The sequence below is a fragment of the Ornithodoros turicata genome, chromosome 1, assembly GCF_037126465.1.
Source record: "Ornithodoros turicata isolate Travis chromosome 1, ASM3712646v1, whole genome shotgun sequence".
NCBI classification, from domain to species: Eukaryota; Metazoa; Arthropoda; class Arachnida; order Ixodida; family Argasidae; genus Ornithodoros; species Ornithodoros turicata.
The window spans coordinates 112,047,749-112,119,837 of NC_088201.1; the positions used below are offsets into that span (position 1 = coordinate 112,047,749).

Genomic DNA, 72,089 nt, shown 5'->3' on the forward strand with positions numbered 1-72,089 from the left:
AAGAAAAAAAAGAAAGAAAAACACAGTACAATTATTTTAAATGAAGAGCGGAGCGAAGCGTCGAACTGGCCAAAAATTTGGTAATGTAATGCCACATCCATGAAGCATAATCGTCAAAACTACGCAGTACATTTGCGTAACTACTTACAAAAAGAAAAAAAAAGAAGCACACAGTACAATTATTTTAAATAATTTATTTCAGTGCGAGGAGTAGAACAAAAGCAGCAACATTTCTTTCCTTTTTCATGAGCTGAGACAATATTCACGCATAAGAGCGGAGCGAAACGTTGAACTAGCCAAAAATTTGGTAATGTAATGACACATCCATGAAGCATAATCGTCAAAACTACGCAGTATACCTGCGTAACTACTTACAAAAACAAAAAAAAGAAAGAAAAACACAGTACAATTATTTTGAATGAAGAGCGGAGCGAAGCGTCGAACTGGCCAAAATTTGGTAATGTAATGCCACATCCATGAAGCATAATCGTCAAAACTACGCAGTACACTCGCGTAACTATTACACACAAAAAAAGAAAAAAAAAACACGGTACAATTATTTTAAATGATTTATTTCAGTGCGAGGAATAGAACAAAAGCAGCAACATTTCTTTCCTTTTTCACGAGTTGAGACAATATTCACGCATTGCGCGTCATCGGAATTTAGGTTACCGGCCAGTCTCAAGGTCGAGGCTCAAAGTTGTGACGACCACACGTGCCCTTACCGAGCGCCAATATAGCGCCATCTCTTACGCGAGAGCAGAGGCTTCAAGGTCGTAGCTCTACCGGAAGAAGCAGACGACAGCGGCTCACATACCCCGATCCGAGCGCTACCGATGCGCCATCTATTAGGCAAGAGCAGAGGCCGCAGCGCTCCGCCTCCCGAGTCCTCCTATTGGCGCGCCATTTGGGGGCGGAGCCTCCCTCGCTCTTGGTCAGCAAAGTCAAGGATGGTCTAACTTTTAAATATTTTATGGTTGCAATATTCATTTAGCAGTGCTGTCCTTAGGTGGCACATTGTTTTCATAAAACTCTTATAATCTTCATTCGTTTCATTTTTTTGTTAACTGTAGCACAAAAGAACATTTTAAAGGGGAAGTTGGCCAAAAAGTGGTGCTACAGCAGCCTGAAATTTTATATCTATCTTCCTGTTTCTACACATTACCTATCATTTAATGGAACGCCAACTACTCGATACTCGAAACAGGGATTTGGTACTACTCGAACTCGACTCGAACTCGAAAATTTTGCTACTCACACAGCCCTAATAAAAACCTGATTCATGTCATCATCATGCACATTCTGATCAACTGCCGACACCACGAAAACCATCGTCACCATCATTTCACAGAGTTTTACACATATTTATTGCCTCTTCATCCAGTGCTATTGCTTGGTGATGAGGCTATAATACCTTTTAGTAGAATTTTTAATTTTTTAAGAGACACTGGAATTGTAAGTCTTGTGTAGTTTTAGTCTTGTATTTTAGATGTAACTTCTCTCCTTTTTCCCGTTCCCGGACTTTCCAGTCGCTAAAGTTTGCGTCCCCACAGGCGGCGCACGTAGCTGCCACTATCTCCATCGCTAGAACCTAGTGCTTGTGATTTAGTGTGTTTCGTTCGTGTGATTACTGCTTTTAGTCTCTCACGACTTGTGCACGAGGGCCTTGTCAAACTATCGCCGTTAGCAGCTTCCACCTGACGGCTTCTTTGCTTTTCCTTTTTTTAGAGAATGGCTCCAAGACCACGAATCCCGAGAAACCCTGCACCTCACCCTGACCGCCAGCACCACGCCCCGCAAGCAAAACGGGACTCCTGCGGTCGACGACACCCTCCTCCGTCAAGGTCTGCCTCCGTCGCCACCTCGACGGTGGTAGCATTCAAAAGACCAGTCTCCTGGGCCTCCACGATTCGGTAGTCCAGTCAACCCGGCCACTGCGCGGAACGGAGCCCAGCCAAGTGCCTACACCCTTGGCAGACCCACCCATCGCCTTAACTGAAGAGGAGAGGCGTCTGCTGTGCCCAGTCTGCGGGGTGCCAGAGTTACACCGCTCTCCCCATCGTCGAGGACCCCTCTACCGGGACAGGTTAGCCCTTCGAGAAGCCGGATCTACAAGATCAGACGCAGTAGCGGCAGTGGCCGTACGGCAGCGGCACCGCCCAGACTTGTTCTCAGGCCCGGAAGGCCCACCTGAAGTCCCAGACGACGTGGTATTGGACATGCCCGACGTATGAGGGTCATGATTACGTGCATTTTGGGAGGGGGAGTGTGGGTGTTATCTGAGTGTGAATGTGCCGAACTCCGAGAGGGCGTGCCCGATAAGCACGGAACACTAGTCATGTGTCCCAGATGTAGAGGGCGTAGGTGTCAAGTGCATTTAAGCCGCAAGCACGGCGAGTACCGGGACCTTTTTATGTTCCTGCTGTGGAATTATCGGCGATTGTTGGTCGTGTAAAGGTATGGAATAAACCCTTTTTTGATTATCTCACTTTTCGCAAGCTGTGTCTTCCTTGACGACGGAACGGATGAGCGACGCCGCAAAGGGGGTAGAAATACGGGTTTCCACACAAGTGAATTTAATTTTATCACGGATCGAATGAAAATGGTCAATACACTTCAGCAGGAAAGATTCACTGCCAGATTAGACCAGACTTTTACCCCTGTTTATGTACTTTGCTGGATTTGCACTGAGCTTTAGTGGTGGTCTCACTCTGACGGGAGGAGATCACGTTCCATGTGACCTTCTGGCGCCAACCACTCAAACGTTGCTCACCTGTGCAGTGTGGAGAAATATTTGGCACCGTTTAGGACACCGAAGATGTAATCCAACGTTTGCATATAAAGCGTTACATATTAAAGCAACATTTGTGTTACATTGCTGCAACATTGAGACAGGATTAGTGCCATATTTTTCAAATACAAATACGAGGGGTGTTCAAGTCAAACCGGGACTTTCTGTCTCCTGAGTGTACAAATGGCTCACGCTTCTTCTTTTTCTAAGTTTTCATACGCGACAGACCTCCGCGTTCACCACGTGGTGGTCCAACGTTTGTGCAAAACAGAAGACACGTGCTGGACAAGATGGCCGACAACGAGGTGAGCGCGCACATCGAACAGCGAATTGTCATGAAGTTTCTCGTGAATGAAGGCGTAAAGTCATCTGAAATTCACAGAAGACTTCAGGCTCAGTATGGCCACGATACAGTTAGCCGCAACAAAGCGTTTGAGTGGTGCAAAAGGTCCCGAGACGGCCGTACGTCAGTGCAGGATGATCCCGGCCAGGGCATCTCATAGCTAGGGCCTGACTTTTTCGGGTTTTATTTTTGGCCAAATTCGGGGGGTAAATATCGGGTGATATTTTTCATTTGAAAATTCGGGTGTATTCGGGTTAAATCCCGTTACGGCATATTCTGTCGTCAGGAATTCGGGTGTATTCGGGTGATTTTTTTTGTTTAATAAAAATTTGTCTTAACATGGAACTAATGTTTAGCAATGTTATCAAACTTAATTTTAATGAATGCTTATGAGGGTGCCACGCGAACCGGATGTTTTCGGGTAGATTCGGGTTAAAACCGAATTTTACAGATTTCGTTCGGGGGGTAAATATCGGGCGGATACGGGTTTAACCCTAAAAAGTCAGGCCCTACTCATAGCCCAGTGTCAGAGTTCTTGAGAACATCCAACTTGTGGAGCGCCTGATCCTGCGATCAATAGTGCATATTACTGCCAGGTTCTCAGGGATGTGTGTAATGCGCTGAAGCAAAAGCGGCCGAGCCTCATCACCAAAGGGGTCCTCCTCCTACAGGACAATGCACGCCCGCATAACTGCGCATCTCACGACACACACCTTACAAGAACTTGGCTAGGAGTCGCTGCCACATCCTCCCTTACAGTCCAGACCTCGCCCCCAGCGATTTCCATCTCTTCGTGCCACGGAAGTCGTTGCTTGGGGGCCGCCACTTCAGCTGCAACGACGAGGTCAAGAATGTGGTCCGATCATGACTGCTACGCGCCGGTAAGGATTTCTACGCTGCCTGGCATCCAAGCCCTCGTGAAACGCTGGGGCAAGTGCATTAGTGCCAGTTGGAGAGTACGTTGAAAAATAAAACTAATTTCTCGCCTGTAAGTTCATTTTACTTTTGCGAAAAATGAAAAGTCCCGGTTTGACTTGAACACCCCTCGTACAATACTGAGGCAACATTTGTTCATGCTGCTGCAACATTGAGACAGGATTACAGCCATATTTCTGCAGCACAAACACAATGTTGAGGCAGTATTTGCATTGTATTTCTGCAACACTGAGACCGCATTTCAGCCACACTAGTTCAATGCAAACGCAATATGAAAGCAATAATTTCCCTATGTTTCTGCAACGTAGAGACAGCGTTACACTAATATTTCTCCGACATAAATGCAATGTGGAGGCAACATTTGCAAAGCGGAGGCAACGTCGTAGCGGCAGCGGCAGTGCAACGTTTGTGTCACGTTTTTGCAACATTTAGACAGCGTTACAGTGATGTTTGTTGGAGAAGAAATACAACATTTCAATCAAAATTTCGTAATGCGTTCAGGTTTTGTGAGGGGAGGGGGTCGTAAAGTGCACCATTCGATTGCCCTTTGTTGAAAATGAAATAGTGCTGATTTACCCGACAAAACACGCCACAGTTATTAAATAACCGAATTAAATTGATAAAGATTGCAGAGCATGCCGCGATCTGTGTTGGCAACAATAAGAACGGCCACGTCGCCCTGCGGGTAAGACCGTGATAGGATACAGAGATCGTCTGCTTTTGCGCGCGCAGTGCGTCGGCGTGAGCAGACGACTTTCAGAAGTTACTGGGCACCACGGCAACTCTCGTACATTTTCTTTCAGTTCTCAGGTGAAAAACGCGCATTCTAAGTAGTGGCAAGCATGGTGGTTCAAAACAACTATGTTAATCATCAAATACAAGTTAAAAGTCGCAGAACAACCCCATCCACAATCACAAATCTGAAGTCGCTGGCCATCGGCGCGCGCGGTCGCGTTACAGCTCCGACCAAAAATATATTACGCGCGCTTCCATTACACTCCCCGTTCTACACTGATCATGCTTCGAAATGAAGTGTCGCGGACGACGTACATGGAGAAGGAGTACGTGTTTATTTAAAAACCGCATTAAATATTCGCGGAAAGAAAACACGTGACTTAGCTTCCACGTATCCGATTGTGCGCCACATTATGGGAGACCCCACAATCAATGCTTGGACTACATTCTCCGCTCGCGGAGGTATATGCCTGCGTGTCCCCATTTCGAGCGCAAAAGGGGATTACTCAACCCAAGGTGCTTCTGCAAGTTACAATTACCATGACAACGACGACGCACCCGCAGGCCGATGTCATACGTGACGTATGCATGAAAGAAGCGCAGCTTTTGTCGTCTGCTCTTACGGCACGTTTGGACAAATTCCTCGAAAACGACTTGGTTATTCCGAATGAACCTTTGACGGTTGTATATGTACAGTACTCGTGAAACTAGTTTTGGCTAAGTTTCGGAATCGCCCCGGCTGTACGAGACCGTCCCTTTAAGTTCATTTGCTTGATTTAAAGTGATATTTCTGCCCTCGTGCGTCCTACATGATCGGTCCCACTATGCTCGAGTTACTACATGTTTCGGCGTTTTTTGTCTTGTTTTGTTGCGCATACGTTACGTTGTGGATACGTTCATAATGTAATATCGTAAGATCGTGATTCCTTACTTTTTATTGCAAGAGTTGTGGTACAGCTACCTGAGGAAGATATTCATGTAAGGGCTGTTATGTTTTCATTATGAAGCAGCATTCTTTTAATGTTGATTTCAGATGTTTACAACTACATGATCAACGAGCTAGAGGGAGACGGAAATCCTGCGCTGAACTACAGAGAGTTTGCAAAGGGAACGAAGCTGTTTGACAGTGAACATGTCGGTGTAGTACTGTGCCAGTGTAACGATGGTGTATGCATGGCGGCAACATGCCTATGTAAAGTGGGTTTGAGCAGCAGGTGCAATCATATTTGTACACTGCTCAACAAGGTTGTAGAGGCGACAAACAAGGGGCTCACGAGTGTTTGGTGCACTGACAAGGCATGTACATGGAACCGTTCAAGTGCAAGGAACGTGATCCCTGCTACTATGGAGGAAGTTTATTCTTACAAGCAGCAGCCAACGCCTACAGCAGATGTTGGAGCTCACAGAGAAATGCTGCGCCACTTTGAGGGTTGCATTACTCACCTTCGCTCACTTTCCCGGTTTGAAATCCTTATTCTGAAGATTTGATACCCACCATTGTCGGATCAGCTTGTTTTTCTCTCCTTGTGGGAACCCGTGCATTGCAAAAGGCTTCGAACACGGGCAGTCTTTGTATAGCGACGGCTCGTGAATTTGACAAACTGCTTCGTACCACACGATCAGATCTCTGTCACAGTTTCTACACTCAATCACGGAATCAGTGCTCCCTCTCTTTTCCAGATTTTGCACAGAACAGTAGCACAGGTACTCACATAGGCAAAGGCACACAGGCACTCGTAGAAGGCAAGCAATCGCGGGGCTACTGTGGCGCCATCTATTAGCGCCTGAAGCAACTGGCTGCTATAAACGGTCTATAAAGCAAGTTGTTCACTTAATAAAAATTAGCTGGAAGTTAGTGCTTGTCCATGTTCAATTCCTTCTGTCCGTGTCTTTTGCATTTATAACTATGGCTGATTCTTACCAACGCGCCGAAACTATTTCGTTACTTCATTTCAGTGGCATAGGTTCCTACTCCCTGAATAGAATACTGTCATTGATTGAATATCACGTTTTATCGCATGAAATGCCATGAAAGAACCGGAGCGAAAGCGAGAAAATCTGTGGACGTGAGTGAAAAGCGAATTAAAAGTAAATTGGAACTAGCTTAAGTTACTTTGGCAAAGTTACCTGAAAAAAAAAAAAAAAAAAAACTAGTTCCTCTGAAAGCTAACGCGGCGAGTACCGAGTTAAGTTACAAGATGCCAGAAAAAAGAACTTAGTTACAGTGACGAGTTACCTCGAACTCTGGTTGAACCTCTATAAACTATCAACACGAACGTTTCATCTTTGAAGCTTTCAAGTTTATATCCCTGTATGAATTTCCTGTAGAAGCTCTGTTGCGAATTGACTACTGCTTTCTTATTGAGCTGTTATTGGGACAGGGTCTGTAAGTGTTATATTGAACCTGCGTTACAAGACGATTATTGTGTCCCTATTGAGCCTGTGTTATAGGCTGTAGGATTACTATTGAGTCTGTATTGCAAAATTGTTACGGTATTTGTACAGAGTTCGTGTCGCAAATATCGCGAAGGTTCCGATTTTTTATTTGCGTGTTAGCGTAACTGGGGCTATTAGCGCATTATGAGCGTGAACGGTTGGCAGAGGGAAGGAGCCGGCGGTTAAGCATGCGTTGTGGCCCGACCTCAGAGAAACTGTAGCAACATTCGTTGTGAAAGGCTGACGGTACGGGGACTCGAACACGCGTCACCTCTCAGTCGCGACCATTCGAACCACTATGCCACGCAAGCTCTTTTGCCAAATATCAATAAGGGTGTAAAGAAACACGGTAGATGGTCTACAGAAATTCTATTGGACCCCTATTTCAAATTGGTCACGGTGTGTGTATTGAGAAGACCAGGTGCGTGGTCGAGCGGGTTAAGGCGTTCCGCTTGTTGGTGGTAGCCGAGGTCGTGCTGAAGACGAGGAGGTGGTGGGTTCGAATCTTACCACCAGCTGTGCTGTCAGACGCTTTCCCCGGGCTTTCCGAAGACTTTCGAGACGAATGTCGGCACAGTTCCCCCTGATGTCTACCCAGGACGCATACTAACCCCGTAACTTTGAAAGATTGAGACGGGTTTCAGGTCAGTTGTTGGTTTGCCTTAGATAGAATGGCGTAAATGCAGGCTAGCTATTTCGCCGAGTAATAAGAATTTGAAAGATAAGCATTTTTGTTTTAAAAATCAGGGTTTACCCATCATCGGTGGAAACTGCGTTCGAGGCTACGCCTTTTCAAAACAGCTTGGTCCCTGCAAGGATAATTTATATTTTCGTGCGTCAATGGGGACAAAGGCAGTTCCAGCAAGTGTCGTGTGGAAAGACCTTTCACAGTGCCCAAAAATGTAGAACTGGTTTTAGGGCAGGGAGTTGGTGAGCTGAATCTGGCACTGACCAAGCAATTTTCAAACGAGGAGTGAGAGGGCGGGAGTTGGAAGTGTGGGCAATGGACAATGAAAGAAGATCACTTTGCTAGGAGAAGTGCAAGGTATGCCCGATGAATGTGTACCACATGGACAAGGATACGGACAGGGTACGTATGAAGCAGCGCTAATTTTGTGACAACTTTGGAAGTACTCAAACAGATTCTAGAGAATTCTAATATCTTCCCTTCGAAAGGTGCATTTGATTAGATACTCTGTTCGAATACATAATTACGTGCTCGATTCGGAATTTGAATCAGATAGACAACTATTTCCTTCGATATTCCAAAAATTCAAATATTCACAATGCCCGATAAAGTAACCTTATAACAACATGCTAGACTCTCCTCCAGACTCTGCTAGATGCCTGGTGGCAGAAGACGCACTCAAATGCGGTCTGAGACCGGTTTTATGTGCAACTGTGACAGTATATGTCAAATCGTATGCGGCAAAGCAACGTATGACAAATAGAAGAACGTCAGGGTTTGAACTTGGTCGCTTCACAATACCCCATAGTCATAGCAATCAACATGCACATTATTGTGATGACTTTGTAGGACATGTTGCTCTACGCCTGGAACTATGCATGGGTGACTACACAGAGATTGTACGTAAGAGTAGGACCACATTGTCTCGAGTTAGTCCCACGGTGGTACTGCCAATGTTATTGCTGAATTGCATGATGTTTTGTCGTAGGGACTAATATAGCGGCATGGTCCTGCGCTCCTGCTGCATAGGAAACTGTTGCCTCACAGCGACTGAGAAAATCTAGCGAAAACACCCAGACAAACATAGCCGATTCACCATGCTGTCATGCCGTCAGTTCAGCCACGCGAATTCAGCAAGGAGTTGCATGGAGGAGGTCGGCGAATCGTAGAGTGAAGAAGAAGAAGAAGAGGAACTGTAATTGGTTGCACGAGACCCGAACAAGAGACCGAGAATCCCGCGAACCGTTTGTGTTTGACCAGCACAGGCCCGTCTTATTCTTTCGTTATCTGCGTTCAAGCGAAAGAGTATTGGATTGTTCTCTTCTACTCACCTGGTAAATGTGACTATGGCATCAAAGGCATCTTCCTTGGAGCAGGTATTGTGAATTCCTTCAAAGTACACTGTGTGTGCAGATGGACCTCACTGGAATTTGTACATGTAACTCGTTGTCAATCCCGAGCCATTTTTGCAGCACCGGGATTTCGGGATTTTTTGCTGTCAATCCTGGGATCCCGGGACGGAATTTCGGGATTGTGACGAGTTCAGTTGGTGCTTCCAAGAATAGTCATGCGCTGATCAGAAATATCCAACCCACATCCGACCCGTACCCGCACGTTCAAATCCGCACCCGTCCCGCCACCCGCAACGCGGTGAACGTTGACGAGTAAACTGAGAGTACTCCCTGCCTATGCCTGATGATTACACGTGTCTGTATACATGGTTTCTTGTACGACATCGGCGCAGAGGGCAAAAAAGGTGCAAATGAATGTTGGTTTGTGACTTGAGGCATGGCGATACGAAAAGCGACATGGACAAAGGACACACAGGCGCTGTTGCACATTAACGGTGTGAGCGTGTGTTCCGTCCGTGTGAGCGAGGTTTTACGTCATGTTTCGAACGACTGCAGTACAGACACGTAAGAAATCGAGCAACTCAGTGTAATTTCTAATAGTATTGTGGTAGAATGTCCTGTTTTATTCGTCTGCATTTCAATGTTTCACGTGAAAGGAAGGCGAGTCCCGCTACACTTGAAGTAAAAGGAAATATTACTTTATAATTTCCTCAAACGGTGTAACATTCCGCTTGAATCAAGAACAGAAAAAAAAAAGAACGAATGGAAAGAAATGAAACACTAAACGGTTTACAACACAGTCGCTGCGTGCTTATCACAGCTTATCACAGCTTCAAGGGTGGTGTCACCCAGTTCGGAGGGAACTTTCGTGCAAATACTGGCTTCCGAACTGAAGCTCCATTCAGCTTCTGCGCTAGAAGAAACGGCAATCAACAAATATCTATGCGTACGTGTAGACAGCGGTCCTCTGCCACCTCCAGCCATAAAAAGTGCCATTTCCTCACGAAGGAGTGAGTCTGTGCCTGATGGCCTAGAGGCGTTTGATTTTCCTGTCATATTTGCTCTCATGAAATCCCGGGGTCTTCCGAAAGAGATCCCGGAACTCCGGGACGTCAAAAATTGGCCGGGATTTCGGGACTCGGGTTATCCCGATTGACGACCCTAGTCTTAACTAACGATGTTCCAGCGGTGCACGATTGTGCATTTATGAGTGCGAAAGCTACAAAAAATCGTGGAAGCCGTACTCAGTGTACAAAAATAAACAGAGCAACGAAAATATGGCCTTCCAGGTATTAGAATAGGGCGACATGGGACGGTCTCAGGAGAGTCGTATTCATGTACCGCTAGTGGAGCTTTCGGAGCAGAAACGGATACTATGTCGCATATCAGGCATATGGACGCCATTCCATATGTATGCTTACCAGTAGTGCCCCTAGAAGTACCTGCACACAACTCTTCTGAGACAGCCATGTTTGCACGCATAAATGCGTCGTCGTGTGCCATCTGAAATTTGTCAATAGGCGATTTCAGGAAATCCCAAGGAGCGTCGCGCGGAGTATCCCGGTGCCCTTTGCGTTGCGAGGAATTGTGGGTAGCCGGTTATCGTGAAATATGGCGGCACGTACGTTCTATGTTTCGCTTCCGTAATGCTCTGATTTTCACGTCTCCTGTGATTGCTGTACCGACCGCCGAAAGAAGGCAACTCAAGGTAAGCATGCTCCCGATTCACATTTTTGCATTCAGGGCAACTGTGATACATAATATCAGTGGGAGGAATCGAGAAGTCCCCCGCCAGTGTCGTGTTTACGGCGTTTACGTGATCACATTCGCGTTGAAAAAACGTCACCGTGTTTCCGGTGATTTTGAGTGTGAGTGGCAATAAAGAACTTAATACAAGTCATCCGAAACGGCTGTATCGGCCAGTGCGAGGTGTTGTCGTCACGCAGTGCTCGCGAGATGTGAGTGGTGCGGTGCGAGGTGATCTGTGCACGCTTCAAAAACACGCGATGTTAATAGGGCATTGTAGGGTTAAAAGCACGGACGAATCAATTAAACACGAAAAGTGTTTATAGGAAAAGAAGAAACAAACAGCCTTTTAGCAGCTTGTCATGTAATTTTAGCTCACTTGTCAGTGTTTTAGCGCTTTTAGCCCCAAGGGTCTGACCAAGTGGCCCAGCAGCGTGTGTGAATATCACGTCACATTTTGAACTACAGTGAACAGTGAGCAATGGCACAGTAGCAGGCGTTGCTCAAGTGTTGCGTGTGCTGTATAACGGGAAAAATAGAGAAAAAACGACAGATTACTGCTTACAGATGATATTCTTCGTAAAAATTTTGTGGCACTTTTGTCACCAGATGCCATGTATGTGCCGGCTAGGGGCTGCAAAAAAGAGCAATACAATATTGTTGCTTTTCCAGTGATGGCACCAGCTACTCCACGTGGTGGAACTCAGTGCTGCATTCCGAGCTGCAGACACAACTCTGCACGCCACAGGGATGTCTCCTTTCATTGCTTCCCGAAAGACACAGCAACTCGTGACCTCTGGGTTCAGGCACTTGTGGAAAACACAACCGTACCGGCATCCTGGAAGCCAGGGCTAAGCCACAGGATCTGTGGAGCTCATTTCAACGTCCTTGGCAAGAGGAAATACATGGACAAAGTACCATGGTTGTTGAAGCCTGGTACATTCATTCAGACGACACATCAGACATGTGAGTATCCATAGTATTTTAACAGCTTTTTACTGGCTTTGAGCATGCTTGTCTGCTCACTTTATACAAAGCAAAAGTGGTCATGACTATAACCTCATTGCTGACTGTATTACTTATCTCGTTAGTATGCTTTTACTTGAGAATATCCTGGTATATGAAGCTTACTCGTCAATGTTTTCTCTTTTAGGTCGTTCTGTCAATGAAGAGCCGTCTCTTCTCGAAGTGGCTGATGAGACAACAGTGGAGACGTCCTTCGAAGGGCTCAGTTCAACTGATGTATCGTGCTCCGAACAAGAGTCTAGCTTCAGTGTGTCACACCATGGATATGATGCAGCAGAAGGTACGAAGAGCTGCAGTTGTTCCTTTTTAAGACAGGCGTATCAAAGAGTGGAATGTTGCTGTGCTTTCGGAAGCACCTATTTTTCCAGTGCATGCAATTCTGCTCAGAAATTAGAATAAACTGTCGTTTCATTGCAGAATCAAAGATTCGTGAGGAGCTTGCACTACTTTCAAAAGAAAATCAGGAACTCAGGAAACTGAACTCAAGGCTGCTTCAGGAGAAGAGCGATGCTGAGAATGCCAGTGCAAAGCGTCTGGAAGCTTACACCAGGGAAGTTCAAGATTTGGAACAGAAACTTTGTGCTGCACAGGTGGATCGACAAAAGTTGCAGTCACATATTCAAGAACTCCAGAGAAGACTGCAGCGACATGAACACAGTGAGCGTCACCTGCCTAAACCAACTCCATCGGACGTTCTAAAGGACAGTGACAAACTTCGTTTCTACACCGGCTTCACGACCCATGAGCGGTTTAAAACGTTTTGTGAGTTTGTTCGTGCTGGTCATGAGGACTATAAGAAACTGTCGAGCAAAGCAGGTTCAAATAAGGGAAGACCTCCTTTGTTTAGCTTGGAAGAACAGTTGGCTCTTGTTTTGACGAGACTAAGGGTTGGGCTCCTTGAGCAAGACCTTGCGTACAGGTATTCGACAAGTGTAGCATATATCAGTGAGCTGTGTTCATTTTGGGTAGAATTTTTATGCGAGTACCTTGACAAAACACCGATATGGCCAAGCAGAGACATTGTAGACGAGTTCATGCCTGAAGTGTTCAGGGAGTCTTACCCGTCAACAAGAGTTATCTTGGACTGCACGGAGCTGTACATTGAAACCCCAAGTGACTTTCGTGTTCAAAGTGACACCTATTCCACGTACAAGTCCCACAACACAGCAAAAGGTCTGATCGGAATTGCTCCTAATGGTTTTGTGACATTTGTTAGTGACCTAGCGCCTGGAAGGATTTCGGATAAGGCACTGGTTCGGCAAAGTGGGTTGTACAAGCTGCTCGAGGAAGGAGATGCTGTCATGGCAGACAGAGGCTTTCTGATCAAAGAGGATCTTGCTGACCTCAAAGTTGACCTGAACATTCCTCCATTCTTAAATGGTGCCTCTCAGTTGTCTCTTGCAGATGAAAGTACAACTAGGGCTATTGCAAAAGCACGGATTCACGTGGAGCGTGTTATCAGGCAGGTTAAAACATTCCGCATCCTAAGATATGTTTTTTGCAACTCAATGGCAAGACTGTTAAACCCAATGTGGAAGACCTGTGCATTGTTATGTAATTTCATAGGTGACCCTCTTCTTGACAGAAAGCAGGATGCTGCTGTGCTGTAATCGTGCTTAATAGCCGTGAATATAACGTTAACACAGTACATCATCTGTCAACAAACTTCTGTGGACCCACAAGAAACGGGAATAAAACCATGGTGCCCCTGCATCTAGTAGTCACAGCTCAGAGAACACTTTTTTCTCTTGGGCCAAGCTGCGGCTGAGACCTTCATGATGCTTATGAGAACACTTGTTGTTGAACACACCAGTTGTAGATAAGTGGCTTTCCCAAGCGGCCATGCCACAGCTGTCTTATAAGCATGATGGGAGTCTCGGCTGCAGCTTGGCCCACGAGAAAAAAACTGCAAATGCTCCTCGAGCCGCAGCAGCAAAATGCTGAGGGACCATGGTTTCACTCCGGTTACTTTTGGATGTCCCACATATATTCGTTCATTTTACTCACTGTGTCAATATGTACATATTTTGTAATAATTTGTCTATGTTACAAATACAGTTCCTAAGATGAGAGAGAGCCTCAGTGGAGAGCTGCCGATATTTCGAACAGAGACTGTGCTTCTCCAGAAGAAGCACAGTCTCTGTTCGAAATATCTGCGGCTCTCCACTGGGGATCTCTCTCATCTCAAATACAGTTCCTGTTATGCACTTGCACCATTCAGTCAGAGTTGTTATTCTGACTGGCGTCATAGAAGTTCAGTAACGAGGGAAGCATGACGTCTCTCCACAGCTCTTGGTTGAACGGGATCCGCTGAACAAATGGAGCACCACTGCCACTATCCACAACCAAGTCACACCAAAGTAGCCCTGACAAAGCTAGTTGTCCCTGTATTTGATAATAATACTTGTGTGTGTGCTTCAGTTTTCCATCCTTTAGGAATAGTGCCATGCTGCAAGCAATGGCGTCTGTTGTTTGTAGATTACTGTCCTTTGCTTTTGCCAGAGTCTTGACCTCAACAAGCCCGTAATCACCAGTGTCCCTTTCGTACACCAAGCCGTCCGGTGATGCCCCGAGGTCAGGAATTCCTGGGTTCACACACAGTCCCACTGGAAAAACGTCAACACTTCTTGCCTGCTTGTACCTCTGAAGGGCAGGGTTCTCGTTTTCTTGTCCTATTCTCATGTACTTCGTACTGTGAGATTTTTTGCAGAATATTCTGTCAATCATCTTTTGGTTGATTGGTGCCTTCCTTCGAACTACATCGCCAAAGTGGGACGCTGTAACCCTGGTAGACCGTTCTTTTATCCACAGCTCGTTTGAGCCTTGTCCACGTGTCAGCTTTTCAAGCTCCTGCGCTTCCTTTAGACTGAGGCTGTGATGTGGTGTGTACGGCTTCGCATCGTCGACCCAGAGTATTTTGGTGGGCAGGCTGATTGGGTTAGATCGAACAGTTTGCAAAGGGCGCAGGGCACATCGCTTCTTCGTTACCGGTTCGTAGTTGACACTTTGAAGTATCCTGGCATGCATATGTGAACCAGTGTCTTTCATGATGTTATCAGCGAGCAGCTGAAGCGCTTCCTTGGTAGGTCCCACTTCATGCTTTAGCTTTGGCCCTGCTGCTTGTACTATAGATCTGCCAGGTACATGCTTTGCGAATACAAGCTGTTGGAATTCTTGGCAGTTGAGATTTCCTTTAGCACTTCTGTGCCCCCACTGTTGTGGCTTCTCGGTGCATGACACTGGATCGGGGATGTAGGAGTTTCCTGTACGAAGTACATCCAAAACAAACCATGCTAGTGCACCCACATGTTTGCAGACACCCCCTTTGCCACTGGGGCACTTGCAATGGCCGCCTGTGACATTTCCAGCTGCAGCAACTTTCAAAACAACGGGGTACTCCTTTCGGAGTGTGTATGATGCCTTTACTTTTCCTTTCACCGTTGTGCTTGTGGAGTGATGTAGCAGCACATCTTTCACCTTTTCAGCTTTGAACATTGCATATCCCTCCAGATAATGCTTACTGGCCCCCACGGCTTCCTGATAGTCCAGAATAGATTTCTCGCAGAAACTTCTTGGGAAATCCTTAAGCTGTTTAGTCCAAGGGCCCTTTGGTAAACCATCAATGCAGGAGTGGGTCAACCTGGTGAGAACGAAGTTTAAAATAGTAAGTATCCTACGGTCGGAGATCAAATGACTATTTGCGATGAAGCGGCACCGAAAAGAGTGTCAGCCGTAGTTGCTTCGCGACGCAAACCCCGAATTATTATAAAAGAGTGTCAGCCTTATCAGTGCTCCGTGAATGCACTCATGATCGCATTCATCAGGCGTTGATCGGCGCGATGACTTATAAGTCGGCGCGATGAAAACGCATACCGGGAAACGCGACGCGCCGTATACCTGCTATGAAGCAGCCAAGCTTCAGCAAAGCAATGTTTCACAGAAGAAGAAAAACCAACAGTTTTGCTTAAGTGCTCTGCAATAGAACACTTCGTTCAGTTGTTAGTCAGCGGTTGTGTCGTAAGCTCCGTCCGCGTGAATGTTATACGTTACACGTGATTAGTCACACGTACGGCCCAAATTATCTAACGTACACATCTACTAATCAGTTTCGCTGCATGGTAACCTGTCCTACGTCTTGCGGATTGTTGTCTCCACTCGCAGGATACGCGCCTGCGCCATAAGTAGATAAATTAAATGAAAATACCATGCTGTGTGGTAGGAAACCGAAACCGCCGTTCTTTCTACGAGAGGCTTCTCTGTGTTGTGGACGAACTGCTTTTATTCGCGGGACGCTCATGATTTGCAAGCGGCGTAAAGGTTACTGCACCATTATTGCATCAACTTACTCCATGAGATGGCCGGCGAAAATAGCTGATCTTCGCTATCCGTCTTGCTCTCCCTGCGTTGCGGAATCCTGGCCAGGTTGCGAGACGGTGGGGACGATGGAGGCGAAGCAGGGAAATGGGAAAACTCTCTCTGCATTCCTCCTCCCCCTTCTCCCCTGTTAACCGGGTACCCACGCTGCACCGCGCTTTTAGGCATCATGGGATTTTCTGAAATCGCCTATTGCGTAGACAACCAGTTATGTGTGGAAAAATCACTCATGTCCTCTATATTAATATCACTGACCGATTTCATGCTGCCTCCACCATTTACATGTGTTTGACAAACAATAGAGCTTTTTTGATGTTTGGAACTTTCGCGGTATCCCGGAACAGCGATAGGTGTACTTGTATGCCCCCTTAAGGACTCTTGTATCTTCCCGGTGTAGTCCAGGTGCGAGTAGTCGTTCCATGTACAAATGAAGGAACACACGCTATACACAAGTAAACAGGGAGTTCCCGGTTTCGTGTGACTGCTAGAGGGATATGTCTTCTCTAACAATATGTGGCATAACTAACGTGTAACCAAGAGAGGTGGATGATCCGACCAAGCGGTGAGAAACAGTAACAACTTTATTTTCATATGATGAATGGGGAGTCTCATCGCCTGGTGCGATAGTCTACCCCAATGCTGGTGGTGAGTGTTGGGGAAGGGGGTTAGTGTTATGGACGACGATGGATGATCTCGCGTCCTTAGGTTGTCGTTTACCGAATCCCGTGCTAAGGGTCATTTTCTTTTTTTTTTCTTAGACTTCGCTCGGTAAACCTTCGCTCTGTACGTACGTCTCTATCAGTCTCTATCTTCTGCTCATAACATTTGCTCCCGAAACCCGGGTGATAATGTTCAGGAAGAGCCTTAGGACAAGAACCAGCAATATTTCGAGCACGCACTCTACTTCGTCGTCGTCTCATTTCATTAAAGGGGACGTAAACAGGATGCCAGATATTTCACAAATAATAGTAGCCCACCAAAGAACGCAGGTCATCATACCCAAATATACATTTCGTTTGACTCGTGCCAGCTCACTCGCCCATATAAATGCTTTTAAAGATGAGTAACCGTCACATGGCTACGTTGCCATTTCTCGTCCAATCGGGGAGCTGAGCTCTGAACATCACGTTTCAAATTACCAGCTGATAAACAGGCTTCATTATCAGCTGTGAGGCGGAGTGCTCCGTTTGTTTGTGTGGAACCACATTTTGCGCTACGTGGTTCCGAAATTCAGTGTCGTGACATCTCCAACATCTTCGGCTGGCTCAAACGTCAACAATTCGGCTGCTATCATATGACGCGATTCGAACCCGGGTACCTCCCAGTCACGACTTGACATGACCAGCACGCTAACCACTGTGCCGCGCGAGCTGGTGACTCGATGCCGCGTGGCTCAAACCAAAGTACAGCATAACTAGACAAAAAAGTAGAGAACTCCGACTTAACATAACAAAATAACAAGGTTTACTCAGACGTTTCGCCCGTCTTGCGACGGACATCATCAGTGCCAAACTGAATTGAGAGATTACACAACCTGTCGCTAGTTAAGGAGATGGAAGTATTGTACGGGAAGGGGGCACGGTTTTTGTTGTTGTTGTAGTCGGGACCATTCGAAGATGACGAGGATGACCCATCGTGCATCTACCTAAGATTCCGAAACTGTAGCGCGGGACATTCATCGGCGCTCGCGATGTCCTACGTCCTACTGCGCGGGAAACCTAGTGTGCGTGTGATACCTCAAATAAACGCATTTCTTTTCCAGTTTGAGGTTGTAACTGTTTAGATTTTGAATAGAATAAGGCTCACATTGGTCTAGTCCATTTCCGCAAGTGAAATAAAATCATAGATGGAACTTTGATCGTAATTGGTGAGGAAAGCGCTGCGTCAAGATGGACGTAAAGTTAGAGCGCAGAGCGGAGCTAAAAAGCAAAATAGTGCAGTGGGTATGTCATCCGTATGCAAGCGTCTTTTGGTTTTGAGCGCCAGTAATTGCAAGGAGCTTTCACTGCCTAAGTTGCAATAATATAACGCAGAGAAATGCGCACCTTGTATGCCCGTTTACGGCCCCTTTAATATGCAACAGCTAGACGCTGTTTTATTCCTTGCTCGTGAACGTTTATCATTACAAAGTTGCTATCATTCCAGGTTCACTCCGCTCGTTCTCACACCCGAGACCGGAAGACTGAGATGTCAACCATCGAAATCAACACACACACTACTGGAGGAGCTTCTGAAGTGGGCGCACTTTCGTCGACTAATCCGGTATTATTTTCCCGTAATTTCACTTTTCTAGCAGACAAAACAAAATTATGCTGCATACAGACGTGGACAAATGTGCCATGGGTTACGATATACTGTGCTTTAAAGATCTCACGGGAAAAAATAACGTCAACGCACGCCCGTTTGTGTTATATTGTATTGCATGCCTTACGGTGTGACGTATTCCACTTATGCTGGTGTGACCGAGTACTGGAAGCGATAGCTCTGAGAGAGCTGTGACGCAGGGGGTGCACAGAATGACGCGACGGGCGATCCCTGGGTTGAAGTTCCCTGCTTGTATTCAGTTACCTTGCATTACGGATCAGTGCTACGTTGACAGCTCAGTGCATACCCAGTAGCAAATGCGTGCCCGGAAGGGTGAGGCCTAGAACAAAGTCTGGTACGGATATCAGCGGGAGCTCCTTCCACGGCAAACGGAATGTCCGCGGAAGTAAGAATTTTCTTCCACGGAGATCCCACGGATATCCATGTGGCCACATTTTGTGTTCTTCTACGTTCGTTCGTTCAGTTCTGATTTGGACGTTAACAGTCCCAATATTATAGTGTGCGTGGAATAGGCGATAGCATCGGAACCATTAACTAACTCATAAGCCAACCAGTCTAGAATGAGATGGGTCAGCCTCTTATATGGTTTCTATTTAACGCAATTGTTGCCAATCTATACCGGGAATTTTGCTTTTTTTTCTTTTTTTAGGAGTGAACATACGTTTCGAGTAGTTGTCAACATGCTTTCACCCACATATTTTCAGTACGCTCCTGTTTGTTTGTTTCCCGTATTTCGCATGATGGGCCACAGCCGCTGCGTTTTAGAAAGCAAAAGGACAGAAATATAAAAGGCCTAGGGCAACTAAGTCCAAGAGATTTTACAAATGCAGTTGCATTTCGTTAGAAAGAGAGAGAGAGAGAGAGAAAAGACACCGTACATTGCTTGTCTTGTGAGCTGTCCCAAATTCTTGAGACCAGCTCGCCTCTGAGGCAAAATGAAGGGTGAAATGCCTAAGTTTATTTTGGATTACGAACACAGACAACACTGACGTGTGAAGTTCCCGGGACTATTAACTCACCATCAACACAATGCCTATTTCTTACTGCATTCGGTTTGAGACATTCAGTAGGTCAGTAGTAGGTCAATCGAAAGTCAAACTTGCGCAGTGCTAATCACGCGTTTCTGTATCTCTTTAGGAGTTCGTTTCCCCTCCCTATTGAAAAACAGTTTTTGGTGGGCCACCAGAGCTGATGTCTGGTGTGCTTTTGGACCTTGACTGGCTGGATGCCCCACCAGCTCTGATCGGCTGAATGGACTACCAGCCCTGATGTGCAGTATGTACATCAACAGACGTGCATGTGCATATATGCATATTTGCTGGACTTGATATCAGTGGCGTCACTAGGGGTGTGCGGGGGCTGCGGTCCGCACCGGGTGAGCGACGGAAGGGGTGACGCGCCGCAGCAATACTGCCGCTTCCTCCCGTTCTCTGCGGCACGATGACGTAAGAAAAAAAAAGAAGAAAAACATGGGGAGCCTCATGGCGAGGCACATTATTATTATTTTTTTCTGTGTGTGGTGTAATATGTTTATTTATCGCGAATCGCCTTGCGTTAATGGGGTAATGGGAAGGGGTGGGGCGGGGGGTGACGCAAAGAGCACCCGCACCGGGTGACGTGTACCCTAGCGACGCCACTGCTTGATATACATTTTCATCTGTAGGCACACACATATTACCACTCAGGATTTTACACAGTAGTAGTTCAAAACTAACGCCATGGAACGAGTGCATATGACTATAACACAGATTTGAAAGGGCATCTAAGGCACCTCAGACTACAACGTGATGCTCTACCACACCAAAAATCAATTGCAGCTTCAGGGCAGTCTGGTGTGCAATCATTTCCTAACAGTGTCTTGTGGTTCACATCAGAGGTAATCAGCTGGTGGCCCACCTGATTGCTTCTGTAAAAAGTGTGGTGGTCCATCAGGTGCTGTCCCATCCGTTCTGGTGGCAAACCAGGGGCTGTCGGAATCAACCTGGTGGTCAATCAGGGGCCACAAGAACAGGTCTGGTGGTCCACCAGGTGCCGTCAGAGTCAACCTGGTGGCCAGTCACGTGCCAGTAGAACAGGTCTGGTGGTCCACCAGGCGCAATCAGGGAATACCTAGTGGGCCACCAGATGCCATCAAAAAAATGCGATTGGCCACAATTCCTGATGGTCCACCAGTATTATTTCGACTGTCTATGTATAACAATCCATCAGCTGATGGATTGTTATACATAGACAGTCGCTTTTTTTAGGGGGGGGGGGAGGAGACATGCGGCCTGAAATCTGCCGCACCCGGCTTATTTCCGGAACCTGTCGCTGTAGTTTCTTCATTTTGCTGATAAATCATAAGATGTATATCTTTTCCCGTTTCTACTTGCCTGTGTCTGTGTTGGGCAAAATTATTCCACAGACTGGCCACACGCACATGATCGAAGTTGTTTATCATATAGGATAAAGCCCCGAATTTTTAACCCTTTGGGCCCTGGATTTTGTTAAATGTGTATAGATTTTCTCTTTTACCTGATCTGACTCCCGCACTGCCCAACGATCCGAAAAAATATAAAGCACATGTCAGGTGCACCTTGGGTGTTAGAGATAGCAATGCGTACTCAAATGAGTACATCAGGGCTGAGTGGTCGCAAACAAGAAAAAGAAAGAAGAATGGTGAAAGGCATCGTATTTATTCGTCTACATGTGCACGGACCGTATAGTGTGTCCATTGTGAGCTTTGACTACGTGTGGTGTACGTGGAAGGCCTTGAAGCAATTATTTGAGTTCGTCAGACACAGGTGGGCGTGGCATTTATAGCATTCTGTTCTTGGCTTGCCTTTGCACCCTTCTAGCTTGTAGCCTTGCTAATCTTTGTCGACAAGCGGCCAGTGACCAAAGCCGTCGTACCGAACGTCATCTACTGGTCTGCGGTTCATGCAGCTCTGCCTTTTCAGTGGCTGAAGAGGCGATGAAGACTGCCTACCGCGTTTCCGCGCACCGCTGGTTGTACCCGCTTTGCACAGGGCCTCCACTATGTTCAGCGTGAAGTCCAGCAGGTCCATTTGGGCCTTCTTGTTTACTTCCCGGGCCTCGAGATTACGTCTGTATTTGAGCCAGGAATTTGTGACGGCCAGGTTCATGAAATGCATAATTACGCGTAGAGTCCATTTTCTCGAACGAATTGTGATTCGTTAGTCAATCTTGTCTACTCGCCCCATGCTTGTATTGTACAGGCGTACAACCCCGGGTCGACTTACTTCTATAAATGCGCGATCTGTCTTGCTCCACCGTCTAACCTTGTCTTCCTCACCAACCATTTTAGCCTCCGTTGCTGCTGCGCCATTAAAATATACTAATCGTCATCATCATCATAATCATCATCAACGATCATGACTGAAATTAAGCGCCTTAGATCAGGTGACTTACTACTGAAATGCACCTCTGAAGATGATTGTGAGCTGATACTCAACGCACAGCAGATGCTCGGAATCAAAGCAACATCAAGCTTGCACAGGACTCTTAATACCTGCCATGGTGTCGTGTCGTTAGCAGAACTCATTGACGTTCCTTCGGAAGAGATTCTTGAAAGCCTAAAAAGCCAAAAGGTGATTGATGTAAGGAAAATAAAAATCAGGGAGAACAATGAGTACATAACGACATGGAACACAATTCTCACATTCGACTGCCCGACTCTACCAGAAAGACTGAAGGTAGGACTGCAGAAGTGCGGCCATATAATCCTAACCCACTTAGATGTTTTAAATGTAACTGCTTTGGCCATCCTTGCTTGCAGAGGGTCTGCATGCTGTACTCCCTGCAGCAAACAGGACCACAACTCCAAAGAGTGCAGAGGGCCTGATCACTGCGTTAGCTGCTCAGGTGACCACCCTTCGTACTCTAGGTCTTGCCCAAAGTGGAAGTTTGAGAAAGAGGTGATGCACATCAAAGTTACACAGAAACTAAGTTATCCAGAAGCCAGGAAGAAGGCATCTCCCTTCCTGTTCCAGAAATCCTTTTCATCTGTCGTTAAAGAGAAACCAAGGATGATTTCATGTGCAACACAGACAGAAAAGACAACGGAAAGTGAAGAAATACAAACACCACCTCCTGTAACAGTAGCCACAGTTTCACAATCCTCTTCCGTGGCGTCATTTTCTCAGACACCACCGTCATCATCGCAAACCGTGGAGGCAAGCTCCATGGAATGCGATGATGACACGAGCTCGCAAGGCTCATTCACGAGCGTGAGCTCACAATCCCAAAGGAAGCCTAAGGTAGATATTTCACGGAGTGGATCACTTCCTGATATACCTCCAAAAGAACTAGTGGCTGCTCGGAAGGAAACTCCGAGACAGCCAATAATGGCCCCAAAGAAAAAAATAATGAAAATTTCCTCAAACAGTACACTCTTCTTCATAGTGCAGACATGTCTTGTACACATCTCCCTCATTTTCTCTATTATGGCGATCCTTCAGTGGAACTGTCGAGGGCTCCTCTCCAATTTTGACGATGTCAATGATCTTTCGGACAGGTATGATGCACTCTGTTTTGCATTACAAGAGACCTATCTGAATCCACAACGCACACATACATTCCGGCGATGGAACCTGTTCCGAAAAGATCGAGTTGGTGCAACACGTGCATCTGGTGGTGTCGCTATCCTCACATCAAAGACCATCCCTGCAAAACACCTTCCATTGAAAAGAACACGTGAGGCAGTTGCTGTTCAAGTATGTCCTCACGTGGTCCTAACCATATGTTCCTTATATCTACCGCCTTCAGCCCTGGTAGAACAAAAACAACTCGAAAGTCTGTTAGATGAGCTCCCACCACCCTTTCTTTTATTGGGAGATTTCAATGCCCATAACTACTTGTGGGGCAGCACAAGGGCGGATAGTTGTGGCAAAATGTTAGAACGGCTACTACTCTCAGGGCCAGTGTGTCCATCAATACTGGTTCACCAACATATGTGAACGCTGCTGCACAGACATTCTCTGCCATAGATCTCTCTGTGTGTAGCCCATCCATTTTCCAAATGCTAGACTGGGTGGTGAATGAAAATCCTCGTGGAAGTGACCACTTCCCAGTTACCTTCAAATTACACCTGCCTTCAAATACCCCTGCAACACGTCCACCTCGTTGGAAATTATCAGAGGCAGATTGGGGCATGTATCAGAGAGAAGCCGATCTTTCACTGTCTTCTATTCAAGGTATGGGTGTTGAACAAATGAGAAACATGATTACAGACACGATCATAAGGGCAGCTACTAATTCCATTCCGCAAACATCCGGTCGTCTCCCCAAGTGCCCAAAGCCTTGGTGGACGAGTGATTGCGAGGCAGCTCGTAAAGAACAAAATCGTACATGGGGTACCTTTCGAAGATACCCTACAACAACAAATTTAATTCCATTTAAAAAAGCCAGGGCTAAAGCAAGGCGGATACGAAGAGAAGCTAAACGTGAATCGTGGAGAAATTTTGTATCCTCTTTAAGTACGAAGACTCCCTCAAAAGCTGTATGGGACAGACTCAGGAAAATATGCCAGCTTTACTGTCCCATTGTTACAAATAAATGGCACAACGTGTCAGAACATGGATGAACAGGCCACTGCTCTAGGTGAGCATTTTCAGGGGGTTTCGAGCTCCTTGCATTATAGTAGCGACTTCTTAAAAATCAAACAACAGAAGGAGAAACAGAATTTTCCTAGTGGAGCTTACGAGAAGTATTCTTACAATATGCCTTTTACAATGATGGAATTGTTAAGGGCAATGTCATCATCAAAAATCACAGCGCCTGGACCAGATCGAATAACTTACTCCATGCTACAGCATTTGTCAAACACTTCTCTGGGAAGTCTTCTTGATTTCTTTAATATTATATGGCAAAAAGGACATATCCCTTCTCTCTGGAAGGTTGCCACCGTTATCCCGCTTTTAAAACCAGGAAAAGATGCATCAAATCCATCAAACTATAGGCCTGTAGCACTCACAAGTTGTCTTGGGATGACTTTTGAGCGAATGTTGAATAACCGTCTCATATACTATCTTGAGGAAAATGAGTGCATAGACCAATATGAGTGCGGATTTCGGACGGGGTGCTCCACTACGGATCATCTTGTTCGTTTAGAAACATTCATACGCGAAGCCTTTGTACGAAAACAACATTGTGTGTATGTTTGTTTCGACCTTGAAAAGGCCTATGATACCGCATGGCGATATGGAATCTTGCTTGATTTGCATTCATGTGGAATACGTGGTCGTCTGTTCCACTGCATCGCCGACTTCCTTCAAGGAAGATCGTTCAGGGTCCAACTGGGCACAACCCTTTCGCGTCCTTTTGTACAGGAGAATGGTGTTCCTCAAGGATCTGTTTTGAGCGTTACTCTATTTATTCTTAAAATGAACTCTATTGCTAAGGTTATACCCACCTCAGTCAAGTACTAGCTGTATGTTGATGATGTCCAAATATCCTATTCTTCCTGCAACCTAGCAATGTGCGAAAGACAGCTGCAGCTCACAATTAACAGGCTAACTAAATGGTCCAGTGAAAAGGCTTTAAAGTCTCCCCAGACAAGACCGTATGTGTACCATTTTCAAGAGTTCGAGGAATGTCTCCCGAACCATCACTTAAAATGGACGGCAGTGATCTTGTTGTAGGGACATAATGTAAATTTCTAGGTCTAGTCTTTGACAAAAAGCTTGCTTTCCTTCCCCACATAAATATCTTGAAGGCTAAATGCGTGAAATCATTGAACCTTTTAAAAGTCCTGTCTCACAGGTATTGGGGGGCAGACAGAGAAACATTGTACAGGGTGTACATGTCTACAGTTCGGTCCAGGCTGGACTACGGATGTGCAGTTTATGGATCGGCACGTCACTCTGTCCTAAAGTGCTTAGATCCTATACATCATCAGGGCTAGCGACTGGTCCTCGGAGCATTCCGAACGTCACCCGTTGAAAGCCTATACTGTAGCATTGACTGGCTAACCCCAGCCGTGAGGAACGGCACTCGACAAGAAGGTGCTGCCGAATGAACGCTGTTTATTGTACATCATTGTTTAAGTAAGTCGTGATGGGGGCGTAACCCAAATACAGAAGACAGGCGATATATTATCACCAAGCGATAGCACGCGTACATACCATGATACATCTTCCCCCTCTAGTAAACAATTCAATTTCAACCAAACCAACTACAAGAACAACCGAATCTTCAGGTGTAGACTTCCGGAGCTGGATAGTGGCAGGGTGGTCGCCTAGGCCTTTTGCTTCTCCTTTGAGGCGATGAAGGCTCAGACTCCCGACGTGCTATAGGTTGTTCTGTAGGCCGAAGAGCTTCTCTGTTGCGTCTAATGAGCCGACCGTCTGAAGTTTCAACGACGTATGATCGTGGAGCTATCGCCTTTCCTGCTATAACTGCTGGGCTTCAGTTTTTCTGGTCGTAGTTGTAGAGCCAAGTGGTTTCTCCAGGCTCTAGGTCACGCTGTGGACGGGCAGTCGTGTTGTAGTACACTGCCTGTCGTCGGTGAAGTTTTCGAAGTCGTGTAGCCACCACCTGGGCAGGTATGGTTTTTGGAAACAGTGTGGCATCCGGAACTGGCACCAAAGTCCTTGTGTGGCGACCCATCAAGCGTTCTGCGGGAGACTTTAAAACGCTGTCTCGGGACTGGTTGCGCCATTCTAACAAGGCAGTATAGAACTGTACGGTACCGTATGTATATTTCTTCAACAGCTTCTTTGCTTCTCGGACGGCCCTTTCGGAGAGTCCATTTGCTCGGGGATACCTGGGGCTTGAGGTGACATGCCTGACTTTGAGACTGTGAAATGGGACTGTGAGCCTGTGGGCAAAAAGCAGCAGGTGTGCATGGCCCCTTGTACATGGTATATGCACGTGACAGTCAACCTGGGACATTCAAAATAACACAATGCAAATCACAAAATACATAATAAGCACCAAACCACACTATGTTACTCAGTAAAGCAGTCCATACTGCGAACAACGTTTCTAAGCACCCCAGAAGCATTTACGTGGACTTCACGTGCACCGAGTGAAATTATGAAAGAGGTTAAACAAATACGTACAAACAGCAGTCCAACAATTACAACCTCAGCCATTCAACTTGCCCTGCTGCACTGTACAGTCCTTCAGCTGTGCATTTTTGCGTCCCCACAGATCAAAACAAACGCATTCGAAGAAAAGGACTGGATAAGTCAGCATACACTGACAGAGAACACAAAGTTGAAATGTTTCGTTTGAGCATAACTCAGATTTACCCGAGAGCTTCGACCTGAACCCTTGGGCAGTAAGGAACCTGTCAACATTGCACTCAAAAGCTTCTTCACAGGTGTTAGCAAATGCGGGAATGTTCTTTCAGACTCTGCACGAGTTCACAGATTGTTCTTGATTGCTGACGTCCTGTAGACGTATTGCTGTAGATCCTAGATCTTTGTGTAGTTTTTCATTGCAAGCCTGGAATGTGTGCAGCTTTTTCCGCAGCTCCTGCAGCTTCCTCCTTGGATGTTGAAGCGTTGTCTCGTATTGAATCACATGCTGCGGACGGAGGCATTGCTCACCCGTGCCCATAGGAATGATGACAAAAGGAAGGTTACGAATTGCAGTAACTGTGACAACAAAGCTACTCGATGGGGGTGCATACCTGCAGCTTGGGTTGGCGGTCCTGATGGTACTTGTAGAACATTGTCAACTGCAGGTGCACAGACTCTGCTAGCAATTGTCCTGAAGGGAGGAGTCGTACGTCACGATGCTCAGTAATCTGCTGGGTGGTGAGACCTCTGCCCCATTCCCTGTTGTGCAATGCAAGGTTATGCACTGTTATCTTCAGGTTATGCCACTTCCTTATGTCAGTGTACCTCTACTATCAGGATGCTGGTGATGATCCTGAAGGGGTGAGCATGGTGACCCAGTGCTCCCTGTATCACCTTCTGTCCCTGCAGTTTCACCAGAGACAGGCCTGCTGGGCACCAAGATGATGGCATGTTGTCTGCTGTCCTCCCCAACGCTTCTGTTCTATACTATATGGTGTCAACATACGTCTGTACAACAATACATGCATCTGTTTTACTCCTTTTGAGGTCATGCTGATATAATGACGGCAACACAGAAAATATTGCTCATTTCTATGTTTTTGTTGGCCTCATACTTACCAGTACTATATGAAGAGCACTTAAGTGTCGGGACGGCATCGCACCTGAGCCTTCCTGTGTGTAAACGTGCAGTCTGTGCAAAGGGCCGTGCACAAAGCAACGCGGGGTGTCAAGGAAACGGAACAGCTCTGCAGCTTCACGTCACAAAATTCCAGCCATGCTAGCACCTGTAAAATGGTTCCCATTGTAAGTAGATGATACACAAAAATGTATGCAGGATATTACACAAGAACTGGCCGGTATCCCAAGCATGCATCAGACTGTGAAACACCAAGCCCGAGCCAGAGCTCACTGCAATACCATGTTGAAATGCACAACCACCTAATGCAATCAGAAGCAACAAGAAAGCAAGCCCAAAGTCATCACCAAGTGCCCACCAGACAAGCTACATAGCTCCAGAATCCATCCAAAAATGGGAATCATACGACAAGCTCGTGCCTCTGTGTGAGGTGCAGTGGCGCGCACTGTTCAATTTAGCGTCCCCAATATCAGAAACAGCAAGGCACGTGTTTAATATTTTGAGTGTTCACCAGCTCAGTTGATGTTCACCAAAGCGGGCAGATGTTCACGCAGCAACAGCGCTGAAAATCACACAATACCATTTATGCACCAGCAAACTATCACATGCAGTTGCTTGACAGTTTTTGTTTGTTTGTTTGTTTTTTGCTCTAGGCATCACATCATATCCAAAGCTAGCCGCTTGAAGCATGCATAAATGAGAATAACCGCAGACTCATGTATATGCACGTATAGCGCTTCTCGAAACAACAATGCTTCTTCAGGTGCTCACCTGGCAGGATCCTGAAAAAAAACGGTAGAAAGGTTGTGCCGCTTGTGTGGTGCCGTCAGCGACAGTCTCCTCTGCTGTTCAGAAAGCACGCCTATCTGTGTATCTGGACATGGCTCACACCTTTACCAGGGCCTGCAATGTCTACCGCGGTGTGCCGTTGCGAATATAAATCTTGGCACACATTAGATACACACACTGAAAAGCGACAGACTCAGTGCAAAACAGGGCATGATGATTGGAAGCAGCCATATGTGGTTGATACTTTGTGGAAACAATTTTGTGACAGTGTGGCGCGAGCCGTAAACGCGTTTATGAGAAATCGGTTCGTGCTTTAAATCTTGAGCTTTATTTATGAGCTTTTCTTTATATTTTTCTGTGTGTTGGTGTGCTCGATATGCGAAATAATTCGTATTTCAATATGCTTCTTTTGCTCGTGAGCTGTGGGGGTGGTAATGATACCGCAAATGAGCGTTGATAGTTTTACTCAACAAACAGTGAACTTTGATCGATGCGTTTTTGTGTGCACACCGCTTCGTTGCAATAACATTGATTGTACGACGTACGGCTCTGACGACGCTTCGAAAAACCCGCCACTTTCACGCATACGATGCTCAACACTCAAGGACACATCGCTATATCTGTTTCACATATGTTGATGTTTCATATATACGGAGATATGGGCTGAACAGAATGCTAATATTTATAGATAATTGTCCGATTATACCCTAGAAAACAAAACTGAACTTCCGTGTTGTGTAGGAAACACAGTTACCAATGTTTTGCGCAAACACTTGACTAGTGAAATATTTAGACAGATGCGATTCCTTCGATCAACTTCTAATTAAGGTGAGCCACACACTCCTTCAGTTGGAATACTGCAGCAAAACAAAGAAAAACTGGAAAGCCGCTGCGTAAGTTTAATTTCGCTTTATATTTGTTATATCAAAATTTACTATAATACATCGGTATTGAGAAACGGTCATGAAATTTTTAGAAAACGCACTTAGAAAAGCATGGATGCGATTGTCATTCGTTTGCCTCGCATCGAGCTATGCGAGGAAACAATGTCATTCGCAAATGATGTCACTGGCGATAATTAAAACAGCAGTGCCGAACATAAGAAGCTCTAAAAGCAGAACTCTTAGCCAATCTCAAGTGACACCATTCTGCCCCCTGAATGGTTAAAAACTGTTAAATAAATTATACTTAGGAAGAAGTATATGGATATGTTTTCTCCTGAAAGTGATCTGTTATTTAATTTTGTCTTTCATTAAACCAATATCTCAAATTCTGCTTCCAAACACTTTTTTCAGTAGAAATGTTTTTGTCTGGCTTTTCAAACTCTTTCTGAAATGATTCGAAAATAGGGAGCATTCTGATTACGTTCAGTTTCTCTACTACACGTTCAGCTTACATTCAAGTCCCCAAATGTGTGACTCGAGTGTTCTTGTACGATATAGCAATAAATACAAGCAAAAAATGCGAAGCAGTCCGTACGGCACAAACGGAGACACTTGAGGAACTGCGCATGCGCAGCTCCCGGAGAGCAGCAGAATGTGGAAACTCGCCTACTCTGCACGGCTTTGACGTACGCATAGAGCAGGCAAAGCTGTACTTTTTCCTATATTGAATAACCGAGTAAGTGATTAGCACACACCTAACTTTTCTCATCGAGGTAAAAAAAAGTTGTTTACATTCGTATTTGTCCTCGCAACACCCAGGTTCGCTCGCGCATCAAAATACCAGGGTTGCCGGGCCAGATTTAGTATTTTTTCCCGCCTTCGTTACCAATTTAGATTTACCTTGGCATATATACGAGCACTGTGCTCTCCAAGTTAGACCATGCATGTTTTGTTTATGGGTCAGCACGGCCTTCTGCTTTAAAATGTCTGGATACAGTGCACCACCTCAGCTTAAGGTTGGTGCTTGGAGCTTTTAGGACTTCCCCAGTTCAAAGTCTCTAGTTGAAGCAAATGAGTGGTCTCTAGAAAGGCGACGCTCCTATCTTGCAGTGTCGTATATGGACTGAGGGTAAGAGGGTATCCTCAACACCCTTCCCTACCCTGTGTGGAGGGCGTCCGTTTTGAACGGCTGTTTATTGACAGGCCCAGTGCTGTTGTGCCTTTCAGTCTGCGGTTACAACGTGACACTGAACACTACGCTTTTCTGAGCTACAACCTGCCTTCCTTGCAATGTAGCAAAATGCTGCCTCCTTGGCAACCTGCTATAGCATGCGATATTTCACTGTTGAAGTTCAACAAACGGGAAAGTCCTGCTGTTGAAATACAGCACGCTTTTGAACTTTCAAGGAGAGCTTCGGTGATCACACTGAAATTTACACCGATGCATCCAAGACCAGCTCAGCGGTATCATGTGCCATGGTGTCTGGTGACTGCACAAAATCGCATTGTCTTAGCAGTGTCTTGTCCATCTTCAGTGCAGAGATGTACGCTATTGTCGTGGCACTCAACCATGCCTTACAAATGCGCATAATATCTTCTGTTATATATACGGACTCACTTAGTGCCGTACATGCAATTAACACTATGAAAACTCACAAAAATCTTCTTGTGAGGCGTGCACAATACTTAGCGAGTGTCGTACATGGTAGAGGTTACACTTTAACATTGTGCTGGGTACCTAACCATGTCGGCATATATGGAAACGAGAAAGCTGACCTCGCAGCAGCCTCTTCCCAGGGAAGCGATGTCACACATTTTGAAGTTCCCTTATGTGATCTAGTCCGTCAGTTAGAGATACATTAACAAAAAATGGCACGACTTCTGGGAAACACAAACTGCCAGCCAGTTGTACACCGTAAAACCACACATTGGAAAGTACGTACAGCACTTTCAGAGCCGACTGCACGAAGTTTTGGTGAGTCGGCTCAGACTGGGTCATACTTGCCTGACCCATGGGCATCTGTTACAAGGATAGGACCCACCAGCGTGCATAGAGTGTGGAGCTAACCTGTCCATTTTGCATTCACTTATTAGCTGTCCTTTTCTCGAGGTACGCTGTGCACCTCTGCATCCAGCATTGCTGCTGGGTGATGAGGCTCTCGTTCCTTTTGAGAATGTTTTTAAGTTTTTTAGAGATATAGGGATCATTAATGAGTTGTAGTTTCTCAGTTCTCTTTTTATACAGTGATTTACACACCCCTTGAATATTTGAATACATTTTTATCCTTTTAAAACAATCAGTGTATTTTTAAATTAAATTTATTTTACACATCAGAGTTTTGGCGCATTACGATCTTTGTTGTCGTTGCGCCACTAAACTCCTAATCATCATAAATACCTTCCACCGGCAGCCAGTGCGAGTAACAAATAAGTGGCTATGCAAGCTAAGCTGCGTCTGAAAGTCAGCCTTGCTTCCACCTCGAACCGTGCATCCGGAACTGAACATAACTAATGGTTTTGTACCGAAGGATAAGTGATCAATCACAAAGAAGTGATGGTCCCCGATAAAGCTTCTCAATCGAAGCCCCGGAACTCTAATTATGAAACTGTGCATCTTGAATCAGATATGCGAACCAGTTGACAGTCCAGGGTACTGTTCATTGAGCGCAATATTTGTCCACGTGATTTTGATATAATAACCTGAAAATTTTGTGTTCCTGATAATTCTCACCGACACCGCAACATTTCTGTGTTGGCGCATTATGACCTGTGTTGTCAATGCGCCATTAAAACTCCAATCATCATCATCATCATCACACCGCAACAGTTACGGTCACAATCAAGTAAAGTGAACTCTGACATCAGGACAAGATCGAAACACACAGGAAATCCTTTTAGTCTACAAGTTAATACCAGTACATGTTTAGGACTTGATTAGTTACACGAGAGGGACAACACGCGTAGCGTTATCTCATCTGCAAGATTTAGTACGCGGGTGCCCAGTAACGTTTTTCTTGTTCACTAGCCAAATCGAAGATCGGCGGTGTTTGGGCGTTCTTTACTTTAGTAACTTTTCATTTCATTCATTTATTTTATCCACTAGTAAACTGGTAAATAGAGATTACGTTAACTGCGAGAATTTAATTTAGCCATGGGCCAAATCGTAACGTCACGTGATGAACATGGTTACGTGGTTCTTAGGTGAACCCACATAAACAGTCGGAAAGACGCAAATTCGAAAAACCAAACTAAGAAAAGAGAGAAAAACGAACACGCTACAAAAAACGCCAGAGCCGTATCCGACCTCAGAGTCGTGATGGTCCCTCCATCCAGGGTAAAAACAATATTCGCATTTGATCACATACGGAACGTGAAAGACATTATAACAAAATGTAAGTCGTTGCTTAACGTGGGAACACAAGCGTGTGAGAGCTTCCGCGGCAGAACGCGAAGAGTTCGCCCAAGCTGAACGCTTTTGACGCACACACCGACCCCCAAGCACGGGATCAATCGCCGTATTCCGCGCATGCGTGTTCAGGTGCTTTTCTCTGTGAGACGAATGCCAACATGGTTTCTTCAAACAAGGAGCGCATGGAGGCTACAAGAAAAAATATTCAGCATTCGTTACATTTCCTTCGAAATGGGAGTTTCTGTTACGTCATACTCAATTGGAGACACAAAGCTTCGTGCCACAACGCTTCGTGGACAAAGTTGAGTCACGAAGGACCCGTATTGGCTGCCCCTTGCGGTGCCCGTATGTATGTTAGACGTCTAGCGGATCGCTTGTGTCGCATGCATCTGCCCGCCATGAAACGCAGCATTGTGGACCAAGTTTTAACACTACAGTATTCTCTTGCTTTCACGTGAAGATCCCAGACTAGTTTGACTGCATCTTGCTTAACGTCAATTGAATTTCTTTTTTGCACGAACAACTGCTTAATTTCCTTATGTTTACTAAATTGCAGCAAGAAGAGCTATCTGAAGCCCGCAACTCGGGAATTCTGAAAGACCTGTCATCCCATCTACTGGAACGCCCTCAAACCGGTAGCACTGGTGCTGGTTCTGGGAACCGCGAATGTAACTACACCCCTATCTTCCTCACAGTAGTCGTCTTCCTCTTAATCATCAGTTCAATATACCTGGCTTATAAGAACCGCAGCCATGAAGAGCCCACGCTGTGTAAGACGACTGCGTGCTACTTGTACAGAGACATGCTTCAAGACTCAATGAATCTTGAAGTTAATCCTTGCAACAATTTCTATGAGTACGTCTGCAGCAGGTGGGACAAGAACCATAACGTCCCGACGTACAAGCAACACTTAAACCAGTTCTTCAGGGCTCTTTTGAAAACGCTCGAAGTAAAAGTAGCGTTTCAGCATCAAAGTGCTGTAGAGAAAGCAGTTAGCTTCTTTCAGTCGTGTAGAAAAGCTGCATTTGCACGGGGTCGCAAGAGCGGAGAGTATGAGACACTAATGACAATCTGGGTGAAATGCGAGATCCTGTGGCCAAGAGCGAACCAGCACCCCAATATTTTGAAGACACTCATTTGCATATTCCAGACCTTCTACCTGAGCAACGTTTTGGGCATCGAGAAAAGGCACGACACGTCGCTACCGTATGTGTATCCAGGTAGCGAGATCGCATTTTACGACCACTACACTCAGGCGATCAAGAAAGTGAAACGATACCAAGAATATTATGAGAAATTGACAGATGTGATGAAAACAACTGACACGAAAACAGAAGAGATTCAAACATACGAGGACTTTCTCCACGTGGAAGATGTTGTTCATCGCCACCTCGTAAAAGACGAGTTTTATGAGGTTAAATATGCACGCGTAAATTCCAGTGAACTCGCTGAATTCACGCCTAACATACCTCAGGCAGAGTGGGAAGAAGCGTTCAGATCTGCATATCAACTTGAAAGCCCCCTCGTGGATATACTCAATACAGACTACATGAGGGCATTTAATGACGTACTCAGTCAAATTGGCGCTGTTGAATTTCATCGTTATATTGGTTGGATAAATGTTCAGCAGTTGGCCCCGTATATAAATCAGGAATCTCTTTCGATTTTCCTGGGAAAACGAGAACTCACCGTGGCTGACTTACAGCTGTGCTTGTTCCGCACTGAATCTTTCATGGGCTGGGCCACCTTCGCGCGATACGCAATTGATTGTATGGATAACAGCACCCGTGAAGACATCCATCACATCATCGGTGCCATAGCAAGTATTCTGTCTACGAAAGTGTCTGCGAGTTCCTGGCAAGTAGACCGGGCCCCAGATGCTGATCAAAATATTCAACGAAGCTTGAATGGGCTACTGTTTTACGCGGACAGGTGAGTGCTTTGAAATCCACAAATCCACATTTTTATCCTTGCGCTTGTTTGGCTCACTATTCAAATTGCGTATGAAAAGTGGACTTCTTTTCACGCTTGGAAAATAAAATTGAGAATATTCATGGTTTCTGTTGTACCAGTAATGCAATACATTGCGTGAGTATCTCTGTCAAAACGCGGCAAATATCAAGTGGTGACATACAGCAGCTGTTAAACTTTTGAGCACAAGTTTCATTCAACTTGCTGGGAAACAAAAAAAAAAAAAAAAAACTTCAGGCAACTGCAATTTCATCCGGAAATGTCTGTATGAGACCGGTATGGTAATGTTCGCCACCGCTTCACACTCTGCTTGGCCAACTTCCTTCAGAAAACAGTTACCATATTTTAAATACGCGAGTTTTAAAGATTCGCACTCCTTCAGCAGGTAAGGAGTCTCCAGCGATAGCGACATCGTGATGACGTAAGCTGGGGACACGAATGGCGAACACGAATATGAATATATATATATACCGGGTGTTTCAGTTAAATCCCCGGGCTAAATAATTCGCGAACGGGTGCACCAGTCCACGAACTTTCTTTTTTACAAGTATCTGTCCGATACCACCTACAAGCTGCACACCGTGTGAATGAGTGGGAGGCGCTCATTATTAAAATAAAAATGCAAATGAGTTTCGTCAAAAAGCGTATCTTCTAAAGCAGGGCGCTGTCGGCATTAAAATGGGTACTACCCCTTTTGGGACCTTCAGTGGACACCTTTTAGAGAAAAATCTGCCACCGAAGCGGGTCATTTGTTGCAGTAATTAATTGGTTTCGGTTTACGTGTTTTTGTCGCGGCTGGTCGCGGCGAAGCGCAAAAGGGCGTATTTCATTGGTGTAATTCATTAATGTAAGGACGTAATTTATTGATGGATAAGGGAGTGAAAGAGCGTCCTTTTGCGCTGCGCCGCGTCCAGCGGCGACAAAAATACGTAAACCGAAACCAATTAATTACTGCTACAAATGACCCGCTTCGGTGGCAGATTTTTCTCTAAAAGGTGTCCATTGAAGGTCTCAAAAGGGGTAGTACCCATTTTAATGCCGACAGCGCCCTGCTTCAGAAGTTACGCTTTTTACGAAACTCATTTGCATTTTTATTTTAATAATGAGCGCCTCCCACTCATTCACACGGTGTGCAGCTTGTAGGTGGTATCAGACAGATACTTGTAAAAAAGAAAGTTCGTGGATTGGTGCACCCGTTCGCGAATTATTTAGCCCGGGGATTTAACTGAAACACCCGGTATATACGGAGTGAATAATACACGGACTCCCGCGTAGTAGGCGTGAGTTCTGGCACGACCCTGTCACGCGGAACACGCTGTTACGCTTCTGGGTGCACGGACACGACCGACGCCAATCCATAAGTGACATTGCATAGGCCGATCCGCCGATCACAGACTTTCCGTGTCCTCAAAATGCCGGCCAACGCCCCGCGCTGAATGGCGCAGCCTGAATGGCCTTGTCCGAGTGACTTTTCTCTCGTTTCCAGAGAGGGAATTCCGGAGTACTCTCAACATCCGTCGTCTTCTGTTGCCATGCATTGCATCAAATTGCGTAGGAACTACTCCAGCAATTCGCTTTGGATTTCCGGCGTTATCGCTGGTGGTGAAGGAGGGGTGGAACGGCAGTATTGGTTCGAAATCGACCGGGACGGTTGACGCTGACCAGTTAAGGAACGAAGTCGCAATGGTAGTTTGTTTTTAAACCATGAGACATTTCTTAAGATGCTAACGCAGCATGCGCAAGACAGTGGCGTATTCTATCGCGACATCGGCGAAACAGTTTGGTTGGCATGCGTCGTCAGCCATTCGTATCCACATGGTATCGTGTTGCATATCTTTTGCGGTGAGAAGCAACATTTCGTGAACTTCGGAGCAGAAGATCTTCTGATAAAAATGGTACTAGCATGTTCGTTTAGCAGTCGCGAAGCAAAGTACAGCAAGGGGGATACGTTTGGCTTTTTTCGATTTCTGTGCAAACGACTGAACCCAGAGCAGAAGTCCATGGTTTACTCGCTGCTCGGGAACAGAACACAGGTAATAGTCTGTGATGACAGAGGAGAACCGCCCAAGTACAATGTTGCATCACGAACGCTCTATGAACTTCAGGTTATGTCCAATCAACCCTTTAATTCTGCGATTCAGCATGCACATGGTTTTAGTTGACGTCATGATTGACAGCCAGTTACTACTTTGCCAGTTAGCCGAGCGGTGGCACCTGCTCTTTCTGAAACTGCAGATTGCTATGAATAGGAGATAATCATGTCAGTCGTACTCGGTTACTCGCTAACTTAGACGGACGCGATACGGTCGTGCTGTGCAGACAAGGGCACGTACTGATGTGCTCCGACGTGTAGCTCGCCATAAACTGTTGCACTCATGTTTAACATCTGCATTTTGCTCTTGATGAACACCGTATAGGACAAACACATGTACACGGAAGCTCCAAAAGCAATGTGGCTGCACACCATGAAGACACACAAAAGAAACATCACAGCACATATTTTCACTTCCAAGTTGTTTCGGGGGTCTGATGAGCGAGGGCATAGCATAGGTCCTAGAAATCAATTGAGCGGGTGCACCTTAACCCTCTGTATAGTCCTATTTCAACTCACATCTCAGCCCATAGGGTGTAAAAGTGACAGAGGCAATTTATGTGACTGTCGTCATGGGGGTCACCGGTGGTCAGCCTGTAAATTAATCACGGTGTCGAATCGCAAAAAATGAGGGTTCGGGATCGCGTTGCTTGGATTTCGTTCCGGTTCAGTTCCGGTTTGGCCGCGCCAAAATCGAGCTGGTTCGCAAACCGGTTCAACGCTTACTTTTTACATCTACCATTAAACTGCTTTTATCATCCTCACTTGTATTTCTTATGTTAATCTTGATTTTGACGAATGAAATAATAGGGAGAGATTGAATTCGTCACTCGACAAATTCGGCTACTCCAATCAGGCCCGATCCAATCAGGGACAGACCGAGGTAACCTGGACGGAACTCTAAATTTCAGATCTGGGTCAACTAGATGGAGCAACCAGGAGTTCTTGTCGCCCTGTAGCCATTGGTGTCTAGTCAGAGTGTGTGTAAGAGAACTCGATATGTCTTGCACACCGACTTTGACGTAATGCACTAGTTGTTTTGATGGAAACAGCTGTGCTAGATCCCCTACTTCATCAGCCACTTCATTCCCATGTAATCCTGCGTGTCCAGGTATCCGTTGATGTATGATGTCATTACCAGCATCCCTGGACTGCATGTACACTCAGAATGTCATGCACTACGGGTACCATACAGCCATTATGCAGGAATGACGTTATTGCTTGTAGTCCTGCCTTTGAATCGCTATATAAGATCCACTGCGCAGCAGACGGGTATACAACCACATACTGAAAACCGAGTAGTATGGCGATTAGTTCTGCCGTTGTTGAGGATGATCTGTGACATAGACGTGTCATTCCCTCCCTGTTGTGTTCGGAAACAACAGAGAGACGAAGACCCAGCTGCAGTCGTCGATCGATCGGTGAAAATACCTGCCGTCTTGCGGTTATTTTCCATCATGGATAGACAATACTGTTTATGCTTTCATTTATCCTCGCTGCTTTTGTCAGGAAATGCGTGTCTAATAGCTTACTGCTCTTGTTCGCACTGACTGAGTGTTTAGTGGAAGTGCCCATGAAAAGTGGAATATTCATTTTGTAACGTTTTGACATAACTTTTTAACTTATAACTTCATGTCGCTTCAATGCAGCACTGAGACGGGACGAAGGGCGGTTAAGACAAGGAGACAAACGTATCTGCAACCGCCCTTCGTCCCGTCTCAGTGCTGCATTGAAGCGACATGAACTATCACCAACTCCCCCTCTTCCTCCCTTTGATCAACTTATAACTTTTCAGATTTAACTTTTTCCCGCTTTGTTTTACTTCTGCCCATTCAGGGAAAGACTTTATTCAGCTTCCTGGTGGAAGCTTGGAACTCCGCTTTTCAGAAAACAATAGAAACTGACACAATGTTGCTGGGACAGGCAGTTCCGTAAACAGAAACTATACGAGGTCACCCGAAATCAAGAACGGCAAACAATATTTGTTTTTACTCTGACATTTCTAGCCTTGTATATGTTCTCCAAAAATATCCGGGTTTTATCCAAAAAATCCCACTGGGGAGGATCTATTTAAAAATACCAGAATTTTTTCTACCCTGCTGATACCGGACCTCGGTGTAGAAAGCAAGGGTGCACTCACATAACCACAAGCCCAACGTTTCGCCTTTCTAACGATGATGCAGAAAGGTCCATCCGGACCGCGAAAAGTTGCTTAGGAAAGGGTCGTGTTTGCTGTAAGTCTCGTATGAAGACACGCTATGAGTGATAACATATAATCCTGCTCAAGTACTAGTGGAAAGGAGCTTCCTGACTTGCTCAGATGCCCTTGTTCAACAGCTTGAACTTGAAAGGCTGGATGCCAACACGTTTGCTCAGCTGGATCAACAACGAAAAACAGAACGAAATTCCGGTCGAAGACATAGGTAGGGGGAAATTTCTGCTGGTCGCACCGGTGCAACGGTCAGGAATGAGCAGAGTGTAGTTGTTCAGCTCACGGCACTACAATATGGGGACTCCCCATCGTCAACCTTGAAGAGGCGACGATACTAAAACTTTCCACAATCAATCTGAGAAGCACGCTATAGAAGCTACTTAACGTAATGGATATATGAGGGGCAGTTCATGTGTGTTAAGAACCCCAACCTGTTTACTACACGAAGTGTTGCCTTGGATTTTACATTTGCGGAATACGGGCCCAGGAGGTATACGGGGATGTCCGGGGACACGCTCAATGATGTGTACCCTGGCTGGTGCAACAAAGTGTATTCTACTATTTGTAACTAGGAGAGCAGGAAGAGCCCACTGAGATTATAGGGAGGTGGTAGCGGAATATTTGTTGTTCTCGATACTCTAAAAGAAATCAGTTTTTTTACTGTAATGAGAACAATGATTAGTTCCTCCATCAGCTCTCCTGCATTTATGCTACAGGAAGGAAAACATAGCACCGACTTCATATAAAAACAAAGACAGCGATTTAATCTGACCTTTCGTGTCCCATATACGGGAGACATCATCAGGCAGCCTCGGGAGGGAACGAGTGACCGAAAACCAGTTAAGTTTTTGTATAAGTCGGGAACTGGGCCACGGTTGGCGTTGCTAGAGTCACTAAATAGGGGACAGTATCGCATTCCTTTTCCGCGCGGAAGCCGCCGTTCGGTGTCCGCGATTGGGCCGATCGTGTCACGTGGTTTCTCCTTCCAAGAACCCGTCGCCATGTTGAGTCCCCTCCATCCAAAACCGGTTTCCTCTGTTGCGAGCTGCCTCGCCTGCGCGCTGTTCACCGGCGGTGAAGCGGGCGGTTGCCGTCCCGTTGCTAGGCGACGCAGCCGCGCCGGACCCAAGATGGCGGTCTCGCTCGCCGGCGTGGCTCAGTGTCGCTACTCTGCTCCCTATTTAGTGACTCTAGGCGTTGCAAACGGTAGGCTTTCTTTGTATGTGCAACGATTCTAGGTATTTTCGGAGCTCCCACCGTTGTTCCCGCTCCAAGGTGAGGGCCAACGAAAATACCTAGAATCGTTGCACATACAGAGAGAGCCTACGCTTTGCAACGCCAACTGTGGCGAACTTCCCGACGCATGCAAAGACTTATCTGGCTTTCGGTCAAATCATTCCCTCCCGAGGCTGCACTGATGGTGTCTCCCGTATGGGAGACGAAACGTTATGTTATTCGTTATGTTACAGAGGGCCATCCAAAAAAATTTCATATTAAGACATCTGATGAAAGTGTGTGTGTCATTATACCGAATAGCGCGAAAGGTTTTGATGTGTGCAATTTGTTTCCCAGAAAAAAGCTCACATAAACATAGCTCCGCGCCTTCACCCTTAACTCGCCACTCCAGCTATAACGAGGATGAGGAGGTATGATGGCACGTCACCGATGACGGCACAAGGAGACTCGTTCTGGTTTGCCGGTCAGTGGGGGTCAGCGCCTTGTCCCTTTGCCGCCGTAAACCTGTTTTGCCAGTTTTCCCGGAGAATTGGGGATAGAAGGAGCGGCCGAAGCATTACCGAGCAAGGAGAAAGGCTTTGTCAGAACCCCGAAAAGCCGAGTAGCAGACGACAGCGGAGTAGCAGACAATATTTCTCTAGGCCAATCAGCGGGCGTCCTCCTTATAGCGTCAGCTCGAGGTTCCAGGCAGATCACAGGCTGGTACTGTTCTTCACCACCGTTGCGCACGGTCGCTTTTTGCGGCGTATTTTAATTCAATTTCTGCGATAATTATGACTCTGTGGTGTAAATTACTTCGCATGGTGCATCTTACTGGCCTACTTAACAGTTTTATAGGAAGAAAACTGGGTGTTAAAAATGACTTCTAAGTCGGTGCTATGTTTTCTTTCCTGCATTATGATTCCTGGCTTTTAGAATATATTTGCAGTTATGCTACTTTATCATGATCACTGTTCGCTTTTGTGGGGTAATTTTTTTTCTAAATCTTCATACGAATACCTGGATGGTCTAGGACAATTCGCATGCATCTTGCGACCCCAGGTAGCATTCGTGCACTGGAGCGCTTTCCGTTGTTGGCGAAAATATTCTCGTGTTTCTGCTTTATATTCTTTACGATGCATAGAGATGCAGTGGCGGATCAAAAAAAAAACAAACAAAAAAAACAACGTCAGTTTATACATTGGATTTCTCTCTCCCCCTCCCCCACTACGCGCTCTGACAAAGAAACCGCCCCACCCTCAAAACCGGGGGTATGGACCCGCCCCTACAAAGATGTGACTATTTAGTTTTCGAAGATTTAGAATGCGTATATTGAAAGCTCTTGTTCCAAGTTACACGCTTTAAGGCGGCTAATTCCATAATTTACAGAGCCATGGTTACGTCCCGTCGTGTTCAAGCTTATGGCTGCAGTTCCGTTCCGTTTTCCGTTCCATGCATTTCACAGCATTGCGTTCGACATCCACTGACAGAAGAATAGCTAAATAGCTTTTGTTCTCAGGTGGCGGCTAATGTGTAGAATCAGGCTTCTTGATACTGCTGTCACATGGACATGAGTTATTATTTAAAACTGCTTTTTGGGCCTGTTGGTGCACCATTAATATGAGTAAACGCGCTAAATGAAGGACTAATCGCAAACACCGAGCACCAAATTTTTACTGCTTATACTCACATTATTTGATGAACGCTAGCTCGCAAGTGTAATGTGAAGGTGGTTTGCGGCAGTAACCAAAATTTAAGTTCGTTGCCGCTCAAGGTAAAGAAGAGCAAGAGAAAGGAGTGTGTCATTAAACAGCTGATGTGGGATGCGCCTCAGGAGCAGTGTACGATATCCCCCAACCCGGCGGCAGGACATATGTAGGCCCAAGGAGCCGATGCGTGAACACGCGCTTATTGGAACATAGACACGCGGTTGAAAACAGGCCCGGAAACTTGGCCTTGCATGTGAGGGGTTGTGATTGTCAAGGTGTCTTCGGCGAAACCGAGATCAAGGCCGTGTTCCAATACCCCGGTTAGTCGACTGCCTAGCGGTCTAACCGGAAGTGCCGCCATGTTATGTCTGGTTCCAAATCTCGCCAAGTCCGCTATTCAGTCTGCTACCGCCTAGTGCGCATCGATGCAGTCTAGTTATACGCCTGACCATCTGGCAGCCGGGATGGTTGCCAGCGGGAAACGCTAGTACCTGCTGCGCTTACGCCGTACGCATTTCTTGCGTGAGCAACGAGATGGCGCCACAGGTGCCTCGGCTAGGCAAGCCTGTTCCAATAGTGACAAGCAAAGGAGTCTACTCAGCTGCCTAGTCAGGCGGCTTCGAGGGCGCGAGGTATTGGAACGATACAAGTGAAAGGGAAATCCACGAGGCTTCTCTTATCAGGAGGGCGAGGGCCAAGTGCGTGAGCACAGCTTCGGCCCTATTGGGTGACAACCTGTAAGTAAGTTTTATCCGAGGGGATTGTGAATAAACAAGTTGGCGCTCGGTGTTCGTGGTTTCTAGCGCTTTTACTCATATTAATGAGTTATCATTGGCCATTATAATGTCCATTAAACATTTCGAGCGTCACTGACACTGTCCCGCTGATGCACGGGTCGATGCAATGCTCCTTGAGAGGTTTAGGTGAAGACCTTGCACATCAAATGGCGCTAGGCGCGTCCTTGTGTAAAGCGTGCAAAATTTTAGAGAAGAAAGACAGGTGACATCCCATGTTTCTTTAGCATGCAATTTCTCCGCTGAGATAACTCTTCGAATTACATACTCTGCGATTTGCTTCTCTTTCCGTCTGGTTGCTTATGTACAAAGATGAAGAAGCTCATAAATATTTTCTGTGTTCCAGGTTCGCTCACCCGGAAGACATGGATGTGATACTTTCCAACATAAGCGACATGGGTGGTCACCTGTTGCTGAACTGGATGAATGCAGCTAAGGGCTTCACCCAAACAGACCCTTATCTTTTCTTTTCAATCATTACTTTTTTCCAGCGACAGATGGACGTGGGATATTACACTTTCTGGAACAGCATCCAGACGACGTTCTTGATGCCGCCTTACGTTTCGATGCTACCGGTCTACAACAGGGACATCAACGACGCGGTCAAGTACGGCGCTCTAGGAACTTTGATAGCAGACGCTGCAACGGAGCTCCTGTACCGCAATTATCCGTCCATACGACTCAAAGAATGGCTGTGTTTAAGTGACTCTTTAGACGGGGGGGTGTATGACAGAGATGTCGTCACTTCTGCACTGTCCTTGCACATTGCCTGGGAAGCATTCCAAACTGCTCCTTCGTCCACACGTCGTCTGCTACCAGATTTGCAGGACACTCAACTCTTCTTCGTGGCTGCCTGTTTTCTGATGTGTGGAGGGAGCGATGTGAAACGGTTTGTACGCAAGTGCAATGAACCACTGAAGCACAGCTTGGCGTTCTCGACAGCGTTTCTGTGTCCCGAACATTCCCCAATGAACGCTAAAGAGAAATGTGCCTTCTTTTAATACACGAATTAGTAGACCATTGACTGCATGGTGCTACGCGGATAATTTTTCAATGTATCGTGTAAATTTTAGTACGCTATTCGAAAAGATGTGATTAGAAAAATGATCCGACGGTTATCTTGTAACATGACTGCATCTTCGTGCATCCCCTATCGTTGTGTATCATATCGGAATCGGATATTGAGTCATGGTAACGCGTACTGTCGCTGATCCTGTGAATTACCGTATGAAACGCTCCTCCTCCTCCTCCTCCTACTTTTTTCTCAACAATGTGTGTCTGTCGATGCGATAATAGTTTTGGGGGAGTTTCCATCTGGTTATCAAACATTTTAGGCGATTACCCACGAGACAAGGTATTAACTTCTGTTTTACAGCAGGTAGGCGAGTGAAGTGACACGAAAACATACCAAACAAAAGGTGTCAAATATCAAGGGTGTCGTCTAGCGCACATCATGGTGATTCAGAAATGTGGAAGTTCAATTTACCCGTAATCACATTGCAGGCACAAAAGACTGGTTAAGACCAAGTGGTATCTCCATATTCCTTCAACCCAAGGCGGGACATTTGTAATGAAGGAGGAGGGAGCTGCTGTTAGTCATGCTTAATGAAAGTGTATTTCGCTTATGTCGAATGGCGTTACTTTATTGGTTTATTTAGACATGCCTTGCGCGCACAATAAACAGCTTCGATCAGAAAGCATACTGTTCACTGTTTGTTTATATCTTAAATATGAAAGGAAAAACCCAAATGAAGCTCGATGAATTCGCGGTTCAATGTCAAAGTTGTAATACCAAAACCGTTGTCCCACCGAGGCTGCCTGAGGAGCAAAACGTGCGAGAGCGAGCTTTGCTGAAGGCAATGTATTGACACCATGATGGTTTCATAGCCAACACACCTGTATATCCCATTGGCTAAGCCGTTACTTCTGAGCCTTTTTTGCTCAATGCACCCCTTCTGCCAACCGTTGAATGTGTCTTGAATCGTTGTGCCCACCCCACCCCACATAAAAATCCACATAAAAAGTCCAGCACTGTACTCAGGAGCAGTGTACGATATCCCCCAACCCGGCGGCAGGACATATGTAGGCCCAAGGAGCCGATGCGTGAACACGCGATTATTGGAACATAGACAGGAGGTTGAAAACAGGCCCGGAAACTTTGCATTGCATGTGAGGGCTTGTGATTGTCAAGGTGTCTTCAGCGAAACCGAGATCAAGGCTGTGTTCCAATACCCCGGTTAGTCGACTGCCTAGTGGTCTAACCGGAAGTGCCGCCATGTTAAGTCTCGTTCCAAATCTCGCCAAGTCCGCTATTCAGTCTGCTACCGCCGAGTGCGCATCGATGCAGTCTAGTTATACGCCTGACCATCTGACAGCCGGGGTGGCTGACAGCGGGAAACGCTAGTACCTGCTGCGCTTGCGCCGTACGCATTTCTTGCGTGAGCAACGAGATCACATACCGTTGAGGTGTTCCTCGCAAGGGAGGTGTCCTGCGAATGGTATGATACACGCAGACTGCGTTCGAGGGTCGACTGGTGGCGAATTTTTCATGGTGTCACCCCCCATTGACAGATCTGAATCCCCCGGGGGAGGAGATCCCACCTCTTGAGAACTCTTGGGCTAGACCGTGGAAATATGCAAGTCGCTTCCGTAAGTAGCCCCAGCTTTGTTTTTTGTTGTTGTTTTTTTCGTTGGGGATACGTTGCAGCCAAAATAGGGACAAAACGCCGTTCCACAAGTACACCTGGGGCCCTATTGACGTCAGAAGTAATCGACCTTTACGTCGCATTCGGCGTCACGTTTAGGGCGCCGCCTCGCGCTCCTACGATGTTGCTAGTGGTCACTATGTAAACTTCCGTGTGTGGTGCTTCTTGCACTGCTAACTGGTCAGTAATTGAACCCGTGGATGCAATACGGGGATAAGTCGACTTAACCCTAGTATTTTGGTTACAATGACATCTACGTACCAGCATGTACCTACCAAAGAAAATTTAGGGCCATATTGCAGTTTGTTGACCCGCTACAGGGCGATAAGGAACGGGAAATGCATATGTGTCAATGGGGATGGACAGTCATATCAGACCGCTTTTTAAGCACGCATAAAAATAGTACATCTTAAATTTTGCTATGATGCGGAAATGAACTTCGCCTTTCACTCGAAAAACATGTTCGTCTTAGCTCACGCTCACGCGACCGAGTCAGCAGTGCTAGTGAGCATTGTAACCGGAGAAACGCATGCGCATGCTACTAAGTAGCATCATGCTGGTCATCTTAAGACATCATTTTCAAGAGTGTGCTCGTTTAGCACCAGAATTAGCCCGACCATGGCTGCTCCACTACATAACAGGTGTCGTTCAACCTACCTGGCATCACCATCGTTCAGCCACCACACACCCCAAAACGATGCTAACATGACATGCATGTAGAGTAGACACATACATACAAGGTGTCTGGTGAAAAAGTGTCATTAGACTTCTAAAAATAGGTTTAACTTCAGAAAATTATGAAACTACTCGGAATACACACACACATACTTTTGCCACAGATTCAGGCCGTTTGCATTCGCGTCACTTATTAAGCTAATTGCTAATTGAACTCGAAAATTAACCAAGCAGAGGGAACGTTTTTCTTGATGAATTCGGAAGCCAATGGCCATAGCACACTATTCCAACCGAAATCAGTTTTTTTCAGAAGATTTGTACAGAAATGTGACAGCCGCAAAACCGTCATTTGGCAAGGCGTGCTCCATGACATTTGCGTTTGCGTAAATGCTGGCTCTGCCTTTATCGAGCCAGAGTGGAAAGAGCCACACCCGATCGTGGGCATTACCGCTGTAACCGACATTATCAGTGGCTGGGGACTGACGGTAAGCACGTTGATAAGGGCGGAAGGCGTGATTGTCCTTGTTCGCATAGGAGGGAGGATATTTGGATGCAACGAAAAGTTCCGCAAACGTAAATCACAGCAAGCACACGTTGCACGGTGACGGTTTTGCGGCTGTCCAATTTTTGTACAAATCTTCTGAAAAAACCTGGGATTTCGGTTGGAATAGTGTGCTATGGCCATTGGCTTCCGAATTCATCAAGAAAAACGTTCGAGTTCAATTAGCAAAATTAGCTTAATTAATGTGTGACACGAATGCAAATGGCCGGAATCTGTGGCAAAAGTAAGTGTGTGTGTATTCCAAGTAGTTTCATAATTTTTTGAAGTTAAACCTATTTTTAGAAATTTAATGACACTTTCTCACAGGGTGTATACCCTGTATACAGTGTGTCCCAGAAAACGTGTCATTGAATTACAATAAAAAAAAAACTACGCCACCTAGAAACATGCGGTCAACGGCATTTGTTCTTACTAGGTTTTTGCCAACTACTGGTGCGAATGTCATGTATCGTAAGTTTCATTATGTAAATATTTGCGAACTGAACTCGGAAATTTGCCAAGTAAATGTCACTTTTTTACCCCACCAATATGAAGAGCGTGCCGAATTCACCCAAGTTCATGATAATTGAGAGTGATATTCGCGAGCTATCCCATCGGAAAAAATAGCCGAACATTATGTTTTTCATAGCACCGACTTTTTGAGCGCAATCGCTTTCAGTCCGACGAAAGGAGGTTCCAAACCCAGTCCACAGAGTGATAATAGAAAAAGTGACAGTTCCTGAAATTGGGAGAGGGAAAGTGCGGTCCCAGCGAAAGTCGGACGCGATAAGTAGGGTTCCGAGTTTTTTGGACTTTCATTTTCGAAAATTCGGAGGGTGTTTACCGAAGTTTTCAACTTTTCGGATATTCGGAGTTTCTCGGAGGATTAAAAAGTTTGAAAAATGAACGGGGCCGATTTCGGAGTATTGCGGAGCAGTTATCGCAGAGACAATGCTTGGAAAGGTGTGCAAAAGTGACTGGGACCACACGATGTAACGCACGGATGTTTTAATACCCAGAGCTGTTGAAGTACAAACATGTATTTGCACAAATTGTGAATGGTGCCCAGACTCAAAATGAGTAGCAGCTGTGACGAACACAGAACTGTTCTGCGCCAAGCTAGCCCAGTACCCGGGGTCAAGTAATCACTAGGGTCGAGGATACATAGAACAGATGGGAAGTGTGTGTAGTATCCTCCTTTTGGGCCATTCATGCGTCCAGCGACCCTAAAGGAGGCTATCACTTTCTCTTTTTCTTTTTTTTAGTTGTGAATCGGTCGACGGTGAAGTCGAAAACTAGCTGTGGAAGGAGGAGGACAAACGAAGAAAGAAACGGGAAGAACCTGAAGGCCGCGCCGTGGGCGTTGGACAAATCGGCGTTTATCGGATAAATCCAATGTTTTGCAAAAAAAAAAAAAGAAAACATCGGAGGGAGTTTAGAGTCTATCGGATAAATCCGAAAAGTCGGAAGCCTAGCGATAAGCCATACCCGTGTTATCTCTTTCTGCGTTGCAGGTGTGGGCTGGGTTTGCAACTTCCTTTCGTCGGACTCACAAGGATTGCGCTGAAAAATTTGTCGTGCGCTAGCTTCGTACAGCATGATATTCGGCTATTTTTTCTGATGGGATAGCCCCTGAATATTCCTGTCAATTATGATTAATTTGAGTAAATTAGACACGCTCTTCACATTGATGGGGTAAAAAAAGTAACATTTACTTTTCAAATTTCCGACTTCAGTTCGCAAAAATTTACATAATTAAACTTAGGTTACACGACATTCACATCAGGAGGTGGCAAAAACCTAGTAGGAACAAATGCCGTCGACCGCATGATTCTAGGAGGTGTAGCTTTTTTATTATAATTCAATGGCACGTTTTCTGGGACACCTTGTATGTGACACATTTTGAATTTGCGTTATTCGAGGAAACCCAGCTGCAATTACTTTTATCAAATGTTCACTTGAAGTTTTCTCGGTTTGGGACTTATTGTATGCACGGGTTCAATTGAACACACTACTGGGGGGGGGGGGGCTAATACCACAGTACCCAACAACAACAAACTCATTGGAAGACGATGAATGGGGAGTTACATCGCCAGGGGCGTTACGCTACCCCATTGCTGGTGGTGATGCGGGGAATGAAATAATTAGCCCCTTCACAATATGGACCGGAGTCCTATGATGTCCAGAACCGTGTATTCACACGAGCGTGTTTTCTGACGGCGCAGCGACTGAAGGAGCGAGAGGGGTAAATGATAAGGCGCTGAGGCTACGCCCTTTTGGAACGCCTACACAGATAGTGTTCCAATGTGATGTCGGCTCAGATGCTGGGGAAGCCGGGGATTACGTTCGCGCTGCGGTTGAACGTTGCAGCATCAATTTTATGTGCACGGCGCTTGGTACACAATGGACGAAAGAAAGCGAAAATTTGTGGCTCTTGCTTTTCTCATTGACGATAGTGAATGCTGACACGAAAAGAAGCGGTTAAAGAAGCTATGGACGAATGAATGGTTGCTGAGGAAAGAGTACGGTCTGCAAAATAGCCTTCTACGGGAGCTACGACGCGAGGACCCATTTGTCTACCGCAAGGTTTTGAGCATCGATGCGGCCACTTTTAAATACATTCTGCTCCGCATAGCAAAGCGCAAAAGGAGAGTATAGAGGCCAATATGCGGGACAGTATACTAGCTAGTGATCGTCTTTCCGTAACCCGTCTGCAACAGGTTCGTTCGAATTATGTGCGCTTAAACATGCCTCTAAATGCATAAAACCTTCGTATATAAGAGTGAGCGGGAAAGAGTGTAGGAGAGAGTACTGTGAAAGCTGTGCGTCGTCGTTTTTTACCGTGACTCCGCAGCAGTCTGACGGTGTTGAGTGTGGTGTAAAGCAGACACGGCTGTGGCGTAAAGGTCGCACCTTTCGAACACAGTAAAAACAGCTTCACCGCATAGCAGGTTCTGCGCCAATCATTGCCGTGAATGATAGGGCTCTCACTTCTGATTGGAGGACAGAGTGGAGCGTACACCTTTTTGTGTCAATTGTGTGTGTGTCTCTGGTGGTCCCTCTGCTGTACGTTCCGCTAAAGCAAGAAACCTTGTCCTCTTTCTGCAGAAGGGAGGTCTTGCTCAACGGCCCATCTAATACTTTGCTCTCCCCGACGAACTCATGCACCCTCAACGCATCTCCACCCTTCATCCTCTATCCTCCATCCGTCTTGCTTTTTTTTTCCGGCTAGCTTTGGTAGCTTCCAATTCCTACGTTTCATTGGCCCCATTGCTTTAGACGTTGGACAGGCCATGTTTTTGTGTCTACTACTCATTCCGGTGGCATAGCGAGGCAGAGTTCACACCCACTCAAACAACCCTTATGATCTGTTTCTTTTCTTTTTCTCTTTTTTTGGTGGAGGTACGTTACCGTCCCATACATACACATAAAATTATGGAACAAAACGAAATTCACGAATTGGCACTTTTTGCATATCGCGTTATATAGGAAGCTCTCCTAGTGACTAATTATGAAATAATGTCATGACAAAGCGAGACGCCATCACGTAAGTGTTGCATCTTCAGCACTATAGCTTTGTCCAGGGGTTACTCTAAAGCGCTCTGGCAGTTCTCAAACTGTGTGGCCGCGATGAATGGGAAACACGTAAGAATAGTGAAACCGCGGAAAACTGACTCCCTTTATTACAACTGATCGTTTTCGTTGGTGCTTGTCAGAACACGATGTATGCACACAGTGGCCTCCCGTGAATGCGCCGCATGACGTGATGATGACCCCGGGGAGCTGCCATGTAGGCTTGTGTAATGACAGCCCTAAAATATTATACCATTACATGGTTAATTTATGATGCCAGACAACTATAAATATGCGTGACCCCACAGTGGCCGGCTTGGGGATAAAATTTTGCACCCCTTTGTCTTACCCGGCGTGCGATACTGCTCATACATTTCTCGTTTTTAAACCAAAATGCTAGCATCCTGAGCCGATACCTTTTGGTTTGGAACGCGAATGCTGCCAACTCGTTATTATTAATTAACAGCAACTGATACAACGACTGCGCCGTGAATATGGGGACCCAAAAAGTGTTTTGATGTACACATCTACCGTTGCTTCGACATCCGGGTGTCTCTTTTCCATTTCAAGAGCGATCTTTTCCCACATGGCATGTTTCCTCGGTACATTTCGGTTTTGCTCATCGGCGAGCTTCCACAAGATCGGATGTTGCTCTACCTGGTGTAATAGATAAAAAATAATAGAGCTTGTAACATTGGCAACAGAGGGTGGCTTTCTTTTTCGCTCCGTCCTCCTTCTGCGCGTCAGTCGTCAGATTCTGTGCCCCGCGAACAAACTATCCGTGTGCTTCTTTCTGACGGACGGAGCTGCTGAGCGCAGTGATGTTGCACAAGGCTCTTTGATATCTCGCCAAAAATACAATAAAAACGTGTGCGCTTCATAGATTCTGCTGTGCGATAAGCTCCGCCCGCGACCGAATGGTTGGATGGTTGCGTGATAATGCTGCTACCTCCTTCTCCTCCTTCAGTCGCTGCGCAGTCAGAAAAGGCGCTCGTGTGAATACACGGGAAAGGTCAAGAGAGCTCTGAGGGCAGGGCGTTGGCGGGGTGGATGTGGCCAGGGACCAAACAATTTTGTGAGAGAGAGGGCGAAAGTTCAGCTCGTTAAGGGACCCGGCGAGTATGGTGTCTGAAGGTTGGTAGTGTGGGCAATGGAGAACAATGTGCTCTAGATCTTCAACAGCGCCGCAGTGGCAGCACTGGCGAGTGTCAACTTCTCTGAAGCGGTAACGCCACTGCGCTGTAAAAGCCACATCGATGCGCATTCGATGGACTAATGCGGCACTTTGATGATAGGTATGTCGATGCATGCGGAAAGCGAGCGCTGGATCAACTCTGCTCAGCATGGCTGGGGAGAGAATGTCAGCGGCCCTTTGTCCAGAGTGCCCAAAGATACGCTGCAGCTGCGCTAATTTTGTGCTTCTGTCATTTATCTCCTGAGAGTTGTTGATGTGCTAAACTATCAACATATGTATTTTTGTGTTAGGAAGTATCACTACAAACCAACAAGAGCAATATTATTTGTGTTTGAATTGGCTACCGGAAGCAGTTTGTGGTTCGACCAATAGAAATGATTTCAGAATTCGGATTTCTATTTCTCATAAAGACCCAATCCGCGAACTTACTAACTTTGGGAACGTCATTTGGACGTAGCCTGTTACGCATGAGATTACAATTATTGGCGAAAAGCAATCGACTACCACAAGCATGATTCCGTCATGCTTGTGATCAAGTATGACGTCCGGATGCGGACGTCCGTCAAGGCATGATCAGTCCGGACCTGGTTTTAATCAGGCATTACCGAGCGGAATCCGGAGTCGTTCAGCTCTCTTGCAGTTCGTTACGGGCCGGATCCGCCTTTATCCTGCATGAGCAAGACCTGAGTGTCCCGGATTCCAGAATACCGATGCTCTGATCATGCCAGAACAAGCTAGTGAGCTCAGTTAGCGGACCGAAGGCAAAGCTGGCATTGGTCGGCACGGGTCGTGTTAAAGGAAGACTCCGGGACACACCGAAACTATTATAATGGCTGTGTAAATAAGCTGCGAAGCTCAAAAGGAAACGGAAACTTCCGAAGGTTCCCTCTCCTATCTCCTGTACCATACGTGACGTCACCGGTAGTTTCGTGTAGGCCACCGGCTGCTTTGTCGTGCATGTGCTTTGTAACTTCTTCGTTCCACATGGATGACGAGTCATCTGCTTCGTCCATTTCGTTCTAAAATGTTCGCCAGCAATAAAAGCGCATCCTACACTCTTAAAAATGAACTTCACCGCATAGCACGCTCCTAGCCAACCATCATCTCGAATGATATCGTTGTCTGCCCTGACTTGTTGAAAACGGGAGGCGTACGCCTTTTCTGTGACACTTATGCTGTTCATAATTGTCACAGAAAAGGCGTACGCCTCCCGTTTTCAACAAATCAGGGCAGATAACGATATCATTCGAGATAATGGTTGGCTAAGAGCGTGCTATGCGGTGAAGTTCATTTTTAAGAGTGTACAGAAAGCCGTACAGGAGGAATACCGGTGAGGTGAAGCACAATTTTGGTTGCGTTTCGTCTAAATTCGGTTAAATGCATAGGTCCTTGTGTGTACGGTGCGGGTGATGTTTTTATTAATGCATGCAGGTTACCGAGATTCACGCCACGTGCCATATCATTGTCAGTTTTGTAAACAGGTTTTAAGAAGATAAAAACAGTGCACTCCAGAAGGACTTTGCGTTGAAGTTTAGCTTTTTCCCAAGTGCACGATTCACTCAGAGCATGCTTATTACGGTGGTACCTTAACAACCACACCATTTATCCAATTAGTCGAAAATCAGTGCCCCGAAATTGAAGAACATTGCAATATTTATGTCGTGCTCGCAGTCACTGTTCTGGAAGCTGCATGTATTTCGATACGCATTTTAGAAATTGTACACTGTACCGTTCCTGCATCTCTTTCGTATGCTTCCAGCAGCGCACGTGGTAGCCTACCATAGGAGCGTGCCAGCAAGGTGTAAGGAATGTGTGTATAGTCGCAAATACTTGTGTTAATTCATCAATATTCACGAACTGCGACTGACGAGCATTTTTGGTGATTGTGCGACTTGTGCGTGTAATTTATTTTGTACGTAAGTATATCCGTTAGCACCTGACTTCAGCGACATTTCTCCATTCATCGGGTTAAAAAAAAAGCGAGGGAGAGAAAGCGACAAAGGAGACAGACGTTGTGAACATATTTAGGACTGCACGTGTGCTACCAGAAAAATAAAAATAATTGTCACAATATCATATCGTACCGCACATCGACATTCCTATAAGTCACATGAAACCGTATTCAGAACTCCTAATGCTTCGACCATTTACCAAAAAGCCAAGACCTTCTCCAAATAGAAAACTCAGCCGCACTGGTAGAACGTTAACTATAACGGTCATGAAGGCAGCCATTAGACCTCGAAATTCTGCACACACTACCCGGCGCGGTTACCTAAAAAACGGTTCATGTTAACCCTGGATTTTCCATTCTGCGAAGCTCCACGTGGAGTAGACATGAAGCTTTGCGCGCTGCTCACCGTGGCATTAGTGGCATTGTATGACGTGTGCAAGTCCGACTGCATCAAGGAAAAAAAAAAGACAAGTCACGGCCACACGTTGGAGAAAATCTCAAGGTACGGTGGAATGGACAACGTCCATATACTGCCACTCCAGTCTAGACTGACTGACTAGAGTTACAGTATGCAAGTTGTAAACCACATATGTCCTTTTGGTGGAAGGAGGATGGCTCAGTTGGGTCCATTAAATATCCATATATATACAACGTACGCCTTAAAGATATATGTTGTTTGGAGTACCTCACTCCCCCGCCGGATCATATAGTCCATAAGCACGTATGACCTCCCTTCCTTGTATGACCTCCCGTATGACCTCCTCAGCTTTTGAGATGTGGGGACCCCCCCGTTTTGTTCGGGTCGATCCAGTTGCCAATGCCAACTCAGCTAAAGTATAAAAGAGGTCCCTGTGAGGGCGCATTCTTCCCCCCGGCGTCGGGAACTTGGCGCCCCCATCGCACGGCAGCAGCCGCAGTAGCCCCCTCCTGCACTCACGGTTGGGTCGCCGCAGGAGGGAGACCCCACGTATAGCTGTGCGTGGCTTTCCCGTGTCTGGGGAAAGGGGGATCCTGGCGGTTGAGTACACCCGGAGATTGTTTTGGACCCTTCGGGGCCCCTCCGGGAAAGCAACACACCGCTTTGGCCCCTGCTTCCCATAGACTGGTGGCCCTGGAAGGCCCGGCCAGGACTATTCAGCTTAGTCGCCATCTCCCACGCTCATTACTTTCTCCTTTGTATCCTTCCTTCTAATCCTTCTCCTTTCACCTTCTTTGGCGGCGAAGGCCAACCTTGTGCAGTCTTTTCACTCTCTTGAAACCTGCGCTAGGGTATAGCACAGAGGAAAGTGTTAGTGTGTATGGCACACTCCCTCAGTTGGGCTCGATGGTGGGCGACACACCTGCTGTACTGAATAATAATACTTATGTTTATGGATAATCAACACTCCAAAAAAACCGATCGGCGCCTGAAAAGGAGCCGCACCGAAAGAACTGAGCTAAATCTTTTTGATCTAACTCCAGATCCCTGGTTTCCTAAGTTTCTAGTAATCCAGTCAACCGAAGATGGAAAATCACTGGCAAAAATCTCTCCTTTCGCTGTGGCGAATGACCTGGAAAAAGTCATTGGTAAAGCATACAACGCAAAAAAACTGAACAACGGAGACATCCAGGTTGAAGTACAAAGTAACCAACAAAGCACTGCATTACAAACACTGAAAATTATTGGGAATACTCCTGTGAGTGTGACGACACATCGTACATTGAACATCGTGAAGGGCGTGATTTCAGAGGACGAGCTTCTCGGATGCACGGCACCTGAGATTGAAGAGGGTTTGAGTGACCAGGGTGTAGTATGCGCAAAAAGAATCATGATAAGGAGGAACGGCAAGGAAATTGCCACCAAACACATTATTCTGTCCTTCAAACTACACACCATACCCATCAATATAAAGGCAGGTTACCTGAGCTGTAATGTTAGGCCCTATGTGCCAAATCCGAGACGTTGTTTCAAATGCCAGCGTTTTGGGCACAGCTCACTTGCATGTCGCGGACATCTGACATGCCCAAAGTGCGCTGGCAAAGACCACTCAGGAGAATCTTGCAGCAATGAATACCGTTGTGCTAACTGCCAAGGTAACCATCCAGTATACTCACGATCATGCCCGCGCTGGAAAGACGAAAAAGAAGTAATCCGAATCAAAACAGAGCAGAATGTTTCCTACAGAGTTGCTAGAACCCAGTACGAATTTCAAAAGAAAGGCAGTTTCTCCGAAGTGGTGCGTAGGGGAGTGGCGCCACAAAGGAAATCAGTGGAGACTCAAACCTGCTCGAAGGTTATTGAGCCTCTACCCCACACTCCCCAAGAGGAAGCTGGGGGCAGTCAGGTGTCTGCTGCTACAACGGAGGTCAGCCGTCCAACTGGCCAAAAAGAAGCAGCCACGGCTTATTCTAAAGCCGATGGCATGCAGTCGATTTGGGATGCAGGCGTGACAGCCCCCTCCCAGAAAGGCCTTCAAAGCATGGAGGTTGATGATGACGACAGAATATCGCAAAAGTCATCATCAAGCCTCCCTGAAATGCACCCAAAAGAAAAACGAGAAAAAGGCAGAGGAAGAGGAGCAAAGACAAGCGAACCACAGAAGCCACCCCTGCGAAGGGTCCAACCTCGTAAATGAAACAAGTGCTACCCAGTCGTAATAACCAAGTGCTGCGCTTCATTTTGTTTCTTCTTGGAATTGCCGCCATTATGAACCACTTCCTCCAATGGAATTGCCGTGGTTTGTTTTCAAATCTAGACGATGTAAATGATCTTTTTGATACCTACAGTGCAGCATGCTTTTGTCTCCAGGAAACTTACTTGAATACGAGCTCTCCAATTCCTTTTCGTAGACACAATATATTCCGAAAGGATCGAAATGACACGAATCGCTCAGCTGGAGGTGTGGCGATTGTCACAGGAGAGTCTGTCCCAGCCAGAGCAGTTAACCTCAATACACAGTTGGAAGCTGTAGCAGTGCAGGTGTGCCTGGATAGAGTAGTCACTGTCTGCTCCGTTTATCTGCCGCCAACAGCATCCATCACGCAAAACGACATAGAAGATCTATGCAGCCAACTTCAAACTCCTTTCATTCTTTTAGGCGATTTTAACGCGCACAACACACTCTGAGGTAGTACAAGGACCGACTGTCGGGGAAAGATGATAGAAAAAGTCTTGCTATCATCTTCCGTCTGTCTTTTGAATACAGGGTCATCTACGTACGTACATTCCGCTACACAATCTTTCTCGGCATTAGACCTGTCTCTATGTAGTCCATCTCTTTTCGGAGTTTTAGAGTGGTCAGTAAAAGAGAATCCATTGGGAAGTGACCATTTTCCAGTGGTATTGAAGTACCTGCCTCAAGTAGATATCTTAACAACATGTTCCCCCCGGTGGAAACTTGCACAAGCTGACTGGAACACTTTTTCTGAAAAATGCGACCTGTCTTTAATCCCTGGTGATAGGATGACAACTGACGAAGCAAACCATGTCATAACTAATGTCGTCCTTGACGCAGCAACACAATGTATTCCCGAAACGTTCGGTCGTTCGCCTAAGCGACCAAAACCCTGGTGGAACAAGGAGTGTGAAGAAACACGAAACGCCCAAAATCGTGCGTGGGGTAAATTTCGGAGATACCCCACCAGTGAGAACCTTGTTCTCTTCAAAAAGGCAAGAGCCAAAGCCAGGAGGACGCGCAAGCAAGCCAAGCGGTCCTCTTGGCACAGTTTTGTATCATCCCTGTCTTCCAATTCTCCCTCTAAACTTAGTTGGGATCGCCTTAATAAGATCAGTGGTGTACACATGAGCCATGCTACTCCTCTTTTAGCAGTTCAGCAGGTGTCAGCAGGTCAGCCAGTACAAAGCTTACAGGAACAAGCTGATACTCTTGGTGAGCATTTTGAAAGTGTTTCCTCTTCCTCCAACTACAGCAATGAGTTCCTTAAATTAAAGAGTAGTGCAGAGAAGAGGAAAATTCCAATGCATTCTGCAGACAATCTTATGCATAATCAACCTTTCACGAAAATAGAGCTTCATCGTTCCTTAAAGTGTACAAAAGCAACTTCACTAGGCCCAGACAGGGTGATGTATTCTGTGTTGAGTCATCTGTCCGATGCATCTAAAGAGGTTTTACTCAAATTTTTTAAACCAAGTTTGGACCCAGTGTGTATTACCCTCAGCCTGGAAGATTTCAACTGCAATTCCTCTGTTAAAACCCGGAACGGAAACGCTGGACGTTCCACAGCAGACCACCTCGTTCGAGCGGAAACAATGATTCGTGAAGCGTTCGTCCGAAGACAACACTGCCTGTCAGTATTTTTTGATCTTGAAAGGGCATATGACACCGCTTGGCAGTATGACATTCTACAAGATCTATACTCTTTCGGAATCGGGGGCGTCTTCTTAGGTGTATAACAAACTTCCTTCAAAGCAGGACATTCCGAGTACGGCTTGGAATGTCCAAGAAAACGGGGTGCAACAGGGATCTGTCCTTAGCGTCACTCTGTTTCCCATGAAAATCAATTCAGTAGCTAGCATAATCCCACCTTCCATGTCTTATTCATTGTACGTGGATGACATTCAGATTGCCTTCTCTTCCACGAATCTAGCAACATGTGAGCGACAGGTGCAGCTAGCTTTAAATAAACTTACCAAATGGTCCCTCGAGAATGGGTGCAAGTTCTCGCATGACAGAACCGTATGTGTTCACTTCTCGAGGGTCAGAGGGCTGTTTCCTTCACCTACTCTTAAGCTGAACGGACAGGACCTTGCTGTTAGGGGTGAACACAAATTTCTTGGGGTCATTTTTTGATAGCAAACTCACTTTCTTACCCCATATCAAGTGCCTTAAAACAAAATGCATTAAGTCACTTAACCTATTGAAGGTGCTGTCCCACAAATCTTGGGGAGCAGATCGTGACACCCTGCACAGGGTCTATGTGTGTCCACAGTGCTGTCTAGAATGGACTATGGATGTGTTGTTTTTGGGTCCGCACGGAAATCTGTCCTGAAGATTTTAGACCCAGTACATAATCAGGGACTGCGTTTGATAACGGGTGCTTTCCTCACGTCGCCAGTGGAAAGCATCTATGTTGAGAGCAACGAATGGTCACTCGAAAGAAGGAGATTTTACTTATCTGTTTCATACTCTTTGCGGGTAAGAGGTTATCCCAATAACCCAGCTATCACCTGCGTTGGAGGCACGCGCTTCATGCAGCTGTTTCTTAATGAGCCTAGCATTGTTTCCCCATTTAGCATGCGTGTTCTTCAGGGATCTGAGGATTACAGTTTCCCACATAATGATTTCACCATAGTAGAGGCTAGTCCTCGGGTCCCGCCGTGGCAATCACCTCCATGTTTCAATAGCTTCCTGACTATGTTTAAGAAACAGAACACACCACCTGTTGTGCTACAGCAGGAGTTTGAGTCCCTTAAAGAAAGTCTTAGACAACACAGAGTTTTTTACACTGACGGTTCCAAAACGCGCACCTCAGTCTCATGCGCAATGGTAACCGATGGACACACACAGTCATATCGTCTACCTCACGTGGTCTCAGTTTTTAATGCCGAAGTATGCGGAATAATCCTCGCACTGAACTACATCTTAGAAAATCACACCAAGTCGTCAGTCATTTACACAGATTCTCTGAGCTCTTTTCAAGCAATAGGCAACATAGTGATGTCCAAAAACCTCCTTGTGCAGAAGGCACAGTGCCTTGCTGGTAAGGCAATTAAAAAGGGTCTCGCTTTAACATTCTGCTGGGTACCCAGTCATATGGGTATACCCGGGAATGAACTCGCTGATGCAGCTGCTACAGCTGCTCTTTCATCTGAGGTGAATCCTTTTGATGTACCGTCCCAAGACCTCCGACCTACACTTATGAGGGCCATAAATAGCAGATGGCAGCAGCACTGGGATACAGTACACACCAACAAACTTCACCTGGTTAAGCCCACCACTGTAAAACCGACACAGATTTTTAACAGTCGTCTTCGTGAAGTTGTTTCTGCCAGGTTGAGAATTGGGCACACTCATCTGACCCACAGTCACCTCCTCTGCAATGAGGAGGCTCCATATTGCACTCGATGCGACGAGGTGAAGTCTGTCCTACACATGCTTATTACATGTCCATCACATGAAACACACCGACTTCACCATTTCCACGAGTTCTACACATACCACACACCTCTACATCCATTCCTTTTGCTGGGGGATGAGGCTCTTCTACCATTTGAACGGGTGTTTAGTTTCCTTGAAGACGTTGGTGTTTTAAACGCATTGTAGTTTTAGCTTTATGTCATTTTGTTCTCTAATTGTACAGTTTAATCTTAGCTGAATCACTATACTTTTAACTAGTACTTTTCTTATCATTGTCTTGGTGCATTATGGCCTTCGTTGCTTATGCGCCAACAAAACCTGAATCATCAGCAGCAGCAGCATTCTTCCCCATTGTTCCTTTGTAGGCTGCATCTGCTGACTCGTCTCGTAATGTTTCCTTAACGTTTCCCCTTTGATATCCTCGACAGCGAATTCATAGCCGCTCTTTACGCATCAAACTATGTGTTATATTCTGTTCGCCCATGTTTGTTTCGATGCACCTAAATCATAAGGATAAATAAATAGATGAATAATATTAATAAATAAAACTCTGATTCGAGGTGACAGGAGGTTTACTGATTTGCAAGGGATATATGGGATGCGGCACGAAACGTGTCATTTGGGGTTTATAAGAAAACGGTAGAGCGGAAAAATATGCGGTCAACGGCTCCCGTGCGGCAATTAAGTTTGCCATCTTCAAAAAATACTTTTGTCGAATTTGAATTGCAATAAATTGAAATTTTTCAATTGAACTCCGAAATTTGCCTAGTCCCCCCAACATGACGTTTCTTTTTCTTTTCTTTCTTTTTTTTTTTTTTTTTACAGAATCTGAAAGCCCGTGGCAAACTTAGTCGACTACATCGGACGCCGAAATCTCTAATGCTACAGCGAGTGCAAAGAAAAAAAAAGTGAAAATCGGCTTTTTTTGGCGCGCGTATTTCAACGGCGCACGAAATCGGCCGCAAAGATGCGATGACAGGAGGACATGCCCCTGCCCAGATGATAGACAGAACACCTAAAAAAACAAGAGGAAAGGGAAAGGAAAAGATATCGCGATAATAATCTGAAGCTACATGGGTTCCCATTGCTACAGGGCAGGGCGTAAACACAACACATGCGCCACCCCTTGTCTAGTCACCATTTGTTCTTTTGCTCGGTTTTAGCCAAACATCCTAATGCCACTTTCTGCAATTCTTAACTGTCGTCGGGCAACTGCTTGACACCTTTAGACACGTTGAACACTTGAGGTTTCATGCCGCAAACGCAGCTCTCTTTTCCCCGTCAAGGTCGCGGCCAACCAGGCCTGATTTTTCGGCTGAATACCCCGGCCTTACGGAACACCTCTCATCGCATCTTTGCTGCCGCATTCATGCGCCGTTGAAATAAAAAAAAGCCGATTTTCACATTTTTTTGCACTCGCTGTAGCATTAGTGATTTCGGCTTCCGGTGTATCCGACTAAGTTCGCCACGGGCTTCCTGATTCTGTAAGAAAAAAAGATGCATGTTGACTTGGCAAATATCAGAGTTCAATTGAGAAATTTCAACTTATTGCAACTGAAATTCGACAAAAGTATTTTTTGAAGATGACAAACTTAATTGCCGCACGGGAGCCGTTAGCTGCATATTTTTCCGTTCTACCGTTTTCTTATAAACCCCAAATGACACGTTTCGTGCCGCACCCTGAATGCGGTTTGCATCACCTAACGTTATCAAGAATTATAACTGGCGACGTACTCGCCGGATAATTGTGGGACTTTCGGCACTTATCTTATGGGAACATTTGCCGCCATTTAGGAAGGGTTTGGATAATTTTTAATTGAGGGAATTTATCTTTTTTTTTCAGTTGAACTTTGAAAACTAACAAGCGAAGCTCACTTTTTTTACGGAAATATAAAGTCCTTCATCAGTTGCAGAACACCATTAGTGACTTCTCTTTCCAAGTCCGCTTCTACATCCTGTGTGGTTGCGAATGGTATCGGGCGTGGCTTAAAAAACTTGGGTTACACATCCTCTTTAAAATACAGATGGACCTTCGTTTTGGAACGCTGCCCTAGTCTTGCTTCGAACAACTCAGGAAACTCGGACAGTATGGATGCTAATGACTCCTTCGCCTCTAATATGCTTCCTACGGAAAGCCTGTTTAGATCCACATCCAACTCCCGAATCCAGTCTCGAACAAATAGGTTCGTGTGTTCCATATCAGTGAAGAAAACCTACAGCCTTTTTTTCCGATCCCTATACGACACGTCCACTTGAGTCTGCCTTCGAATCGGTACGTCGTCATTGCTGAAAAATCGTAGACGAAGCCGTGAAGGAAAGAGGTTGGGCCTTCCCAACTTACCATAAGTTGAAGTGCCCAGTAGTGTAGTGCCAGAACCAGTATCCACTTGGAGGGGTACGTTGCCGCCTGCTATTTGACAAGTAACTCTCTGACCTTAACATACGCCGGTCATGAAGGCATTGTGCTCAACGCTGTAGCTTTTCCTCCTTCTTGTCGAACGACTTCCACGGTACATTTTGGCGATGTGCCCACCCTTACCACAAACATGCCACTTTTCTTCTTTGAACTTACATTTTTGCGGATCATGATTTAAATTCCCGCAGCGAAAACATCGCAAACCGCCACTTCTACTCTCCAGCTTGTGCACCGCTTCGGCAACGTTTAGCTCCCTTGATTCAGCTTCCGCCGTCAAGACATTCTCGGCTAAGTTGACAGCTTTATCCAGCGTCAGCTCCTTTTCCAGTACCAATCTGGCACGAACGTGCTGGTCTCGCAGACCCACAGTATGCTCTCAGCAATGAACAAACACGAACATCCGTTTCAGTTTCATATGCACAGTGAGCGATGATGACCGAAAGACGCTGCAGGAAATCCTTTACTGACTCCGTATCACCCTGCTTTGTCGAGAAAAGCTTGAGGCGTTCGAACTCCTTAAACATTCTGGGAGTATAATGAACAGCAAGTCTGCTGGTCAGCTCAGAGTGCGCAACGGTCAAAACGTCGTTAGGTTGAAGAAGGGTGTACAAATGTTTGGAAACCTCAGGAGTCAGAGACGTTGTTAGCAGGCTGCGTTTCTCCGCGTCTTCGGTGACCCTAGCCACCCGAAGAGCTGCTTCAAACCTTACTTGGTACTCTCCTTTCGAAGGATCGAACACTCCCGTGCTGCGAAACCTCCTAGTGTTGTCTATAACAGCCACTGTTTGTTGAGTTACTGCAGGTGGAGTCGCCATCCTTGTCGCCATTTGAGATTACCCAAGACTTGGCAGTAGCAAGAATGATTTAAGTATTTAATGAAACATAGCAGCAGACAGAGATGAACGGAAGCAGCCGCTTCCGAGGAAAACCAAAAGCAAAAGTCTCTGTTTGTTCTTTTTTTATTAGCATTAAACATCCTAAAAGCAAAAACAGAACTACATGCACGCACGCACTTCTTCGCGGCTGCTACATATAGCTTATGTTGTCGCTTCGAAAGTAATGCCTGTGCATACCAGTCGCTTTCTAACGCTTCTTGCACTTCGTGGTCCCATGAGCTTGTAAACTTTTTTTTTGTTCTTGCCTTTTGTAACACCGCGTTCATTGCCCGCCATGGGAAATGCGAGAAACAAAAGTAACCATCAGAAAATGAACCGTTGTTTTTTCGCACATGACAAGTCTAACGTTGGTTTTGTAGTTACGGTTGCCAACACACAAATAAAAATACAAAATTACGTTTTCGCAATATCGGTCACAAATCGGTAGCATGTCGAAATCACATCGGGCCAATATCCTGACCCGACATCGGCCCAACTCTGGGCGGTGTTGCAAAGTGTATGTTGGGCCGATGTCCGGGATGTCGGTAGGAGCTTTTTTCTTTTTTTTTTCAGCAAAATCTAAGAGGGTCAAGCTACACCTCTGGCTGGTTTCGGCTGGAACCGTTTTGTGCTGTAACTCGTACTGCAAAAACTGTCTGGTACTATACTGGTACTGCCCAGATAACCGTTGCAGTCCGTCGCTTCGCAGCAGATCACGAACAGTTCGGCTTCATGAGTTGGTCGAACGGTCAAAACAATGGTGAAGAACGAGCTCAAAAATCCTTGCGACAACTCTAGCGGCAACCCATTGTCCCCAAAAACGCAGACATCAAGGCTAAGTCATACAACATCGCTGTGGCTGCCTAGATTCAAGGGCAGTCATAAAGCGTGATGCGGGTGATAATTGCACAGTATGTTTTCATGTTAAGGTACGGTAAAATATTAACATATACATGTCGGTCCATGAAGTTGATATTGGATTGCATTGCCTCGTGACGGCTTCGCACGTGAGTGAGTGATTCCATAGATGCCGTTCTGTTGGCGCGCCGTGTGAATTCTGCATATAATCGTGTGGTCTTTCGTTTTGACGCCGGATCTTTAAAATTGGAATGTAAAGAAACCACATGTTTTATGCATGATTTTTTGCATGTGGAACCCTTTTTGGGTACCTTATCGACTACAACTGCAGAAGAGCTCCCAGCTTCATGTCAGAGTTTCCTTTTGGTGTGTGACCCAAACATTCAACTCCTCACCTCTCACGGTGTGACTCATCAAGCCCAAAGGGTATAAGTATAACTGTTGTGCTCCACTATGCAGGGTGCTTTATTAATGCGTTAGCATTAGGAGTGTCAAAATGGAAAAAAGCTGTATGTGTGTGTGTGTGTCCGTGTGTGAGATGGTGAAGCCTTACCAAGAAAACGGTACAAGTGAACATGCAAATGGGGTGTAAGAGGGTAAATTTAAATGGAGGCAATTGATTTGCAATTGAAGTAGTCGAAGGTAATTAAGAGTAAGAGGTAGGAGTAATTGAAGGTAATTAGAGGTAATTATAGGGAATTAAAACAAGAAAGTTGAATTTAAAGCTAACGAATGTAGGATATATGTAGGGTTCCGCGTTTTCGGTTTTAATCGAAAAACATACGCCGGGTAAATTTCCCCCCCCCCATTCGGTTTTAATCGAAAAACATGGAATACAGAGGAACATTCCAGGAACCATGACAGATAAATTGCTGCACATGCCAAGCAGGCTTTCCTTTATTACTCTTTTTTTCTTTGTATTTACTATGGTTGGATGACCTGCGACCACATTGAGTGTTTAACTGTCAATCCTTTTGTTCTGGATCGGGTGCGCTGGTCGTAATCCTTAGGTGCCCCACCGCGCTTGTGAATCTTTTAAGGACGTGACGTCAAGTAGAATCTCGGAGAGATTACGACAGTATATACACCTCCACCTTCCACGTACGTCGGTCCTGCCTTTCCGCGTCACGCGAGATGGGAAGAAAAAGGAAGAGGGCCTCGGACTGCGTTTGCGAGAATCAAGATTTTGAAAGCGCGCAGCAATGTCTGACAAGAACCCCAACAAGTATGCTTGCATTTATTACAGTAAGCTTAAATGAGTTGTGCTTTCGTTGGTTTCGTGAAAGCGCCATCACTTCGCTGTGGAGCAATGTAGTTTTTTTTTTGCGATGTCACAAAACTGGTAATTCGCATTGGTTGTTGTTGCGGAAAAACAACCAAACAAAACACGCAAGGAAAAACATGGAAAAACTCCGATTTCGCAAAAATCAATAAACATGGAAAAACATACGCTGATTTAGGTGATAATTGAGAGTAATTAAGACAAGTAAACGTAATTAATGGTAACTAAGGGAATTCAAGATTACCAATTACAGGGTAATTGAAAGTAATTGAGGTCAATTAAATGGACATACGTATAGTAATTGAAAGTGTCAAACTGGGAATCAAGCGTTGACTGGAAGTGGACAACCAGGAGTCAGGTTAGACCGGAAGTGGAGAACCTGAGTCGAGTTCGACCGAAAATTCATACCGGTTTTACCATGTTTAGAGTGGAGGTGGACAACCGGAAGGGGATACCCGTCAAGTATGGACCGGAAAAGGCGGTTAATCCTAACGCATTTCTCTCGAATTTACCGCTAAATCGCCAGTGCATTTTTTCATTAACACTTTAATAGGTGCTTTCAGGAAAATTTGAGATCCCAGTCGAAAAATCCAATAGAGCCAATCCTAATTGAACCATTAGGCCAATAGGCCTATCGTAATTTCGGACATCTCCAATAGGACTACCGGTTTAGCGGTTTGATGGGACCATTAGGACCTAAGGGTCTATAGGCATGATGGCAACTCCAGAAAAGTATTAAAAAAATAGTAAAAATAAAATTTGTTTCTTTCTCTCTTTTTCCGGCTTCTGTTATGACAGAATTTAATCCTTCTCGCTTCAGTTCTTCATTTTGTCTCCAAGACTTTTCAAAATATACAATGCGCGCAGCATTTCAAGACGTAAACAGAAAAGTAAAAGAAAGGCTCTCCAGAACTGAAGGCCCAAAAGCTCACTTAGGACGGCAGCGTCCATTTCATTTGGTGCATTGGAAATGACATCAAAGTGGAAGTGCATGCAAACTGCACATATACTGTACTTATAGCTTGTCTTCCCTGATTTGCCGAATTCGAGTGTCCTGTTTGTTGCCGCGGTTAAATAGAAGGAGTGAGATGTCTCAATTTATTTCATTTACTCATACACGCAACATTGAAGTGAGGAATGTCTTGGGGTATTAACTCAAGAGTAACACAACGTCTGTGTTTCTTACTTCCTTTGGTTTAGACATTCTATAGGTTCACCGAGAATCGAACTTCTGCAGTGCAATCACGCGTTTTTTTTTTCTCTCTCGGAACACTCCATTCCATCAGAGAATTTCGTCAGGACTAGGAATTTTTTTTTAAACTGCCCCCAGTAAACCAGAAATATCCCCCCCCCCCCCCACCCCCATGTACGTCCCACAAAGTTCTCACACGTCGCATATATGTCCGCCACGTATGTGCGACGTTACCTGTACGTCCACAATGTGACTTCGAAAAGCGTCTTGCTTTCTGTATCCATGGGACATCCGGTAGATGTAAAAAAGAAAGGAGCAAGCGCACGTTATGTTTCAGAGTCATGTAGGACATGTCACTCTCAGTGGCATGACGTAAGCATTGCAAAAATTTTGCAAGAAAATTTTGGGTTTACTACTTTATTTACCAAGTAATCACGCTATAGACGGTAGCTCGAGTTAAAAACACGATATTTGCCAGGAGAGGTTGTCAGGAACGTTCGCAGGTAGATGCTTACGTTGTTTGCGGACTCACAAGCTAACTGCAAAGACGTTGTCACCGTTGCAAACGTGCTACCCAACGCTACACTTGATGAACGTACTCAAACAATTTGTATTTCAGTATATGCTCGCTCTGATATCTCTTGAGGTCCGCGTATGCGGTGGAGGGGCCAAAAAGGGAGCCCGCGTCTCATACAGTGAAAGGCGAAAGCACATTTATTACCGCGCGATCGGCATTCGTCTTGGATTATGGCCGAAAGGTCGCTGGGCTGCCATTTACCATACTAAAACACGCTTATGGTGCAAAAAAAAAAAAAAAAAAACCCCGGCCGTAATGGTGCCTTGAAATAAAACGTTGTTACGTATCTTATGAGAATGAATGACACCCCACTGCATAGTACAGCAGATTTCTGAAAGAGCACATTTATAGCAATATGTGCAGATTTGAACATCCTGTGAATATCCAAATATTCCGAAGTTGCGTCTCTGTGACGTTCGTGGAATGTGGAAAAAGTGGGACAAACCATAGTCCCCAGGACGTACATGACGGGCTCTCTGCAATGATCCATGGGATATCCAAACATAGAATTTGGGATATCAAAGGGACACCTCCTAGACGTCTATGGTGTTCTGGGCCGACACGCGACATCCGGCGGATGTACGGAAAGCTACGTCCGCCTATGAAGCTCCGTGTCGTTTTGTAGATGCTTATATGATACTGGCATATGGCACGTGGCCTTTTATAGGTTGCGAGCGTCGCGCAATACTCAATCGTCTTTAAAAGCTGGGGCGTGCACAGCTTGAGTCTCTGCTGAGTGCTGATTTCTTTTAGGGGAGTTTTAGGGGGTCTCATATCACGAACCATATTTGACTGCATCTTGAAGTAATAGTAGAATATTCTGAGTCGCAATGAGTCAGACGGCATAAAACATTAGCAGCTTGACGGTCGCAGGTCTATCGACCTGTCAGGACAATGCGAGTTGCCATATTGGGTACTGTAAGAACGTCGGCTACCGCGTTGCTCATTTTTTATAACAGCTACAAGCTTTAGAAGAAGCTTCTAGATTCTGTGGAGGCACCACACTGGTGGCTTCTGGAACATTTCTGCTGATAAGAGGGGGCCGGGCAGACAAGAGTGTATAAAAACACGCGGCACAGTGGGATAGGGGTCTTTCCCCTTCGTTTGGCGAGGATTGAGACGGTTGCTGGCTGCGCTGTATTTCACACTGTAAGTCATGGAATAAACCCTTGTTTGTTGCTCGAACCTTTTGCTTTGTGTGTCTTCCTCGGCGACGGGACGCACGGACTGACGCCCCGAGGTCGTGGAAACGCGGGTTTCCACAACTGGCGCCCAACGTTTGGGGTCACAGTTCGTCCGTTCGACAGCGGGGAAGACGCAGCACGCGTTGTTCATTTTCATTTGTACGTTTTTTTTTTTTGTTCTTTTCGTTCATTCAGGACTCCACTGGTTTGTTTGTGTTCCTTTTCCCGGGTGTCGTTTTTTTTTTAAGGTAGAGTTTTTGTTTGTTTCAAGTGTGTTGCCTTGTTTGATTGTTTTTGAGTGCTTCAGAGGTCCCACTCGGTGTCCGAGCCCAGGAGCCGACGCAGCATTCGCCGCCGCCACGCCGATACGTCCTCCGGAGCAAAGGCCCTGTACATCAGCGGTCCCGTTCGGAGGAGACGCTGGTATGGAACACCTCGGCGCCTTCGGAGCCGAAAAGACCAGCCGAGGCCAAAGGGCACATGCAGTGCCTCCGTCCCAAGGTACAGTTCGAAGCAGAGTTAACTTGAACGCGCCTCCGACCTGCGGAGCGGCAGGAGAGTCACCCTAGCGGGGCTTACGAAAAATAAAGGGAAAGAGTGGTTCGAGTGTCCCACTTGTGCTGCGGTGGTGTCCGCCTCGCTATGAGCTGTTGACTCGGTATCGCATTACCGTCAGCTGTTATCATCGCGACGTTTGTTTGGTTTTGCGGCGATTAAGTAGATGTGTATGCTGGCCGATATCGCAAGGATGAGATGCCGTTATCTCATTGATACACGCGAAGGTGGCCGCGTTCGCTGAGTGGGGCATTTTCAGCAGTGTGATAAGACAAGTGAGGATGCGTGGACTCTAGTGGCAAATTTGTTGGATTCACAATGAATTAGGAAAGAACTGAGCTGACCTGTAATGATTAGAAACAGCGCTGTAACGATTACAAATGATTACAGACTAGCAATTCGATCTGTCGAGCATCAGAGAGATATATCAATGCGATAATAGCATCGCATCCTTGGCATATCGGTCAGCATACACCTACACATATTCGCCACAGACCCAAACAAACAGAACCACACATGTAAAATCACCAGCCTACCATGCAGTCAACGAACTTTCTACGAATGCGAAAACTCATGGAGAAACGTAGCCGATACCTACATCATCTACGGATCTACACCCACCACCTGGCTCACAACACAGTAGAGCACTGCACGGGCCGACTTTTCCGGGCCCGACCCGGCCCGGGCGCATCGAAAAATGGCCCGGCCCGACCCGGGCCCGGACCTTCATATTTTTATGCGGCCCGGTCCGGCCCGGCCCGGTGACCCAGTGACTAGAGCCCGGCCCGGCCCGGCGTCTAAGCAAATAGAGCCCGGCCCGGCCCGACCCGGCGAGTAGATCCCGGCCTAGTATTTCCAGCCGCGACGTACGCGTTTCTGGCGATTATCAAACAAATTTATAAGGAGAGAAGACAAACATACAAGTGTTGGCGGTTTAACACCGTAACCGCACGGGGTCCAGGAAGAAATGTCCCCGGAAAAAATGTCCCCGGAAAAAATGCCCCCGGAAAAATTGTTCCCGGAAAAAATGTTCCCTGGAAGAAATGTCCCCGGAAAAAATGTCCCCTGAGGAAAATTCACTTTTGGTAGGCGTGGACTGGTTGACTTCGGACGTTGATTTTCTACTAGGACGGTGTGAACGTTTGGATTTTTGAGCACCAAAGCAAGTAATCGTATATACTATTCCATTTCCGAATCAAATATGGAATTCAATGTTCGAGTTCCAAATCGAATTGATGCTTCTACTAAACCGAATATATTTGAATAGTCCCGAAGCTGCACATGCAAGGCCGGCATCTCCTTTTTGTGTGAATAAACATATACCCCCCCCCCCGGCACATGTAGGGAAAAAAGAGTAAGCGCTATATTTAGGCATACATATACCGTAGTATTCCAATATATGTTGTATATGTATTCAATTACGGTTATTAAACGAGTCGCTTAATTTATTCGTATTCAATTCCATTTTAAAATTACTCACACATAGCATTTCTTTGCCTAGGGAGTCGCTGTGGGTCAGTTTTGGTGAATTTACTTCGTTGTGTCTTGCAACAAAGCGGCCTGTACAGTCATGGGGCTCCCGAGATGTGACACCGCTAGACATATTGAAATACATTTTTGCCTGTCAATTTTGTTGCTCCCCCCCCCCCACATTTTATTTTTACACATCACCCTGCACGTCGATCTGCGCACTTCTAAAACAGAACTTGACATGCTCCTGGCCATTCCGAATGACATCTTCTCTCCTGATTTGTTGAAACTGGACGGCGTACTACTTTGTGGGACACTTCACTTTTGTGCTAATTAGCAGAGAAAATGTTTTTTCCGTGTTAGCGCCGCGAAGCAACTGTTGCTGTACGCGGTGTACAGGCGTGGACAGAGGACAGCAGGAGGGAGGGTGATAGGGGGTTAGTATGCGTCCTGGACCGACTTTAGGGATAAGCGTGCCAATATTCGTCAGGAAAGCCCGACGGAAAACCCAGGGAAAACCTCAGAGAGCACACCTGGTGACAGGATTCGAACCCGTGCCACCTCCCAGTCTCGACGTGAAAGGCGATCATCCAAACCGCTACTCCACGCGAGCTGGTACAGATAAAAGTACGTCCCGCTTATATGTTGATGTTGGTGTTGATGAAGAAGAATACTAGGGAGACGTTAATTCCCTCAAACCTGAAAAGATAGCTGTGTCATCAGGCCTAAAGTCTAGTCTCAAAATCCCGGCCTTCTGATTGCACCTCAGTCAGTACGACGTCACGCAGGATATACGTCTTAGTATAAGAAGGAAACAAAATAAGAATATCCCAGCGAAGTGTGCACGTTGTATCAACGAACGTGACAATTGATTGTAGTGTATTCGCTACGAGAAATCGTAAGTGAAGGTAGGTCGAGCTTTCCAAGTAAAAACACTTAGTAAGTGGTTAGGAATTTTAGTATTTATTTTTAGCCCGAGGACTTCAAGACCTGCAATATCGCAACCGGGGATTTCGCAAAAATTCCAGGCGTACTAAAAGTGGATGTTTCTCGAGGGGACATTTTTTCCGGGGAACATTTTTTCCAGGGGACATTTCTTCCAGGAACATTTTTTCCGGGGACATTTCTTCCGGGGACATTTTTTCCGGGAACATTTGTTCCGGTTCCCAACCGCACGAGACCAAATTAAATCCAGAACGCACGGGGCGTTATCGTTACACTGTCAAGATTTTGCGGAGATAGAGCATGCTGTCGACAAACTGCTTCTCCCAGTCCCTATCCCTCTCACCAAGCTTTGCCAAAGTGATTGTGAAATATGTGAGGAGTGAGGAGCAATGTAAAGTGGCTTGGAGAATGTTCTAGAGGGTCGAATCATATGCATAATGCAGTACCCTTTGCTTGTCTTTGCAAAATATGCACAGGAATGACGCAAGCGCATGATGATATGAACTAATGCATCTCCAATGTGTGGAATTAGCTGCGTGGCCCGGCCGGGCCTGACTCTCGGGAACATATTTGTCGGCCCGGGCCCGGCCCGACCCGCGGTGGTGGCGTATTTTAACGGCCCGGACCCGGCCCGGCCCGCGGTGCTGGCGTATTTTGTCGGCCCGGGCTCGGCCCGGCCCGGAGCACACAGCCAATAACAAGCCCAGCCCGGCCCGCGGGCCGGATCGGGCCCGGGCCCGTGCAGTGCTCTACAACACAGTACCTAAAGGCATCACCCCTAAAACAGTTCCTGCATTAGGAAAACTGACACCTGAACTAGAGCTAGAGTGGGTATCAGCCCTTAACAACACAGCCCGTACGTTTCTAGAAATATTAAAGAAACAGTGCCACGCGCAACTCGCTACGATCGAGGCCCATATGAACAATATCAGTCTCACCGACACGGAGGCAAACACTCTCGAACTACACATTCAACAACTCAACCGCGAGCTAGCTAACAAGGAACACTCAAAACTCGGAAAACCT

The 72,089-nt window shown here is 46.0% G+C and overlaps 2 protein-coding genes across 2 annotated transcripts; one reads left to right on the plus strand and one right to left on the minus strand.

Annotated features, from left to right (window-relative positions):
- The first annotated feature begins 9,112 nt into the window (after positions 1-9,112).
- LOC135367987 (neprilysin-1-like) lies at positions 9,113-44,694 on the plus strand. Its single transcript, XM_064601074.1, has 4 exons — positions 9,113-9,305; positions 18,573-18,689; positions 33,556-34,931; positions 43,339-44,694. The coding sequence occupies exons 1-4, from the start codon at positions 9,276-9,278 to the stop codon at positions 43,991-43,993; spliced, it is 2,178 nt and encodes a 725-aa protein (XP_064457144.1). The 5' UTR covers positions 9,113-9,275; the 3' UTR covers positions 43,994-44,694.
- On the minus strand, positions 13,897-16,488 carry LOC135367975 (uncharacterized). Its single transcript, XM_064601066.1, has 2 exons — positions 16,400-16,488; positions 13,897-15,693 (listed from the first exon to the last, which is right to left on the minus strand). Exons 1-2 carry the CDS (start codon positions 16,402-16,404, stop codon positions 14,271-14,273), a joined length of 1,428 nt encoding a protein of 475 aa, XP_064457136.1. The 5' UTR covers positions 16,405-16,488; the 3' UTR covers positions 13,897-14,270.
- Positions 44,695-72,089: the final 27,395 nt, after the last annotated feature.

Coding starts and splice junctions, on each gene's coding strand:
- LOC135367987 (XM_064601074.1), top strand. CDS start 9,276: ATGGCATCAAAGGCATCTTCCTTGGAGCAG. Junction 18,690..33,555: donor CACTTTCGTCGACTAATCCG/GTATTATTTTCC, acceptor ACTAAATTGCAG/CAAGAAGAGCTATCTGAAGC. Junction 34,932..43,338: donor CTACTGTTTTACGCGGACAG/GTGAGTGCTTTG, acceptor TCTGTGTTCCAG/GTTCGCTCACCCGGAAGACA.